At 51.1% G+C, this 70982-nt stretch overlaps 1 protein-coding gene across 1 annotated transcript; it reads right to left on the minus strand.

Annotated features, from left to right (window-relative positions):
* Nucleotides 1-5242: 5242 nt before the first annotated feature.
* RBM19 (RNA binding motif protein 19) lies at nt 5243-54513 on the minus strand. The gene is made up of 25 exons (XM_042886223.1): nt 54382-54513; nt 53462-53644; nt 50554-50685; nt 50292-50330; nt 49497-49713; nt 48707-48981; nt 48140-48232; nt 47266-47344; nt 46475-46546; nt 45608-45808; nt 44986-45116; nt 44395-44516; nt 43549-43645; nt 42943-43053; nt 42261-42461; nt 41215-41332; nt 38719-38867; nt 37394-37454; nt 35592-35671; nt 33832-33887; nt 32437-32553; nt 16845-16950; nt 12387-12507; nt 8758-8869; nt 5243-5518 (listed from the first exon to the last, which is right to left on the minus strand). The coding sequence occupies exons 1-24, from the start codon at nt 54415-54417 to the stop codon at nt 8778-8780; spliced, it is 2889 nt and encodes a 962-aa protein (XP_042742157.1). The 5' UTR covers nt 54418-54513; the 3' UTR covers nt 5243-5518; nt 8758-8777.
* Between the last annotated feature and the right edge of the window lie 16469 nt (nt 54514-70982).

Here is a 70982-nt window from a genome sequence, read left to right on the forward strand (position 1 = left end):
AGGCATAGCGGTCTCTCCTTCCCACCATCACTGCAGGCTGGCAGTCTCTGGATGCAGGCTGTGGTCTTTGGTGCCTCAGACTGAAAGTGTGAGGCCTGGGGAAAGCCACTGCCATGGTGGTGCGGAGGACCCGCAGCATCCCAACACTGCGGAACTGCTGTGTGACACTGCCATGGCCACTGGCAGCTGTCACCACTGGCCCTGTTTTCATACCAGCGTGAGAGGCAGCAGCTCCCTCTGCTAAAGTCAAGAGCTCTATGTGAAAAAGAAGCTGCTGGCTTCTTCAGCTGCCCACACCATTATTTTCCCCTTGGAGATGGAACGATTAAAATACTCTGATTCCCTTCATCCCATGTAGCAGCAGGGCAAGCTGCAAGTGCCTGCCAAGGGAGAACGGGTGAGCACTGAGCACTGCATAGCCTGAGCATCCTTCCCCCCATCGCAAAACACTGGAACCAGGCTCCAGACCTGTGCCTCCATCCTGCACGTCTCAGTGCTGGCGTGCAGCGGAGCGGGACCCCACAGCAGCTTCTGCTTCCCAACCCAAATCAATGCAGCGCTAATTTAAAAAGCAACACATTCCCAAGCCCCTTTTCTGGCGTGCTCAAACTGGCACAGTGCAGCCCCAGCAAATGCAGAGCCCTCTGCTGCTGGCAGCCTCAGCAACCGGCACCCCAATGTGGTGTGCAGGGAGCTAGGGGGCATTTTGCCTGGGCAGTGCCTGCCGATGGCAAGCCTGGTCTTGTACAGGGTTTGCACTTTGCAGCACGTGCCAGTTAACAGCATGCCACCATCAGCACCGCAGCTGGGTCCCCAGAGCTGACAACATCATCCCCTGCCTCCATGGCATCCCCTGTGTCCTCTACATCCACCGCATCCACAGCATCCACAGCCCACTCAGAGATGTTCTGTGGGCACCATGAGTGGAACAAGCTCACACCTTGCATGATGTCCACCTTCCAAACTGCACTTCATCTGCAGAACCTGCACTTGGTTACAAGGCAAAGAGACTCCAGCTGCCCAGGTTCTTCCTGGTCCCGGTCCATCCCCACATGTTTATAAGGTTATATCTGGTCTGTATGCACACCACGGGAGAGCAGAGGTTTTCCAGAGATGCAAAGCCACCATCAGAACTCGTGGTTTGCATTCAGGACGCAGCACTTCCCTTGGTTAAATCTTAGCACACATCAAAGGGTGTCCATCATTCAGTTTACAGAGTGATCGCAACCAGGAAAGAAAAGTGGGAGCTGGAATATTCATGACCAAAGCCATATGGTTGAAGCAGTCAAGAAAGGTTTTTTGAATACATTCAAACAATTACTACATGTGAGAACATTGCAATTCCCTCACTGCTAGTCCACAAACAGAGAGAAGCTAAATTCATTAGATTAATATTTGTGGAGACTTATTAGTTTAGCTCTAACTTCATGATCAGATGGCATTTTCTGGAAGTTGAGAAGTAAGCCCCGAAGACTCCCCTGGACCCAAACCATAGCATGAAGGAGCTACTGACTAATTCTGCAGGAAGAAACTGTGCAGAGCTTCTGCTTTTCCTTTGGCACGGCTCCCCCAGCCAGGGGGACAAGGAGCAGGCCCCTCAGACTCGTGTTGGGCTTAACCCACCTCCCATCAGGGTCAGCACTGCTGCCAACAGCAGCCAAGACCCCGTGCCGGCCCCGTTCCCAGGGCACGAAGGCATCTTTCTCCCCTTCCTCCTTCTCCTCCTCTTTCTCCTCCTCCTCCTCCCTGCAGCACACACATGCCGCGCTCACCCGGCCTCGTGGCGGGGGGGTGGGAGGCAACCTGACCCCCGCGGGTCCCTCGCTGACAAAAGGCCTATCTTCTCTCCGCCTAAATGATTTAAATTCTAATCAAACATCATTTATGGTACATCTCGGAGCCGTCTCCCGGGAACTGCTCCCACGTGAGCCGTTGCCAGGGCAACCAGGGGGTCTCATTTCAGAAATGTCAGATTGCATTATTGTCTTCACACTTCTCTGATAACCTGGTGGCTCTCCCTCTCCCGCCGCCGCCCCCGCAGCTCGCGCCAGCCTTCCCCCTCCTCGCCTGCCGTCCCTGGAGAACACCTCCTCCCCCTGCCCACCCCGCCAGCACCGCGTCTCTGTCGGAAGGGGAGATGCTCCCGTAGCCACCCTGCTGCATCACCGATCGGCATGGTGGCGCCAGGGCTGCACGGGGACGCGCCGTGCTCCCTAAAACGCGGGCAGAGAGCAACAGGGGGATGTGCTGAGCACCACGGGGTTGTGCTGAGGTACTGCGACTGCCCAAGTGGGCCCCGCTCCCAGCAGCCTTCCCAAGGCTCCGCTCCACTGCAGTCACCTGCTGCACACCCCACAGGTTGGCCGTGCTGCACCACGTTTTCCCACCAGTGCAGCTTCCAGCCAGACTACAGAGCTACAGACTACTACAGCTCATCCCTCTGACTTTGTAATTGTCTTCTAAAATGACATACGAGAGGTGTTTAATCACTATCTACACACTAGAGAGTTTAGGAGGAGCCCCTAGCCTTCTCCACGGTGCCACGGGGATGCAGGTTAAAGCAGCTGGGCATCAGCAAAACAGCAGACAGCTCTCATTAAGGTCACAACCAAGATGAGCCAAGCACTCACCTGAGACAGCCAAAACAGCCACCCAAAGCAGGGAGAATGCTCACTAGAAAGGACATGGGTATTCCGTGCAGCAAGAGCTGGATATGCAGCAAGTGCTTCTGTCACAGCCGAGACATATTGTTGCTTCTTGGTGCACCTAATTGAGCCCAGGAGCCACGTCACCTCTCCTCAAGAGGATCCTACAGAAGCTTCAGATTCCCTGTGCTGCCACTCCGCTTGGGGGAACTGCCAGCTGCTTGCTTTCATGCCGGCACACAGTGAGTTTCATCTGCATCCACACTGAGCTCCTGGCCTGCATCTCTCCAAGGCCAATCACTGACCCCTTCATTTCTCCATTATGACCTTTTAAAAACCCTCTTGAACATTTCCAGGAAGAAGGACGGTGGCCTCTATCACATCAGATCCCCTGGGACAGACTCAGTGTGGGACATGTGGCTGTGCTGTCACCTTGATTGAAGAGCCAAAGATACGGCCACCTCCCCTGCTCTGCTCCCTGGGATCCCTGCACCCCAATGTCTTTCACCTCTACCCCATTCACCTAAACCTCATTCACCTCTAAACCTCTTCTGCCCTCCTGCTCAGCTCAAGAGGGTTTGGCCAAACAGCCAAAATTTCCATTTCCCCTCCTATTCCCTTGTAACCCACCTTAAGAATGGCATCTGGGAAGGTGACAAGGGATGGCCCTGGTGAGTCGGGCTGGTGATGGTGCTGTTCTTGTGTACTCATGCGCTGTCCTGCATCAACCCGTCCGTCCGTCCGTCCATCTATCCATCCTTCTGTTGGTCCCTTCATTCATCTGTTCATCCACCCATCCATCCATCCATCCATCCATCCATCCATCCATCCATCCATCCATCCATCCATCCATCCATCCGTTTGTCCCCTCATCCACTCTCCATCTGCCGAGTGTGCCGGCCACCTGACAAACTCCTAATGAACTCCAATGCTGCCTCTTCCCAAAGAATTAACCAGCCCTGGCCCAGGCGGTTAATATTTAACTGAATAAGAGCCATAAATATGGAAAATGGGACTTTTAATTAAATAAGCAGCTTTTAAAAGGGCCCTTGGGCCGAAGAGGCTTTTGTTTAAATATGATTGATTTGACATTTCCTTACCCTCCCGTTTTTTCTCTCCCTCCCTTTCCCTTTTGGTGCGTGGATGGGGAGAAGAGCTGCTCAGCCCCATCATGGCTACCCCATGGCCTTCATGGAGGACAGGGCAAGACCAGCAGGGCACAAGGGCATGTTGGGCAGTGATCAGGAGGGGCTTATAGGGGCCCAGGCCCTCCTCAGCCACTGCTTCTTCCAAGCCCTCAATCATCTCGAAGGTGCTGCGCTGTTTCAATCCCATTTCCTCTCATCTGAATTTTTAAGGCCTGAATTACAGCAGAACACTCCCCAGGGGGGAGCACACGGTCGTCCCTTTTCCTCTTGCTTCCTTTTTAGGCATTACCACCGCAGCCCCCCAGGTTCATTATTTTCATGAACACTCTTCTCTGCAGGGGGCTGCAGCCACACCGGTTTGTGTACGGAGAGTCCCCTGCAGGCGGCTGGGAGGGGAAAATGAGGCAAAGAGCAGGGGAGACTGAGGCAAGGAGCAGGAGTCCAGTGCCTATCCAGCCCGGAGGCTTCAGTCCTCAGACTCCAGTGACTTCCTGCACAACCTGGGCTCCCTGCGCTTGGCTCGGCCACAGTGGGTTCCAGCAGGGGAGCACAGTTAATTATCTTCAGGAATGACTTGGGGGAAGGAAAGCATTCGCGGGGCCTTGACTTGTTGCTTCAGTGGCACCTCACATACAGTACTGTGAAATGGGAAAAAAAGAGTGTGCATGATCATGGAGCAGAGCTGGCTGTGCTTCACTCAGGGGTCCCTGGACCAGGGACTGCTGGCCACACACACAGCTGCGTGGGACCCAGCGGGTTGCACTGCTGCCGTGGAGTGGGATGATTCTGACGTCTGACATGATTCTTCCTAAGTAATTCCTAAGAAACATTTATGCTTTCCTCATGAGGGCACCATGCCACTGCTGTCAGTGGAGATGAGGGGTGCTGGAACATCCGACCCTACGCTGCAGCCAGAACTCCTGGCCAGACTGATGCAGCGCTGAATGGCATCGAGAGCACTTCAGTGGCTTCGGGCTCTGATGGGACGACGTGAGACACACAGCAGACACAGACCTGAAGAGACGCACAGGCACCGTGCACGGCACCCCAGGCACTGAGGTGCTGCAGGGATCTTTTTTTTTTAAGGTATGAGGTTCTCAAAAAGAAAAAAAAAAAGGCCCCGTGTTTGCAGCCAACACGTGTAATCTGTTCAGCCCTTGTCAGACAAAACAGTTTTGCCATAAGACAGCGATTCCCAGAGGGGAAAGGGGCGAAGTGAAAATACTTTATCAGCTGCGTACATATGTAACGTGGTAGCCTCGCTGCAAAGCAAAGCCTCTTTCCTTTTGAAAGCCAGGCAGGGGCGGGAGGCAGCTGCCTGCGAGAGGGGACAGAAGTGACACAGGCAGAGCCGAAAGCACCACGGCCCCCACCCCGCTCCCTTATCACCCTTATCCACCCATCAGGACAGAATAACCCCATGAATTCAGAAATACATCCAAGCAAACCTTGAGATTTCGTAAAGCTCTTATTAAAAATATATGCGTGGCTTTTAATGTATACAAATGATCGTTAACTTCAGACATGAAGAGCAATCTGCCAGACTGCTTGGGGTGGCGAGGACTCCCACCTCAGTGCTGGAGTCTGAGCGCTGCGCTCCTGCCCCGGTGCTGTGGATAGAGGGGGTCCTGGGGCAGCAGCGCAGCTCTGTGCTCCAGGGATGGACTGTGGGTACACAACAGGTGAGTGTTCACTGAGAATCCATCAGTTCTTCATCCATCAGCCCTAGGGAAAAAGAATAAAGGCAATGCCATGAAGCAGTCACCAGTCACTGCTGCACAGTTTGCAGGAGGTGGAGGGGCTGGAGGATCTGAGGTGCAGCCCTGGGCCCTGCAGTGCTGGGGCAGGGAGGTGATGGAGAGGGAAGGGAAAGGATGAGAGTGGGTGGGTGAAGGGGAATGGCAGGAGCGTGTGTGTGTGTGTGTGTGTGCTCATCTGGGCGATGCATCACATTGAGATTGTCCCGCATTAAAAATTCACCAGCCAGAGAATTTTCAAGGGATTTGTAGTAATTAGATGACAAAATGCTGGCAAATCTCAGGCTTGCCAAAGATGTTACTCAGGGGTCAAAGACTCGACATTTTTGGCTGGGTAATTTGTAAGTGTCAATCACACTCAGCTGTCAGAGGGAGAGCAGAGATCTGAGGGCTGCATCTTAACGAAGCCACAGCTCTGCCTCCCACCTGCAGGGCCAGGCACAGCACTGCCAGTGCTGTGTGTGGGGTTTGGGAAGGGCATGCCCACTCCTGTGTCCCAGCGCCCAGCTCCAGGCAGGAGGAGCTGCCCTGGCTCACTGCCTCCAGCATCCATCCTGACTTCATCCCCATGCACCAATTTCTCCGCTTTCCTGCTTTTCTTTTTTTTTTTGGTGGGTTCCTTCATTTTCAGCACCTTCCACCCCACAAAACCCCTTGCAGGTTTTCCCCCTTTCCTCCTCTTGCATCCTGCGTGCACCCGGATGCTTGCGAGCTGCTCCTTGAACACCTGCAGGCTCCGTGCCAGGTGGAAGGCAAAGCTTCTATGCCTGCTGCCAGGTCCTGCAGCCCTCAGGACAGCCCCAGTGTGCAGTGAGCGGCAGCAGTCACAGGCAACGACTCGTCCCACGGGCCTGACATCCAGCCTCAACCCACAGCCCTGCAACGGTGGAATGTGTGATGGGAAGGCGCCAGCCCCAGGCAGGTTGCAGGGTGCTGCTGCTGCCCCTCTGCCCCACGGACCCCCTGGCAGAGCCGTGCTCCCGCTCCCACAGCTTTGCATATTTCTCCAATTCAGGTCACATCGTGCGCATATGCCTCAGCCAACATTTGTTGATATTCTCTCTGCCTCTCTTCCCAGCTCCAGTTTGGGGTGAAAGCCTCCCTTATTAGCCAATTTGGATACCCATTTACTGTGAATTACTGAGCCTGATTATTATTCATGAATGGATAAGTCTGAAATCTCAAGCCCTGCCATGCGATTTCTCCCCCTCTCAGATGCGTACATTTTGGGAAGCAGGAGGCAGCGCGCCCGTGTCACGCGGTGCTCTGGGGCACAGAGCCGGGCAGGGCTGCTGGCTGTGCGCAGTACATGCAGAGCTGAGGAGCTCGTGCCCCCAGCCCAGCACAGCTGCAGCCAGCACCCAGAGCCACCCCACAGCTCCAAACGCTGCCGTTACACCTGCTGTCATTTCGGGGTGCGTTGCGCGGGATCCTCCACGTGCAACGGAGAAGTCGGGTCCTTGCCTGCAGAGTGGGAATTAACTCCAACTGTTCTCCAGAGCTGCGATCAGCACTTCCATAATTAATGTATGGGCGCAGAGCTGTGTACATACACAGCCCCCCCCACCCGCACACATCAAACAGATTTCCCCGATACCAAATTGCCTGAAAAATTAACCAGTGTCGAACTGCTCAACGAGATAAGTATCATTAAGGGAAAAAGAAAACCTTCATTATGTTTGAAGGTATGGAAAAAAACCCTTGTGAATGTTTTCTAGCCCATATCCAGACAGGGAAATAACATGTTTTAAAACATATCAAAGGGTTAAATTAATTTTCATTAAAATTTAAATTTGGAAGGCTCCCTCTCTCCTCTCCTCCCTCCTCCCCCCTTTGAACATTTGACTGGCAACCATTTCATATTTCAATCTCGGCAGAACAAATTGAATTAGATGTTGAAACCAAACTCTGCTCTGTTCTCTAAAGCCTACATGCTCAGCTTGTGCTAATCCTTTTCGCCGCCGCTGCAGACCTCAGAGATGCGCAGCAAGAACCCTGCCTTGCCACAAAAGACAATGAAGGGAGGGAAAAACACAAAAAAAGAAAAAGAAAAAGAAAACCAACACGGGAAAATCCAACCCAAACTTGTAGCCCTGTTAGGCTCTGCTGAAAGTGAGTGCTGGGGGCAGTGTGGGCAGGGCCCTGCTCAGTCCTGGCTGTGCTGCCGTGCCAGTGCCTCCCTCTTGCTGAGCATCCTTGTCCAACCCTTCTGTTTTACCTAGCACTTCATATATACATTATTACTCTGCAGCGCTCTTCCCATGGATCTGGGATGGTTTTCATCTTTTCTTGCAGTGCCACGTGCCTCCCATCCCCCCCCACCTTTCACTGTCACTTCCCCAGAGATGTCTCTTTCCCCCAGGCTGAACTGATGGCAGCCCCCTGACACACAGGGCTCTGCTGCCCACCCTGCTCCCCTGCTGTCACCCTCCCAGCCCCGCCAGGATTGTCACTCATCAATGCTGGGCAAAAAAAGCCTAAACAACAAAAAAAAACCCAGATTCCAGAACTCTGCACTGAACTCATCTCTACTTCAACTGACAGCTGCCTTGATAGTGCTGCTCCATCACGTGCCTCAGTTTATCCACCTGTACAGTGGGCACAAATACCTGTCTCGGGGCAAGGCTGAGGCCTGGGCACCGTGCTGGGGTTGCAGCAAAAGGCAGGCATTAGTATCCCACAACCTGTGAATGAGTCTGGGGGTCAGTCCCAGTGCCTGCAATGCCGGCTCCTGGGGGCAGAGAGGTGCAGTGTGTGGCACCAGGAAGAAGCAGCAGAGCTGGGAGTACCGGCTCTAGGAGCAGAGCTGGGGAGGTTTGCAGACACCGTCTGTGGGCAATGGCACAACTGCATCCAGGAGCTGGGGCGGGCTGTGTCCAAACAGCTGGGGCTGCCTGGCTCTGGACACTGCAGCTCCATCCCTTCTCCAGTTGCGTGCTGTAGAGCTGCTGACCACTGGATGCATCCTTCAGCTGAGCAGCTCCAGGGGAACAAATGCTAACTCAAGGCCACGCACACACTGCAACACGCTGCATGAAGTGGGAAGCAATGTAACCCTGCTGGGATTGTCCCTGTCTTTATGGGGGAGAGGAAGGAAGCATGCACTGAGCATGGCTCTGAGCCACCCATGTCCCTGCCACATGTCCCCAGGAGCTGTCCCCCCCACAACAGCAGCATATCCTGCAGGGCCACCTCTGCCATACCTACCTCACCATGCTGCACACTGGTTAGAGGGCCTCATCTTTGTTGCTCTCCTCCTCTTCTAGCTGCTCCAGGATCTCACCCAACACCTCTGATCGCTTCTTCTTGTTTGGGGAATCTGTAGAGGCACAGGTGAGAGAAAAATGAAGGTGAGGGTCACAAAGGGGTACGTGCACCACATGCAGCCCAGTCCTGCCCCATCAACCCCATGGGCACCACTGGGGAGCTGTCTCCCCACCCACAGCACCTTTACTCCAAGGCTCTGCTGGAAGCCACGTGCCCACCTCCAGCCAACACACAGCAATGACAACCCTTAAATGCAGTTCACCCATCCCACGTCCAAGAGAGGCTGCAGCAGCTGTCCGGACAGCAGGCTGGTCCCTTGGGGCCGGGCCCCAGTCCTAGTGGAGTTCAGATGATGCTGCAGGCCTGCAGTGCTGGATCTGCCTGCCCCATGTTGGATGCAAGGCAGTGCCACGTCCCCCGCCAGGCGCAGAGTGCCCTCTGCAGAAGTTGCCCCCCCCACTCCCTGCCAGCGGCTGCAGAGCACGTGGAGAACAGCTGTTTGAATCCTGCCTCAGACATCAAAAGCCTCGCCGGGTTTCTCAAACAAACAAACATACCATAGGACTGAAGAAAAGGTGTAAAATAAATAAATGGAACAAGCTGTGCGTTTTCTTTTAGTATTACAGCTGCTGCGGGAGATAAACAACAAGTAAATGTCACAAAACATCAATACAGAAGAAATTAACCTGACAAAAGCTCACATCCCCCTCCTCTGCCTCCCCCAGCTTGGAACAGTTCTGCATTTCTGGAGTTCCCACCTAACGATTTTATTTTTCAATTAATTCCTTGTCAGAGTGCCAGGGCCCGCCTGCTCCTGGGGGTTGTGGGAAGGGGTGCGGCTGCCACCCCAGGCCCCATGCACAGCTCTGCCCCACCAGGGCTCTTACGGACACAAAACAGGATGGCTGAGGCCAGAGGAAGGCCCTAACCCAGCTCCTGCTGCCTGCTGCCCAGAGCTGAGGTGAGGCGGCACCAAGCGTGGTCCCAGAGCTCCACATCCACTGCACACAAACCTTGGGCACGGGGACATCCTGACCCTGCAGCCCCTCAGAGCACACTGCAACTTGTGCAGGCACCTACACCCCACGCACAAGCACCCACACCACGGACACCCACGCCATGCCATGTGCCACCAGGCATCCCACGGCCACCTAACAGGGAGGCGAAAGAGGAATAAAGGAATGACATAATATAAAAGGAGCAGGGTGCAAGTGGATCGGTAGGATGTCCGTTCTGCTGCTTCAGGCTGGTTAGGGTTTTCCACTAACGATCCCATTTACTTCCTTTAAACAACAGCCAAAGCCGGGGGTGGGCTGGCAGGGATTACGGCGGGATTACACCGTGGTGGGGCTGCGGATGCCATGCTAATCCTGTGGGGTTTACTCTCTGGCAACGGCATGTGTTTGCATTAGTTACAGAGGCGCTCTCAGAAAAAAAGAAAAAAAAAAGAAAGAAAGAAGAAAAGAGGAAGAACGAATACAAAGGGAGCCAGAACCGACGGGGAAGCAGCAGCCCCCAGCTTCGGGCTGCAGCCTGAGGGAGGGAGCAAGCCGAGGTTCAGCCCCTGCCCTCCTCTCTCTGCCCTCTCCTACCCAAACAAGGGCCGGACCCCAGCCCCATGGCTCCCACTGCTTCACCCCCAGCAGAAGCCAGCCCTTCCCCTTCCTGTGCTCGGCGCAGCATTTCCCATCTGTCAGTTAATTCTCTGATCGATGGCAAGGAGCAGGACGAGCGCCTGGCACAGCTGGCGCTCGCGTTAGCGCTGGCAGGAGGCCGGTGGCCCGCTGGCACGGTGCTCCAACACAGGTCGATGGCAGTGGGGAGGATGGGAGTGGGACGTGGTGCGGCCGCATTGCCTGCGGTGGGCATGGAGGGAAAGGGATAAAACCGAAGGAGGTGGACGGATGGATGGATGGATGGATGGACGGATGGATGGATGGACGGATGTGTGGGATTGGACACTGACAGTACGTGAACAGGGGGATGCTCACGAATGCACACACACAGTTCTGAGTGGGACTGCAGAGCACCAGGTGCTGTGCAGTGAGGGAAGGGGCCCTGCTCCATCCTACTGTGTCTGTTGGATCTTTGGAAATGATGGCTCAGATATGACCTGACTGCTATGACCAATGCCTATGACAAGAGACGAGACTTGAGGTCCAGAGCTCTCCAACCTAAGAAACAAGACCTGAGGAGTCAAATTTGTGTAAGCAGTGTCCAGAAGTAAGGTGCATGACTGCAGCAGAGGGGAGGTGGAGCTGGAATGGGGAATGCTCCATCTCCTGCAGCATCAGGGCTCAGGGAAGTGCTTCTGTGCTAAGGCCAAACTGACACTGCCTCAGAGCTGCTAAGGGGCAAGCAGCTCTTAACTATGCTACGGAGCTGTGCTGCACAGAGCCTGGCCCGGGCTGTGCCACAAGCTGTGCCACTCGAAGCCTGGCCATGGGCTGTTTCCATGAGCTGTGCCACTTGGAGCTGAGCCACTTGGAGCCTGGCCATGGGCTATGCCATGGAGCAGTGCTGCCCAGAGCCTGGCCGTGGGCTGTGCCATGAGCTGTGCCATGGAGCAGTGCTGCCCAGAGCCTGGCCATGAGCTCTGCCATGAGCTGTGCCATGAGCTGTGCTGCCTGGAGCCTGGCTCCACACCGCTGCTCGGAGCTACATTCCAGAGGGTGCATCCATCTCTAGGCAGTGCCTGTCCTCCCTGCTTCCCACGCATGCCTGCAGCGGTTATACACGGAAGACATCAATGGGCTCCTTTAGGTCTTCTCAGTGCCATGCTGGTGCTCAGCCCATGTCCACCCCAGTGCACATCTACCTCCTACTCACCTCTTCCCCCTCATCCACAGCCTCCAGTACTGGGAACAGTGCTTTGCTCATCCCCATGGTGCTGTGCAACCCCTGGTGACAGGCAGGTGTGTGGCAGAGGTAAGGGATGCTGCTGGGGATTCGGGAGGAGAGCATCGATCTCCAGCTCAGTCCTCCAGCCCAGGGGAGCCCTTCCTACATAAATATTTGCCAAGCCAAGCGTTTGTGCTGTCAATGGCTGTCAATAGCAGCCTGCAGCGCTGCTATCTACTGAGCTGTCACTCTCAGGCACCTGATTCAAACAGCACTCTCTGGATCCCACCCGATGGTCACATTATTTCTTCTTTGTAACTGAGCTTCTCTGTGCCTCCATCACCCTCCCAGAGCCCACCCCTACCCACACTCCTCTGCTGGGAGGTTTTCTGTGTGGCACAGCGCCAAAAGGGCTGCTCACCCCTTGCTGTTCCCACCTCTGCAGCACTGCAGGGTACCGGCACAGCGGAGCCTGCAGCTGGCACAGAGAGCCCCGGTGCTGCCAGTGCAGTGGGTAGCTGGCACATATGCCTGGCTGTGTCAGATAAAGCAGTCAGCCTGCTGCCCTCTGCTCGACCTGCACAGAGCTGCATGCTCTGCTCCCTGAGCGCAGCAGTTTCCCAGCAGCGTGCCCCCTTCTCCTTGGTGGGGAAGGGCCGGTGCAGTGTGGCTGTGTGCCAGCGGGTCGGTGCCAGCTGGGTGTGCCAGCAGCCAGGAGGATGCTTTACCGTGGAAGTGGTCAGCCGTCCTCCTCCTCAGGGCCTCCACCGTCTCCTCTGTGTCTGCCCACTCCAGGACCAGCCTGCGGCCGTACAAGTGCGTGCTGTGGCACAGGGCATTGAATGCTTTCTGAAGATCAAAGTGAAAAAAAAAAAAGGAGAAAATAAGAAGTAAGGAAAAACAAAGATGTCCCTCCCTCCGCCCTGAATCTAAAGGGGAGAGAACACCCTGCTCTGAGCACTTTGCTCTGACAGGGCAGGATTCGTCTCCATCAGCACCTCTGGCCTGATCATTTACCTTCCACACATCCGCAAAGAGCAATCACCACCCACTATCCCCGTGGGCTGCAGCAGGAGCCCCTCACAGCTGCTCAGCTCTGGGTGCAGCCCTGGGGCCAGGAGCACTGCTGCCCGGTGAGGTGGGGGATGGTGCAGGGAGTCAGGTCACACCTGGTCCCTGCTGGCACTGCAGCAGCACGTGCCCTTGAGAAGGGAAAGGAAGATGCAACTAACTGCCTGGTGCACCTGGGAACCCTCCCATTCCATGCTGGCATAGCAAAGCACAACCCAACATCAGCAGAGGCTGCTCTGAGTCCATCAGTGGGACGAGTCTCAGCCTGTGCCAGGAAGTCTGCCTTCCCCTTGCCTTCCCCATGCTTTCTCCCTGACTTCCCTTTGTCTTCACCATCAGCCATACAGCAGCTATCTCTTGCTGACACTGAAGCTGGCAAGCTGGCCAGCACAGTTGTGCAGTATATGGCTAGGCATGGGACAAAGCAAAGAATCCAGCATGCTCTTTAAAAACCCTCAGCCAGGATTAGGATTATGTAAATTCATAGTCTGTAAACTCACTCTAGGCACAGCAGACAGAAACGCACCCCTCTGTTCGAGCTCCGCAGAGATGCAGCATTGAGGGACATGGATAGTGGGCACGGTGGGGATGCGTTGGGGTTGGACTTGTCATCTTAGAGGTCTTTTCCAACCTTAACAATTCAGTGGTTCTGACTCTCCATCACTCCCACAACTCCCATTCAATCCAGAAGAGAGGAACACATCTCCCATTCCCTGCACCCTGCTGGCATATCAGCGCTCTCCATCTCTGCACCCTGCCACCCCCACAGACCCACACAGGCCTCATTTCTGGGCGGTTGTGCTTCCGTATGAGGCTGCAGCCTTCTGCAGCTACAGCTGCCTTTATTTGCAGCTGCTGTTGTTTTAAAGGCCCATTTCCACTCAGAATGGGATCCAATTAGCAGAGCAATGTGTTGGCTTAAATAAACACTCAGGGGGAGCAGCAGTGGGGAGCTGTGATGGCTGTTTGCATTGGCACAAAGAGCCATTGCCATTGCCTGGCAAACAACGGCAGCGCTCACCATTGGTTCTCATTTGTTCATTTTGACTTCTGGATTGCTCACAAGCTGCAGCACCAGGCAGAGGAGGCTGTAGGACAGGGCATAGGTACATAAAGCATCCTCTGGACCCATGATGCAGAGGGCTGTTGTGTGATGGAGGAACCTGCTGGTGGGACGCGGGAGGTGCACAGCTCCTGCCCAGCCCCAGTGCTCCAGCACATGGGAGAAGCAAAGCACCCAGTACTGCGGGGCTCCCCAGGCTGGGGCTGCAGAGGAGGAGCCGTGCGCTTCAGATGGAAAACACCCAATGTCATTTCCTTTGGGAACCACTGAAAATAAACAAGTTGCATTTGCTGCTTTGAGTGGGATCCATACTACCTCAGGGAAAAGAGAGGATGCACTGATGATTCAAGAAACAAGGGGGTGGAGGGCAGTAAAGCTTCCCCCATGCATCCAAAGGCCCAATGTCTTCCTGCAAGAAGGGGAAATGTGCCGCTGCTGCTGTTGCACGAAAAAAAAAAAGAAAAAAAAAACAGGGAGGAGAAAGATACATTTGAACAGGAAAAGTGCAAAGGGAAGACAAGCAGACGGGCTGTGGGCACGGGATGCTGCTGGGGGCTGCACCCGCTGTGGCTGAGCACTGTGCTGCGCTGGACAGCTGGGCTGGGTGCTGAGGCCACCCCTGTGTGCTCTGTTAATTTGAGGACAGGGCTGCTCTGTCTGCAGCCCCCTGCCTTGCTCCATAAAACACTCAAGCTGAAGAGCCTCAGGCTGTTGGCATTGGAGGGACAGAGGGCCGCCACCACTGGGAGACTGATACGTTTCTCTTCCTCACAAGAAACACTCCCACCCGATGGTGCTTGAGGCACTGCCAGCTGCGCACAGGATTTTTCCTTCCATGTGTGCACATTTCTAAAGGGCTGGCTGTCTTTCCCAAAAGGGCAATTTCTATTTGGAGACCAGATGTATTTTTATATTGACGAGGGAGAAAAGTGGAAACTTGGCTCCCAGTTAATAGTTTCAAAATAAAAACAATCCCACAACAATTCTGCATGGGGAACTTCAGGAAACGTATCCCATGGTTAACGCTTCCGTACCCAGAGTTGACACTGCATGCATGGTGCCCACCTGGTGCACACCAGGACCACCCCACAACCCCAGGGACAGCGGCAGGAAGCAAACTTCATGGGCTCAGCCCCAGGACTGCAGTGGGAGCCTCTGTCCCAGCTTTGGAGAACCTCTGCAGGTGCTCTGTCGTGGCTCAGAGAAAGACAAACGGGGAGGTCACAGGTTTTAAATGCCCAACAAAGCCACCGTAACTGTTCTATTATAAAAGCATCATGTTTTATAGGACGCTTATAAGTGATTTCCAAATTACCACTCTTAGGGGAAAAAAAAAAGTCACCGATCGTCTGCAGCCATTCAGCTCAGAGGTCTCCAGGCCCACTCCCCTCCTCTCTCATTTCACTTAGCAATAAACTCTCAGCCAATTATGGCTGTGTTTACAATATTCAGGATCCTATTCATCAATACATAGCACATCCTTTTCCAGACGGCCAATGGAGTGTACTTGATGTGCCACTTGTGAGACAATTAAATCCCTAAAAGAGAAGAGGTTGAAAAAAACAAAAAAAACAAAAAAAAAAACAAAAAAAAAAGAAGGAAGGAAGAAAAGCTGCTTTGCTGGAAAAGAGAAGGAACCCTTGGAGTGATCTTTCTCAGGGCTCAAGCTCCAGGGCTGTCCCTGCGTTGTGGGACCAGGGGAGTGTTGGTCCTTGCTAGATGCTGGCAGCAGGAGCACCTGGAGCAGGGCACCTCTCTCCTGCACCCAGATGCTCCTGAAAGAGCTGCTGACAGAGGCTCCTGTATGAGCAGAAGTGTACCAAACAGAGTCCAGTCCTGGAGGAACGCAGCCTGGAAGGGAGCATGGTGCTGAGTCAAAGGAGGTTTGAATGTGGATCAATACAGGACTAACACAGAAACCCCATGTGCTGTGCTATAGGGGAGGTCATGCTGGAACAGATGATCTAATAGTCCCTTGTGACCTTGGATCAATGGATCCTGTCTAAAAATATAAACACAGGCTATGCCTGCTCCCTGCTCCTCCCTCTATCACCTCTGCTCATGGTCTTGAAAACTGGGACTGGTTTCAGGCAGTAACACCACAGTGATGACCCCTGGCCCACACCCACAGCTGCTCCTCCTCCAGATCCCACACCTTGCTAGCAGCAGGGACACCCAAACAGCACCTTCACAACAACTTGCACCCACTGCACCCACACAAAACAAAGCTGCCCAGCACAGCCTGCAGTCCTGGTAGTGCTACCTGCTGGCTGGAAGCATTGCCCAGCACACCAGGTGCTGCCCTGCCTCCTGCAAATACTGGTGCTGGTAGGAGCAAACCTTCCCCAAGGCTGACTGTCTTTCTCACAAGTGCTGGAGGACAGGGGTTGGAACATGGCTGCTGTCACACTACTCTCTGAGCAGGTACTTGCTCAGAACTCAGTCCCAACCAGCATTGCTCAGGTTCCCAGGACGTTCTCCTGCAAGTTTCTCCAAGAAGCACTTTGAAAAGAGTGATACTGCGATGGAATTTTTTTTCCTTCCTATCACCGGTTAGCCAGCTCAAGCAGGACCACATGGGACCATTTGTTTTCTGGGGGTGAAGCCCATGCCATGTCCCAGAGCCAGCTGTCCCCAGGAGCCCTGGGTGTCAGCTCCATAACAGCGCACATCTGACTCTCCAGTGGCTGTTCGCACTACTCTGTAAGCCGTTCCTCCTGCAGGCAGAGGCTTGCAGGTCTGAAGCATGGCGCTGCAAGGCACAGCTGTCCCAGCAGCCATTCCTGGCCTTCCCCACAGCCACAGAGAAGATCCATTCAGAAGCCACCTCCGTAGGGTACTCAGAGTGCTGGCCTCAGAGGGGGTGACAGTACGCCAGTGTTCTGAATGCAGACAGAGACAAAGCACATCTGGGGGCTGCCCACTTTTGGGGTTTGGCTCCATCACAGCACTGTGGTGAGTCCAACAGCATGTCAGACCTGGGGTAAGTCCCAGCAAGCAGCTCCTGAGTCCCCCTGGTCCAAGAAAGGGCTGGGAAGGGAGTGAGGCTCACCTTTGCATCCTGCTTGGTGACGAAATCCACGAAGCCGAAGCCGCGGTGTGAGCCCGTTCCTGCCATCTTCTTGGGCAACCGGACGGTCTTCAGCTCCCCAAAGGTGCTGTGAACAAGAGGGGGAGAAGTGAGGATGCCAAGACTGATAGGAAGGCCATGTTTATCCCACACCGTGGCACTTCCAGCTACAGGCAGCCCTGAGGCTGAGCAATCCATGCTCGGAGGCCACCCACTTCCTGCAAGGGAAAGCACCCCCAAAGCATCCTGTAACAGCTGGAAGCTCTGCTGGATCCCAAAGGCCATTCATTTGTCCTGCCGATACCTTCACAGAGCAAACACCCGCCTTAGTGTAATTTCTGTACCTCCCCTCCTTTGAGGAGATGTGCAGAAAGCAGGGCCCTCGGGCAGGGCTGTACCTGCACCCAGATCCAAGGTACGGGCACCCTGCAGCCCCTACCCCAGTCCTAGGAGCATGACTCCAGCACAGCTCACTGCGTGCCACCCCTGAGAATCCAGGATAATGCCCGTGTTCTGCCTGTGTCCAAGCTCCTGCTTCCCCTCCCCTCGCTTCCATTTATCAAACACATATGCACAAACTGCAACCAATAAATATTTAACGCAGACCGGGTCGGACTGGATGTGTTATTTTATTTGAAAACCTACACACGCGCACGCACATACAAAAGGAGCCCGGGATGCAGCAGTGCCAGAGAGCACCTGGGAATAAACACAGTAAAGGCCGTAAATGCTCTCATGAAATGATATAAGCTAAATCTGGGAGTTAACCCTGCGCTCTGGCAGCATGACCAGGCATCCATCCGCCCAATTTCCTGAGGCAACGCGCTGTGTAAATGCACCATGATGAAGCCTCAAAATGAATCTGCACGCCTCCTCCTCGGGGCTGCCTGAGCTCTCCCTCCCTCATGCCCCCTTCGGGCCACTGCCACGCAAACAAACAAACAAACCCCCCTGGGGGACGCGTGGCCTCGGCTGCAGGGCTGTGTGTGGGGCACAGAGCCCTGTGTCTCTGCGGGTGCTTGGTACCCTGGGGAGGGGGCACAGGGGTGCCCAACAAGAGGGCTCCCAGCCTAAAGAATCCAGAACTGAGCCCTTACCTGATGCACTACAGGAGCCCCAATGCATTATCTGTGGGAAATAAGATGTGTGGCATAGGGGAACAGAATGATGGCTGAAGTGCTACAGCATTGCTCTGTGCACCAAAGCACCAAGCACCTCTCTTGGTCACTGCATCGAGAGCTGATGCACAGCACAGGGAACAAGAGAACCGCACGGTGAATGGCAGCAGGGTGGCTATGGAGGGCACAGGGCAGTTGTGGGGATGTAGAACAACAGAGGGAAAAAGTTAGCTGCAAAGAAAGCCGCAGTGGGGTCCAAACTTGGAGCAGCATGTCTGTGGGATCAGGGTGGCAGTGGGGCGGCCGTGGGGCAGCTGATCCAGGACAGCAGCACCCAGAGCAGCACTGCAATGCTCAGCAGGGCAGTGGGGGACAGGGCTGGCCCTGCTAGGCTGAGAAGCAAAACACTCCCCTGCTGTGGTGCTAATTAGAAACCACAACACAGCAATTACCATCCCAGGAGCTGTGAATGAAGTGGAGAGCCCAGGCCTTTAATGTTTTCCTCTCCAGTGCCAGGCAGTGGCTCACACCTCTCTTTTCCAATTATTTCCTCCAGATTTGGGGAGGATGGGGGAGAGAAGCAGAGGCAGGGGAACCAATTGCTTCCTATAGAGCAAGGCTCCTTGCACTGGGCCATCTGCAAAGCCCCTGGGAGTGGTGCTGGCAGTGGGGATGGGGACATGGCTTGTCCCCACTGGGTGACAAGAAGGAAGGAAGCAGATGGCATACAAGGAGGTAACCTGCAGCTCTCCGATGGGAGCACCAGACAGAGCAAAGTCCTGGCTGAGGCTGCGACCAGCTGTAGGATAACCACCGAAGGTGCAGACTCCCACTTGGCGACAGCACACTGCGTGTTGGGCTGTGCTCATTTTCTGGAGGTGTTTGTGCATTCTCCATCGGCACGGCCACACATGGAGGATGGGCTCAAGGGCTGCTGGGGGTGTTCTGCAGGAACCTTCTTCCTCCTTGTGCAAAACAAACTGTTCTTATGTCCTCAGATACATACTCATGTTCCACAGCATGGGATGGTCCTAAATCAGGAAAAAAAACCCAATGCCGATGATGGCATGGGAAGCTGGTTGGGGATGCATGACACAGGTCCAGGATGGAGCTTTGGTAGAGCTCCCACTCACTGCAATGGCTCTGGAAGGGGACACAGGGCCCAAGCAAGATGAGAACTTCCCCCTCGCAGAGCCATGTCCCTGCAGTGCACCTCTGCTTAAACTCATTCCTTCGATGCACAACAGTCACTGTTGCTTTTTTTCCCCCTCTCCTTTCACCCTCAAACAGGACCTTCCCTCCCCCAGTACATTATGTCCACACCCTCCTCTGCTTCTGCGTTGATGTGCTGATTACAGAGGAGAAAGGAATAAAAGGAAAAAAAGAATGTTCCTTCCTGTTCCCCCACCCCGGAAGCAGGGCCCTGCCAGGGGCTGTGCCGGGCGAGCTGCTGGCCCACCCCATGTGGGAGTTAATGAGATCCGCACGGACGGCCCTCCCGCCCCCCGCTGCAGGACTGGGCTGACTCCACTTGGGCTAATCCCATTACAAGAAAATAACGTGGATAATTCAAGCTAATGAAATTGTTACAAGAATGCGGACAGCCAGGGGTGGACATTCAGAGCCAATTTAACACTCCTCGGTGCTGTTATCCTCAGCACAGGAAATATCTGAAAGCAGGAAGGGAAAGGAAGGGAGCAAAAAAGCCCTCCTCTCTTGTTAGCTCAAATCCTGTTAGGGAGTTCAGGAATTAATCTGCCACCTATCTCCCCCATTACCGTTATCACCAGCACCATCAGCGCCGTCTCCTCGGTAACCCAGCAGCTGGGGAGGGGGGACACATGGGGTGGGGGGGCACCTGCAGAGGGGCACAGCAGCTCCAGGGCACAGCAGCCACCAACAGCCGGAGCCCTCCGTGCCTGCAGCCAGTGGCAGCTGTACCCGTCCTGCAGCAGGGCCGTGGCAATGCCCCATGCCACCACAGACTGCTCCGGCACGGTGCCGCCTGCATGGCTCCAGCCTTGGGCTGCCCAAACACTCAGTCCTGGGGAGCTCTGGGACACTGCTTGTGAGGCAACGGAGGGGTTGAAGGACACATCAGACTTCTCCAGGAGGCAGGTGCTGGAGCCAGCCTATCCACGGGGAACACCACTTGACTCACTCTGATGGAAGAAGCTCACCAGCAACACTTCCAAAGGCTCTGCAGTCGAGATGGCCACTCTGGCGGCCTTGGAAAGCCAACCCCTGCCCGCTGCTTGAGCTGATGGCTGCTGCTTACCAGCCTCACACAGACACACAAAGCCTGTCAGCCAGTGGAGGCAGTTGGGATTAAGAAAAGAAACGGTGCAACATGACGTGAGCATTCAGTACGTGGGACAGAGCCAAAGCCCAGTACACAGCATGCAGGGCACAGAGGCAGCTGCAAGAACACCTCGGCAGCACAGGGGCATGGGCAGGTGCTGACAGCCAGGCCATGCAGAGCAGCGTGCCCATACCCAGGACACAGATCCAATATGAGAGGATAGGGTCCACAAGCACCACGCTGTTGTAGCACAGGAGGGGATGCTCTGGGCCCTGCAGGAGGCTGTTCCCTCCCTGTGCCATGCACAGAGGGGTTCCGTATGTTTGTGCTATGCAGCACCAGCTGCATCCACCCCTGACCTAGGCCTTATTATCATTGAGCTCACAGGAAAGCACCGCCAACCCCGTTCCTACCCCCAGACAAGACTGGGACAAGCAGCTCTGTTGCATTTCTTGGGTGCTCTCTGGTGAGCATGCCTAATTACATCCAGACGGTGCTTTTGGCACACCTGCTGCAGCAACTGTTTATCTTGCTGACAACTAAAAGAGCATCATTTGCAAAGTTTGCTAGGAAAGAAAGCCAATTAGCATGTCGCTGGCCAGGCACAACAATCCCCATGCTCCATCTTTGCCCAGCATGCATGAGCCCGTCGTGCTCACTCTGTCCTTCTGCTTTGGATCCTGCAGCTGGGAGCACACGGAGGAAACCCAAAAGCAAAGTGGAGGGCTGTGCAGAGGTGGCACAGCAGACAGCCTGCTGTCACTTGGCTGACCCTGTACGATACACACAATGCCCACAAGGCAGAGCTGTGCTGAACGGGGAGCCCGAAAGCCAGCGGCTGTGGCGCCCTGGGAGGAATGTCCTCTGCCCCTCTGCACTCCTATTATGGGGCTGCTGCCTCCTGCCTTCCTCCCTGCAGCAGCTCAGTGCTCACATGGGACCCCCCCAAGGCTCCGTGGGACCCTGAGGCTCCTGCTAAGGGCTCTCAGGCTCTGCTCCGGGATTCTCAGCAGCCCCAGGGCTTCCCTTCCTCCCAGGACACACATAGCAGGAGTATGGGGGCTGTTTCCTCCTCGCCTCAACTGCTTGCTTAAAAATGTAGCAAAACATTTTACCCCTTCTCGATTTATTTTCTTTAACATTGCTTATGAGGGACCTTATCAAAAGCTTTCTGAAATTCCAAGTAAATTAGTCATTAGGCAGGTTTTCAGAGCAGTAATTAGGCCACTCTGTGCCCCTGATGTATTATTTACCTGAGAAGATATACATAATTAGGGCTCTTCTTTATAACTGGTATTACACGCACTAAATTCTACTCCAGTCTATCGTGTAATTACGCAATTAGGCTGCATGCTAAACAGAAAGAAACCAATTCTGAAAACCAAGCAAAAAGAGGGACAAAAACAGCCCGGTAATTATTATTTTTTAAATCCTCCATCAGCAGCACAGTGGCAGGTTTTAAAATTTTAATATCCCTCCACTTAAGTCATTTTTAAACAGGTGCCAGCACCGGGTTTGGTGTCGTAATGCTGTCACGTTTAATCCCGCTCCATGGGCTCAGCACGGTGCTGGGATGCGGCTCCTTACCGGGCTCTGCCTCACGTCACAGCTGGAGGCACTTCTCCTCCTCTATTTGGCGAGACCGAAGAGAAGTGCCCAGGGCTCACCGAGCATGCTCACACCCCCTAAGTGGACACTTGGGCACTATCTGCAATTATTTTCATGCTTAAAGATTCATTACTCAAAGCGTGAACGGATGTCCTTCTGTACTTCTCCATCCCAGTGCTCGGGATGGCAAAGGGAAGGCACAGTGCTGGGTTAGGCACAGCACCAGCTGAACAGCACTGCAGGCACCAGAGAACCAGGCTGACACCCTTACATCCCAAACCCAAGGAACTGGAATCTGTGGATGGACTTCACACCCACACCGCTCTGCAGAGCTCCTGAGCCATGCAGTTGCATGGGCTGAGGAGTGGTGGTGCCCGCACCCACCTCCCACATGTTGGGATTTCAAAGCAACCCACAGCCCAAACAGCACCAAGACTGGGGATCCATCTCTTTGTGGTTCTTTTGAAAATCCTGATCATAGCGCGGCTACGGTCAGAAATAAGTTATGCTAAAAATAGTGCCTGCAGGAGGGCCTGGTACAAATCTCCTTTGCTCTGTGCTCCTTATGAGTCAGCTGATTTCAAAGACAGAAGAGGAATTCGTGCAACTGGCAAAGTACTGAACATGAGAAGAGATGCAGCCATGCCCTGAAGCCGCAGAAGGGACACACAGGGCACCCTGCGTGGAAAACAGCAATGCTGCAGGATGCTGGCTGCAACCTTGTACTTACAGGCCGAAACCAGCACAGACCCGACTGTACAACCTCCTGCACCGAGCTGGAGAACAAATATAGATGCGAGGAGGTATTTATAGGCAGAGAGCTATTTTAACATAGCTCTTCTTTAAAGAGAATCCTTGTTTAAGCCGTGTCCCTGTAAAACTGCAGGATGACTTCGAAAAACACCCAGATTAATTATTTTCATCATGAAGAAAGAGAAGCATGTAGGGAAGATCAAATGCATGCAAATGCATTCAGAACGCGGAAGCCTGAGTGAAGCACTTGTATTCTGGTGCCTCAATACTGCAAGGATGGCGAGATCTGAGCACAGCACAGTGCACACAGCTCTCACAGCCGCATCCAAGCTCCTCAGACCAGGAGGAGACAAAGGATGTGGAGCCGAGCACAGCTCAGCAGCAGCATCGCCACCAGTTGTCAGGTTGCACAGAGCTGGATGCGCTGCAGAAGCACTGCAAGCACAGAAGTATTTCTGGATGTTCTGCGTGTTCCCTCAGCTTGCTTTGCAACAACCGAGAGAGAGCAGCAGAGCCCTGGGTAGAAACCAACCACCCCAATGCTGCACCACTGGGACAGCACTCCATGCTGACACAGCTGCAGGCTCAGGAGCAGCCCGTGTGTGCCACGCACAACCCAGCAGTGCTGCTTCCTCCTGCCTTGAACCTGTGCTCCAGCACCAGGCACAAAGTGGGCACCCTTAAAGTGCTCCTGCTTCCAGACGGTGATGCCCCCCACGTGTCAAATCCACGGGGCAGGTGAGAGGCTGAATGCAAAGGGCTTCTGCTGGGGATACAGGGTGTGCTCTCCTCCCTTTACCTGCTTCATCTGCAGCACAGAGCAGCGCTGGCAAGCGGGAGCTCCCTGTTACAGGAGGAGAAGCTGAAGCATCCCCTCACAGCACCGTACACCTTGGCTCTGCTGGCTGCTGCATGCAGTGCTCTTGCTGAGGAGAGCTGGGAGCTCCCTGTGAGCTGCTGGGGGGAGAGCAGAGCAGGAGCACCAGCAGGGCTGGGGCTGACAAAAGGCCACAGCTGTGTGCCAGTAGTGCGCTGCAGGGCATACCTCAAAGGATGGCATCTACAGGGAGAGGGACCTCAAAAGGAGATGGGAAAGTAAGAGTGAGATGCTTAAGGGAAGATTAAAAAACACGAAATAACGCCGGACTCATTGCCACTCAGCTGGTTAATGGTATCAGAGAACTGGCAATGAGCAGCACTGCATGCTGGCAGCAGCGGTCTGCACACCATTCTCCATCCACCACCATAGCTCTGTGTTACTGGTAGGAATCCAGCAGCCCTGCACCCTCTTCAGCCTCAAGAAGTGATGCGGGCAGATGGAGAGCCCTGTTTCCTCAAGAAAATGGCTCGTGAGAGCGAGCAGGTCCTGCAGGTTGCAGGATAGCCAGCATCAGCTCCCACCTAAGGGTGGGCAGAGCCATCCTTCTGAGCCTGCTGCACATAGGGGAATCGAGGTGCTGTGACCTGGGAGGGCCATGTGCCACAAGGAGCACAGCCATGGGAGGGTGATGGGAGGCAGGGAGGAGATAGCCTGATCCTTTTAGTCTAAACCCGGCCCGCCCCCCCCCCCCCCCCCCCCAAAAAAAAAAAAAAAAAGAAAAATAGAATATCCTGAAGTGAAGGAGGTGATGCAGGCAGCGCAGAGGTGGCAGGAGAGCTGGGCTGCGGTGGTGTGCAGTGACAGCAGAAGCCGCTCCCCTCCCTCCTGCTGCAGCACACCTCATTTCATGGGGTTCTTGCACAAGCAGTGGGGTGGAAAACGATCAGCAGGAGCGGGCGGCTGGAGAAGCTCCGCAGGCCCCTGGGCCTCGCAGGCAGTGGGAGCCCAGCCCTGCTGAGGGGGCACGGCCACGGGTACAGGGGCTGCAGCTCTCCTCACAAGCATCCCCATGGCAGGCGGAGATGAGCACACCCCCCTTCCTGGATGCTGACGGGAAAGACAGCGCAGTCCTGCGTGACAGCGTGAAATTAATATGATTTTGGGGGAAGCTGGCAGTGAGTAATGAGCATCTGAAATACCTCAGCTCTGTACCCCCCTCCCTTGCCCTCAAACTCATTTAACCCTTTGGCTGCTGGCACAGCCATGTGGTGAAAGGGAAAGAGGACAAGAAGTCAGAACCAAACTGGAGAGAAGCACAGAGGGAGCAGCAGTCTGTCCACCACTGAGCATGCAGAAAGCAGAGCATCTTCCTAGGACCAGCTCCCCACGCCCCTAACAAAACCTTGGTATGAAAACAGGCACCGAGTAAGGGGCGGTACGTGAGCTGCCGGATGCCTAACAGGAGTCTGTCCCCAGCACCCTGCTCCCGGGAGGATGAGCCACAGGAGCTGCCCGCACTCACTTGGATCAGGCTGTCACATTTCAGATCTCTCTGCCTCATGCCTGGAAGCGCTCAGCTGGTTCAGGTACTGCTGAGGGAGGAGCAAAGGCAGGCGAGAAGGCAGATGGCAGCGGGCTCTGCCTTGGCTTGGTTTCATCAGGAAAAGCAGTGTGCGGGCAGGAGTGCAGACAAATGCTCATAGTGCCATGGGCAGCAGAAGCCAACAGAAGTGCTTGGGCACAGGGAGAGCAGGGCAGGGCCTGCCCAGCGCAGTAAGAGCCCAGCTCCAGGGCTGGAAACCCACAGGAGAGGGGGAGGAAGAAACACCGCAATGGGCAGCAATGTAAACAGACATGCAAATAAAGGACACAGTGTCATCATGAGCTGGAAACTGTGATTCACTGGGGGCTCGTTCAAGGCCTTCTTGTGAAGCGAGACAGAAAAATACTCACACATATGCTAGCAAAAGACATGGAAGGTGGCTGGGTCAACATCAAGCTAAGAAATGACACAGAGCAGAATTTTAAAATCAAGAAAACAATCACCTTGATTGCTCCATGTCCTAAAAGCTGAGATACAAGCTCAGAAGTTGGGCCAACATCACTGCAACTTCCTGCGTCTCGCAAATCCGCTGCCGGCCCCAGAGGGATGACCAACGGGCAATGCAGCTACAGTGTGAGGTCCTACTTTTTTGTTGTACATGTTTTCACTTCCTTATATACAAACATGCATATAAGCTTCTGAGTAGTTCAGACAAAAGAAGACTTTATAATACTAACAGTAAGAGCGGGTTACTCAGAAACCCTGGCTGCTATCTCCTCTATGGGCTGCATTGCTCGTTTCCTACTGAGCAAGAAAACGACACGTGTGCACGCACCTGTGCTAGTCCTCAATGGCACAGAAAAACTGCAAAAGCCCCAGAGCAGAATACCACAGTCCATCTGACATACGTGTGACACGCAGCCCCTTTGCCAGCTCTCCTCACCTCCCCAGCCCCTCTGATGACTGCAAATGAACGCAGCTCGATGAGAAGCACTGCTGCAGGGGAGCAGCTCGGCACTGCCCTGCATGGCACTGGGCAACAGGACTGAGCAGAATAGGCGGCCAAAGCTCCTTGTGGCTCAAGGACCTGCGGGTGTGGAGCACATTGAGCATGGGACAGGGGAAAAAAAAATTAAAATCCAGTGCTGAAATGAATATTCAAGGCAGGGAAAGGGATATACTGAAAAATCTTCCTTCTGCTCTTGGGAAGATCCACCTTTTAAAGCAGCCCTGCCAAGATAACACAGAGTTAAACATTTCCTTATCTATGTTAAACACCTTTTTGATTCAAACTGAAAAACAGCACTGAAAACCTATTTCACTCTCCTGCACCCCATGGCTTGTTTTGGATAGTCAAATTAAAGCAGCCAGTTACGTATCTACTCTCTGAATAGCAGCCCAGTACTGCTGCGTTTGGTTTTCCAACACAGAAGAACGACCAAAAATATATACACATATATATTAATTTATGCTTTCTGAGATAGCGCCAGAAATAAAGCAGCCCCACAGATCCCAGCAGCTCTCAGCACACAGATCTGCACGGCTGTGCCCAGAGCCCTGCACGGGAGCAGGACACCATGGGGCAGGATTCTCAGCCAGGAAGGAGGCAGCCATCACTCAAGCTAATCTCTAACTGCACCAAAGATGCACCGTTTCCAGATGCTGTCCAATCTCACCTGCAGAAGGTGCCTGCGTGGCAAGGGCTGAGAGGGGCTGAGCTGCAGTGGGAGCATCTAGGCTGAAAGCATTGACCTCAGAGCAGCTTTGTGCAGCTCCAGTAGCCCTACACAGACACCCTAAGGTGCCAGCAACGAGCACACCTCACATCCTAAGAGCGAGCTGCAATCTTGTATTAAAGAAGTGCCATCATCTGCTACCATCACTGGATGCCCCTGTAATTACACCCCCTGAGGATGGGGCCCCTGCTTCTCCAGGGCACGCAGCCCCACAGCACTCCAGGCCCAGGTCTGCAGCACTCAGGTTACAGGAAACCGTCTTTGGAATTGAATCAGCAGCACGTGGGTTTTTTCCCCATAAGATCAGCAAAATAGGGCAGAAGCTCTGTTGGCACATAATCCAGGGTACCATGGGGGCACCAGGACACACACATGCACCTATGACTGCTCTGGGGTTCTCAAGGGTTGACTGCTTATTTAAACTGCTTACTTCTTTCCTCGAGGACACAACCCACCGATTCCACTGAACTCCAGTAGTAACGCACAGGCCTCACCACAGCTGTCAGCAATCACGCTTTCAGTCAAGTCCCACCTCTTGCTCCTCAGCTGTTCCTGCCTGGTCCCACCTGAGAGCACCTCTTGCATGTTTCCTGCTGCTTGTCCCAGCCCCCAGCAGCCAGACAGGACAGGGAGGTGTCCAGCACTGGCCCCATGACTACAGGCACTGTGGAGTAGCTGGAGCTCAGCTGCTCAGACACCTCCAGGCCTTGCCACAGCAGCATCCCTTCAAGCATCTCATACACTGATCTCTTCTCAGTAGTAAGGTTCGCTTCTGCAATGCACCTAATGCCCAGTACACAAAGGTAGTGAGGATGAGCCTTTTTCCCCAGTGCTGTAAGGGTTGTCAATCTGAGGGCATCAAGGGACTCCCCTGCCCACCAGCTCATGGCAGGGACCACGAGGCTCTACTTGGACAGAAGCAGCCTGAGGAACAGCTCTGCATTTGCTGCAGGGGCAGCAGGAGCTGCTGGCTTCCAACCAGCAACCAACCCCGGATGGGACAGGAGGAGTTTCACTTTGGCTTTGTTACTTCAACACCGTCCTCTCCTCCTCAGTGCACAAGTCCCTCAGACTGGCTGTAGCTGGAAGCTGACTGTTGGACCACCTTGATACAATGGCCTAGAAATGCAGCTCAGCCTGCTCACATACACAGCCCGGGCAAGCAGGGCACAACCCAGCAGCTTCCAGGAGCCCTTCTTACAAATGGGAGATGAATTCCCCTAGTCCTGCCCCAGCAGTGGGGTCCAGCCCACTCAGCGCCTGCACAGCTAGCAATCCCACCTCTGCTCCTCAAATCACTGAGATGGAAATAGAAGCAACTAGGAGGAAGAGCAATGGATTTTGAAACCTTTCTAGTACAACATCTAGCGCTTTGAAAGCAAAATATCACACAGAATGAGCTGACATTGGACAGCTCAGAGAGTGATGTTTGCAGCGCCATGCATCCCAGGGGCATTTCCACTGTGCATCCTAATTAATACTGCCCAGCAGTTGCTTAACAAACTCACAAGTTTATGAAGGCACTCTTATTTTTCTTTTCTTCCCTCCTCTGCCTTTCAGTAGCAAAGATTTCCACAGCTTCAACAGGGCAATGTTACTCGTTACTCCAGGAAGGAGAAATTGTCTGCAGCCATGTAGGCTCCATTACTGGGAGAAAGGTGTGAACAGCAAGTGTGTCTGGCAGACAGACTCATTATACCACCGTGTCCTTCATAATGGGAAATGAAAAGCCCATTCTGATAACTACACTTTATTATAATAGGTCAGAAGAAGTGAAAGGCATCATCTTATAAAATTAACTTCATAAAGATTGCCTTTAAAAAAAAAATCTCTGCCAGTTTATCCATTGCACCTCTCTTCAGAGATGTTCCTTCTCCTAGCAGAGCTCTCACTCTGATGCCTCATCCCACCACTGCTCTCACTTCTGCCCTCTGTCAGGGGGAAGAGATCAGCTTCCTCCTCATCGGGCTCAGGCACTTGTTTTGCCAGATGCATCAACTGCCACATATTTGTTAGGATGGAGAAAATCAGAACTGCCCTGACACCTCACCTTGAGCAGTGCTCAGGATTTTTGGGTGCCCAATTGGCAGGAGGGCTGGAAGCAGAGGTCATGGCAATTTTAGGATCCTTCTCCATACTTTCAGGTGTACTTTGCAAGGAAATTAAAAGGAAACAGTGCCAGCCTCAAAACATGCAGCTTAAGATGCAGTTCCTTTGGTGGCAAAAGCAGCAAGAATGTCCAACTCTAGGCAAGCTCTCTGCCTCCATCTGTATCTCGGGTAGCATTCAATTGGGCAGAGATCTGAAAGACAACTCTTTCCAAATCCAACCACGTCCTTTATGGCAAAAATAAAACCTGTGTCTCTTTGAAATGTCATGGGCCAGCTGCAAATCAGCCATGTCTTTGATATCCATGAAAGTTGGTGCAGATGGGGGGAAGGAGGATGGCAGAGCACGCCATGAAACAAACAGTTAATTGAAACATCCAATGAAGGTTGTATGGATCTAATGTGATAGATTTTAAAGGAGACTAATTTTCAGAAATTGCCAGAGCTCCAATCTGTGAAAATGTGGCTTTTTACAGATCTCCAATTCAGCCTGCCACATCTTGAGTTCCTTTTGGAAAAAAAAAAAAGAAGTCACACCATAAAAGCCCCCCAATTTGGTAGCAAAAATTAGCAGTCTTCATGGGATATCAGAGCCTTTGTCTCTCTCCCCTAACTATGGCTCTTGGGGAAGAACGAAGGACCATTTGTCTTTTGTTATTTTTCCAGGTAGTGAAGATAACAGTAGAATCTAATAAAGAACAAAAATGGGGAAAAAACACACCCACAAAAGCTAGATCTTCACACCTAGCCCAAAAGCCGCCCCTATAATTGAAAAGCATTTCTCCCGCTGGAGAAAATAACATCCATCAGATCTCACAAAACCAGCCCCGATGGATGGCAGAGGGCAGCACCCGGGGACGGGAGGACAGAGCTCTGCAGCAGCACTGCGAGGCATGGGCAGCACGGAGCCCCACGGCAGCACAGCCCCGCTCACAGCCGCAGCCGGAGGAAGGCAGCAGCCGCATCCATTGTCAGCCGCTGTAAGAATGAGAGCGGCAGCGCTGGGCAGGTCTAAGCGTTCAAGCCACAGATCCTTAATCAATGACACTAAAAAGCATAACCACAAGTGGGGTAGCAGTGCCAGCTCAGGAAATCCCGAGCGGTGTACAGAAGCCTTCGCGATTGCTATTGAAAACACCCAGCTCCCTTGCTTTGCTGCTTCAGCGCCATCAACACCCACCCATCAGAGATGTAGAAATGAAGAGAGCTTCTTGAAAAAAGCTCAAAACATGCAAATATTTGTTTGCGGGGTAAAAACAAATGCATTTTCTCCTGCCAAAGCAACTGAGAAAAGGAAAAAAAAAAAACCAAAAAAAAAAACAGCACAGAAGGGAGCAGGGTGAGAGACATCAGCTGCAGGGCTTTGGAGCACGTGAAACAATAGCTAGTCCTGCAGGCTCACCGGCTCGGCTCTGCGCCGGGGCTGTGCCCTGGCTCTGTCCCTGTGTCCCCAGGCTGGCGGTGCCACGCACAGCCCCGGCTGCTCTCCTGGGCAGGCTAAGAGTGCCCCCTGCAGCCCTGCTGGCCGAGCCGCCTCTGCCGCTCAACCATTGTCTGCGATTTCAAGCCAGTGACAAAAATCAGACGGGTTCCTAAATACAGAAATGCAAGAAGCTCCAGAGCGCAGGCATCTGATGTCATAGAGCCATCTCAGAGCACGAAGCACTTGACAGTGCTCAGCTGTGCTCGGTTTCAGCCTCTCAGCAGGCCAGGAGGGCTGGCTGGGCATGGGGAGGATTATGGATCCCCCCCAGCCATCCGCTGCTGTTTTCAGGACCAAACTCCCATCTCCACAGAGCCCAGGTAAACAAAATGGATGTTCATGCATCATCCTGGAGTGCTGGCAGCAGTGTGCTGCTGGAGGCTGTGCGCTCCTTGCCGTGTGACTCACAGCCTCTCCCCAGTCCCAGGTGTCAGACAAGTCAGGAGAAGAATAAAACACAAAGCAAAGCCCTCATTCTCTGCTGGACTCATGTGTTCTCTTGATACTCACAAGTCTCCCCACTCCACGAACATAGCTCAGCACCCAAAAAGGCAAATAGGTTCCAGGCTTTTGTTTGCTCTGGTGCTATGAGAGATATGGCTGCAACCACAGAGGCTGAATTCTGAATGAGCAGTGCCTAACATGCTCCCTCAGCATGCTGCCCTGAAGCCCCAGGCTTTTTTGGGCTTTGTTTCGACTGGGGATCCTAGGGCAATGCTGAAACAAAAGCATCCAGGCTACACCTGCACAACACGAAAATCCCTTTGCTCTTCTACGTGAATCCTTACATCATGCTTTTCCTGAACACGTCTGGGCTGAATCATGGTGTGCTTAAAACCCACTTAAAACCAAAGACCCCACTCCAAAACAGCATTGCAGCATACAGCTTTTGTCACCACCGTGGCTTTCCTCTACCCTACAAGAACACAGGCTGTAGCAGCACGGACCTACTGTCCATATCCACTGTTCTTAACACTGTCAGGGCAGGAGAGCATCACAGCTCATAGAGGGGTATATAGAGAAAGGAGCTTCCCCTGCTCCCAGCAAAGCCTTGTGGCTCTGTGCACAGCCTGATAACTTTTTCAAAGGGTTAAAGTGGAACAGCACAGCCCTGACCCGGCAGAACACTGCCTGCTGCTGAGACAAACGCCAACTCCACGGTAAAGCCTCCTCCTGATTCAGGACTTCACATCTTGCAGATGGATGCTGTCGCCCTCGGTCTTGCTGACAGCAGAATGGATGGAATGGAGCTGGACAACAATTCTCCCAGATTCCTCCGGTAAGCCAGCAGCACAGCAGGGAGCATGGCCTGAGCCCACCGCTCGGATTCTTACCCTGGCAGCAGCAGATGACATAAGCTGCACTTTACACAGCTGCAACTCTTTTCTGGGATACACTAAAGGCTTATTGTATCCTTGTATGCACAACTGGGCTGAGGATAGGAAGAGAGCAGGCTAAGATTCTGAAACCCCTACTCATCGCTCAGGTACTTCTCGCTGGAGGGACTCTGGCAAGCTGCATACCTCGCATCCCTGCAGCCACAAGGGATGCACAGCAGCAAGCACATGAGGTACACACCCAGGTGCGGCAAAGGCAGAGCCAGATTTATGTGCTCCCTGCAGGCTGGGAAGGAGCTACAGCATTGTGTGTGCAGGGCAGATGGAGGAAGGAGCCAGCCCGAGCTGATACCTCTCACACCAGCTGTTTGCAGTGACTCTTGGTGCTCCTCCCAGCCAGGTGTGCCAAGCAGCAGGAATGCTGCCATAAGCCTTACAAACAAGAGGGAAAAAAAATATCCAAGGCTGTGTCATCTGTTGGATAGGGGGAGATGTCCGTCCTCCGTGCATGCCTACTGCAGAGTGATGGGCCACCCAGCTGCGGCAGATCAGAGCACTTGAGTCAAAACTCTGGCATATGTCATCTGTCTCGCAGACGGCATCTCACAGCAGAAAAACCTGCTACATCAGTTCTACTTACAAGTTCACCTGCTCCCACAAAGAAGTCAAAATTCATCATTACAATCCATCAGCAAGGTCCTGCATTAAAACCTTGCTGGCTCCTGAGCAGGGCATTGCCCAGACCTGACAGAGAATGCTTTCCTACCTGAAGAGCTCCCTGATCTCCCTGACGGTGGCCTGGAATGGGATGTTTCGGACTAGGATCTTGGAAGTCTTCTGCTTCTTGACTGTCTGCTTCTTTCGGGAGGACTCCGCATCAGGCCTGTCAGGTGAACAGACAGGGCAGGTAAGGGGCACTGCAGAGCAACACGCCCAGGGCACGTTGTCTGCTTCAATGCCAGCCATCAGAAGTAGCCAGCTAGCTCACAACGGCATCCCTGCCGGTCTCACGCTGGTGACAATGGATATTTCATTAGCTGCATAGAGAAGGAATGAATGCAAGTAATTTAAATCCCAAATTTAAAATCAGAGCTTCTGGCTTGCTGAGTGCAGCCACAACAGAGCTCAGGCAGCAGGCTTGTACTCACATCTGCCACCAACTTTTCTTCCGACTCCAAACATTGTCTATTCAGTACCAGGTGATGAACCATTTGCATGTATTTAAACAAGTAATCTAATGCAAGCGACTGTTCATTCTTTTTCCTACTGACTTAGAGAACAGTAAACAAAACTAAAATATATTGGTAAATTATTTTGCTCAGGTTGTGTTGCATTTGAATAAGATAAAAATTTACCTAATATAAAAAAAAAAAAACAGCAGCTTAGAGTAAAGCATTCTACATTACAGACTGGATTTTAAAACCCAGAATGGGTATGAATGCTTTATTAAAAAAGAAAAGCCACAAAATGCAAAGTGCAGATAGTGAACTGTCAGTCTTGTGGGCCCCAGGTACCAGATTTGCAAAGGAATTATGCCATGTAAGAGACACCTCTTCTCATAGCATTTCCAAAGTGTCTACAAGACAGTTTTTAGGGCGCCAGTAATTACTTTCAAACACTTGGTGTATTTTTTTTTAACCTCATAGGTACAGATCATCAAAATCCCAGTAGATATGAGTCACAGATTTCAACAGTAAAGCTATAAACCTGAGTCAGTCACCTCTTTATGTGACATCAGGAAATGTAATTCCACAGAAAGGTCTGCCTCTTAGGCTCCCCACCAAAAGAACCTTAGGCATTTTTCAGAGAAGCCTTTTCCTTAAACATGAAACAAGTATCGCGTGCCTGGTTCTCATCTTGGACCCACTTTTGGCACCTCATCAGTGTATGCTGCTTAAGGTTTCACTTGGAAGTCAGTCTCTTAGTAAGCAAGCATCTTCACATCTGCTTTTTTTTTCTCTCCTCTTTTTTCCTTCTTCCTTTCCAAGTACTGACTAAGGTGACTCCATGCAACGTGCAACAAAGGCTGATGTGTCAGACAGCCAAAGCACTACTGGCCACAAATCCTTATGAAGCACAGATACTAGCTTAGAAATGAAGAACCTACCAAGATTTATCACAGACTAAATGTAACCATGCTACAGAAGGAAGACAGCTTTACCTGACAGCTCTCTCAGAGATTTTGACTTCCAGCTTATGGCCATCTACAATGCAGCCCTAAAAGTTAAAATGAAAACAAAAAAATATGAGTCACAACAGCATTCAAGCTTCCAGGATACAAGCATAGCATTTCACAGAATCACAGAGTGGTCAGGGTTGGAAGGCACTTCAAGGATCATGAATCTCCAACCCCCTGCCACATGCAGGGCCACCAACCTCCCCATTTAATATTAGACCAGGCTGGCCAGGGCCCCATCCAACCTGGCCTTGAACACCTCCAGGGACGGGGCATCACAGCCACTCTGGGCAGCTGTTCCAGCACAATCTTCACATTTCACATCTTTATACTTTCCCATACATTCCTCCCCTTCTCCTCACTAAAGGTCTTCCCTGTTCATACAAGGTAAGGTTCTGATATGAAGCTGGAGACAGTCTGTCTAACTGAGGAATCAGCCAGCACCCTCATGTCTGCCCATTGGCCTCAGAGCTGGCACTAACCTGGCAAAGGCAAGTCACTTCCCTGCCCTGGGCTACTGGTTCTTCTTCTGGACTGCCAACTCTTCAAGGCAGGGAGCACCTCACTGCTTGTTCTGGAATGAGCCAAGGATGACTCACTTGCTGTCAGTAGCCAAGACGGAAAGTCTTCTGTCTCCTGCTACCCACACATTAAAGCACAGAAAACAAGCAGCCTCTTGCCTAATCGGTCCAGAAACAGCACAGGATGTGCAAAGGCTTTATGCTGGGAACCTGGAGCCCTGCCGCCCACTCCCTCTGCAAAATCTCCACTGTCCTGCTTACTCTTATAGCCCAGGATTCTATGTTCAAAACAATGCAGAATGCCCATCTATCTCAGGACTACACAGCTGTGCAATGCAAAATCACCACCTGTTGAAGGTGAGACCCATGGATTGCAGTCATGGAGCAAACAGCCATTATACACAGAGCAATTCTTCCAGGTCTATATAAAAAAGGAGTGTTCCTGCTGTCTAGCCTGCATCAGCAGGTAATGTGGACCAAGACACTAGCATGTTGTTCTAGCAGCAGCAGAGCAGAAATGACTTATTTCCTTGAAGAGCATCCAAGCCCTAGTCCCTGAAGCACTGGTAGAGTCACAGAAGATGAAACTGAACCCCACAACACCAAATACTAAGCTACACTTATTCTGTGGGGGTCTCTTATTCTTGGGTCTCTGTCACTGGTGCAAAGTAAACCTTGCAGAATAAACTTGTTGAATTTTAATAATTCCACATTTTCTGCCATCTCTGCATAGGATCAGTGCTAGTAAAACATTCTTATGTACAAGCTATTTCCCCTTGCACAGAACGGCTTGAGCGAGGGGGGAGCTTAAGCATCTAGCTCCAACTCCTCTGCCGTGGTCAGGAACACCTCCCACCAGATCAGGCTGCTGAGGCCCTATCCAACCTGACCTTGGGCACCCCAGGGATGAGACATCCACAGCATCTCTGGGCAATCTGTTCCAGTGACTCAGCACTCTCTGAGTAAAGAATTCTTCCTAATATATTATCTAGATCCTTTTTCTTTATTTTAAAGTTATTACCTCTTGTCTTATCATGACATTCCTCGATAAAGTGTCCCCCTCCTGCTTTCATGTAGGTTTCCTCCAGGTGTTGGTATGAAATACCCTTCTAAGTACTGGTAGGAAGAGGGTACATACCCCTCTTCCTCAACTAGATTTTGAACCTCACAGTTTATCTACATCACTGCTCACTATCTCTGGAAATAAACCTGGCCTCAGCTTACCTGGAGCCGTCGCAATGCTTTCTGAGCACTCTCTGGCTTCTTGTACTCCACAAATCCGAAGCCCATGGAAAGCAAAGTGCCTGTAAGAAGATAAAGGAAAATTGTTATGATAGCAGGAAACAAGGATACTAAAAAGTAAACATAAAAACAAAGTGCTGTTGCATACTAACTACTAACACTGCCACAGCATTACATGGATTCCACCATTAACTGCAGTGCCCAGCAGGATCCAGGGACAACTGTGAGCACAAAAATTCTCTGAATCTCTGACTGCTAAAACTGGGGGGGGAGCAAAAACTAATACACTGAAGAAGGGGCCAGTCTGTCCTTGTCCTGACTGTCATATTCCTCATTAACACTCCTTACCAGCTTGCATGGAACGAAATACTGCTCTAGAATGGATGCTCAGTTTGAGGAGCTTGTTTTGATGCTGCTATCAGAGATGGCACTGTATGCCAAACTGATTTTGAGCTTTGTGAGATTTCAGCACAGCCTCCATAAATAAAACAATAACTGTATGTCCTATAGAACTACCGCTGTTTGTAGTCAGGGTGACTGATCCTATTATAGATACACAAGCCTCTGCTTATACACAGGACATTTCCCTAATGTACAAAACAAGACCTTCACTGGGGAAATTTGTAAACAGACCAGACATAAGTGTGACTTTTGCTGTGGGAAAGAAATATGCAGGTTGCAGTCTGGTCCCCAGATGAGGCTTTTCTAATCTGCAACCCATTCAGAAATTGGTTTTGGTTAACAGACAGCAAATAGGCACTTAATGACCACTGCTGGGAACCAAGCATTTGAGATCTGTTTAAAGGCAAACTGTCATGTGCTAGTAATGGGATGATTTCCCACTACAACAAAACAAAAGCCCAACATTTGAGAGACAGAACATCTGTGAGGCAGGCAAAAAACAGAATATGCTTCTGTGAACCTGGAAAGGCAGTTGCAATTTCCAGGCCCATAAATAAAGCTAGGAGAGGAAAGGAAAAATCCACAAGCAAAAACACATCACCAAATTTCTAACTTCCGAACTTGAGAGGCAGCAGGATCCTGAGGTCACCCTGCAGCAACAGAAACCAATAGTGCTGGTAGGCGGGATGAGCTCAGACCAGATTCAAACGCTGCTGTCTAGTCATGAGCATGCCACACACGTCAGCAGCACTGAAGAATGGACTTTATTCTTTTTCTTTCAGTGAATCGGAGTTTTTAAGCATCCCATGCAAAAGGATGCCTAGGGAGTTATTCCCCAAGGCAAAATCCCACAGAGCTGTGCAATCGCTAGCCTAAAATCTGGAAAGATGCAGCCCATCCAGCTTGCCTTATGCAATCCCTTTCCTGTCCAACCCCATGGGAGGTAGGCAGAGATCCTGCTGGGATCAGCGCAGGCAGCAAACAACGCCTGCTCAGCGCAGTACTCAGCCAGGCACCCTTGAAGACTGTGGCTGCTGTTGTGGATAAAGTGTTGTGCACATGTTCATTCATTTAAGTGCACTGGTCCCTTTCAACTTGCATCCTGCTCTGTGATCCTGAAGGAGTTGGCTTCTCTGTCCTGATCTCAAGAAAAGGCCACATCTCCACAAATTCCACAATTCAGCTTAACCTTCTAGACTGAACTCCAGTGTGTTTTTGGCTGCTGTTTTCAGCCATTTCAACAGGCACACTTCTAGAAACACTGAAGACCTCATCAATGCAAAAATAACAAACGCTCATCCAGATGAATGCTAACGCAATGCCACACCTGAGCCCTCAGCAACCAGCTGCGGGAAGGAATTGAACAGTAACATCTAGAGTACCTGCTTTGTCTTTCTTCTTGGATACTGTGCAGCTCTTCACAGCTCCCACTTTGGAGAACGTCTGCAAGGAATTCAGACACCCTTTGTCAGAGGCTTATAACTCAGTTTGAGTGACAGTGTAGCACTCTTTCAGAGCCAGAGGCACACGCTTGCAAGCCTACCTCCCCGCCAGGCACACCTGACAAGCAGGCAGTGCAGCTGCTTTTTCTCTTACAAGATTATTTCTGCACAAATACACAGACAGACTTGTAAATAAATCAACACAGATGGTCCCAGAAATCCTTCACCACTCCTCAGAAACCGCTGAGCTCTGTGGTTGTTGTGGGGGACCACAGCAGATTACAAGCTGTCTGCACCCAGGCAGGGACCCAACTGCAGGTAACTCTTGTGATCCTCGTAAGAAAACAGCTCCTTCCAGAGTTGTGAGAGAGGTGCTGCAGGGCAGCATGGGCTGTTCTACCATGGCACAACATTTGTATGATTCCCTTGTACAACTGCAACTGGAATGTAGGAAAGAAAAAAGAAAAAAAGAAGTCCTGGTTCTTCTCTGAATATTTAACGTTTGTCCCCACAGCCAGCAGGACCAGATCTATACCAGAACCTCCATCCCAAGATGGAGCAGCACAGGTCCAGGATGGACTGACATCCCACCACCATTCTTGGACCATGAAATACGGCATGTCACGAGGCTACAGAAAGTGGCAAAGGTGAGAACTTGCAGCTGTTTTTTCCCAGCCTCACTATTAATTCCATGTGGTTTTAGAAACGCTACAATCTCCCCCAAGTGCTTTGCTGAGGTAAAGCAGCACAGACAGCTCCATACTGGCACAAAATCTAAGCACATGTCAGTGAAATAATCACTTATGGCCATAGCATGCCGTGCAGTATTACAGCTGCACAAGTGCTGATCCCAAGGAGAAGAATGGGAAACAAAGAGTCTTAAAAGATTTCCTACTGCCTCCACCTGTCCCAAGGTAGAATTCAAATCCATCAAAACTGTTTCAGATACGTTTGTCTAATAGAAGCCTAAAATTCAAGAGTGGAGGCTTCCTGCCCCAGTACTCTCAGCGCTCCCTCATGTACCATTAGGGCCATGCCACTGACAATTTAACTCCTTTCAACACCATCATTAGCACATCAGAGGTGGAGGACACCTTTCTCCCTGCACTCTGCAACACAGGTGAGCCCTTTCTTCAAGCCCATGCAATGAGTAGGGGCCTTCCAGCAACAAGGCGCCCAGTGTGGTCTCAACCTGCTCCTATCCATCACAGCAGCCCTGCCTATACTAAGCAAAACCCAGACTCCACTCCTTGTTTATGGCTTACCTCCTTCAGTGTGTCTTCTGTGGTGGTAATGTTGAGGTTCTTGATAAACAAGGTACAACCTGGAATGGTCTCTTCCTCATCTTCCTCTTCATCTTCTTCCTCATCCTGTGCTGATGTTTCCCCTGAACCCTTTACAGTTGTGTCACCATCTGATACAAAAAGAGAAAACTCAATCCGTAAGACACAACAAAGCCAAATCTGGGTGAGCTCGCCCCCTACCCCAGCTGACAGTCACTGCTTCAGCAAGATCAGACCACTCCTCTACTGGGTGAACAGAGGCTGAGGCTGACTCAGCACGCACATGTGAACAGGTCCATGTAGAAACAAAATCCTTTGAATGCAGAAACTCCTTAAGCCTGCTGCTTGGCCCTTAAACACCCCACATCAATCCTCGCCACACACCTACTGAACTAGGCAAGCAGCCCTGGACTTGCTTAAGTACAATTCTGCAGTGATCAACACCTCATCTCTTGATAATACATACCTATAGGGTGTGAAACCACAACTTCCGCATCAGCACACGAAGGCCGCTGTTAGACACACTAGCTGTCATCCATTGGCTTTCCAACTTCTTCCCTTCCTAGACAACTTGTTTTCCATACCAGCTTCAGCCCCTAACAGCACAGCTGATGCTGTGCTCAAGGGGACCAAGCTAAGCGTCTCCCTCTGGCATTACCACCATCCCCTCGATGACTTTTCTAGGCTTAGTGCTCACTTTTTTGGTATGAGAACCTGCATGGAGCCAGGGGTACTTAGACACTTCCCAGCTCTAACTCCACAGACAACTTTCCCCACAGGGCTCCATCCAGTTGCCTTCCCTACCGCTGGCACCACACAGCCCAAGCCTTCCCAGTCAGGTGGTCAAATCCTCCTTGCCCCAACCCGCAGCATGTTTGCCAACACAGCATGGAAAAAACTCATTGCCTTTGAAGATAAGTCATTTGAAGAAATGGAGGGAAGAGATTTAGTGAGACAGGGTAGGAGAAAAAGGTGCCTCCATCTGTAGCTGGCACAATAAGAGGCCACGTGCCATCGCCCAAAGCCCTTTTGTGAACGAGGTGATGAGTTTATTGCACATCCCTTTCCTCTCCCCTTTCCTAGATGCAGAGCTCCAGAGGCTGGCAGAAAAGACCATTATCAGCCCTGAGCAGCCTTCCAGGAGCTCCTGTGCTTAAAGCCCTTTATCTTGAGGTGAGGGTCTCGGTTACAGGGAGATAAAGCAGCTCCCCCAGTTCCCTTGGGCTCCAGCTATCCCCTGTGACCCACGTGCAGAACAGCAGCCCACAAAGAGGCTTTTCATTAGCTTTTCTCCCCCCTCCCAAAACCTCAGTCCTGAAATAGCTTCCAACGAGACAAACCTATTTAAAGCCAACCTTTTTTTTTTTTTTTTTTTAGTCTTGAAAGGTTTTAAATATACTGGCGAGAATTAATGTTTACAGGATGGGGAAAATGAGAGTTTACCAGTAGAGAGAAGGCTCTGCCCTTGCAGCAGTGGAAAATCATCCAGACAAAGCACACAGCAGGAACTGATGCAAGAGAAACAGAGAAAGAAGAGTAGAGACTCATAGCCTGCCACTGGCAAGTCAGCTGCCAGATCCTCCATTGCTGTGCAAGCCAGTTGCTCAGGTGCTCTTGCACAAGGAGGTGTCCTTGCAGAGCATGAGACCACATGCACTCTGGGGTTAGGGCTGGCCTACAGAGTAACTACAGCTCTCAGTGGCTGCTGCCAAGAGCAAAATGGACCAAAAGTTTCCTGCCCTTGCCCAGAGCATCAGCTCCAATCCAAATTGGATTGGTGTACAGTGGGCAGTACCACACTCTTCACATCTCATCCAACAGGCAAGGAGTGAGACAGGACTAAGGCCAGAACTTGAGTGGCAACATCAGCAACCACACTGCCCAGTGAGGTGACCCTAAGAACAATGTACAGAATGCCATGAGGCTGGTTCTGTTCCAGTTACAGAATAGCTTACATTAGTGTATAGGAGCTGCTGATTAACAGCTTGAATCACTGGTTGAGCACCTGGAGAAAAGACTGGGTCAGCCCTGAAAGCACAGGTGAAGACAATTCAGCTGTGTGACTGGAAGGGGGGAAGCCTGGCTGCACCTCTCGTAGACCTCATTTAAGGGCTGACTGCCACTGGGGAAGGGTCTCTAGTAAGAGATCCTTTGTGGGGTCTTTCTACAAGCCTAGATCTTCAGAGGCAGGTAAGCACCCTTCTTTTTGTAACACCTTGCATTTGTTGCCATTACAGTTGAAAAGGACCTTAAAGCTCATCCAGTTGCAACTGTCCTGCTTTGGGCTGGTTGTCACCCATCAAACCATGCTGCCCAAGGCCCCAGCCTGGTCCTGAATGCCTCCAGGGTACACACACAACTTCCCTGAGCAACCTGTTCCAGTGCGTCAAAAAGTTCAGGAATGTCAGCATTGCTACTTTACATGGAAAAGAGCATGGAAACAAAGGCAGATTCCTCTGATACAGTTAAAGCTCTTACCAGGTACCAGCCTTTCTTTTCCCTCCTTCTCCACAGCTTCTATGTTTTTTTTCTGAAGGGCTGGGCTGGAGAAGACACCCATTGGAGCCCATTCCAGATACAACGGCACAGAGTGAAACTGTGGAGAGAACACAGGAGAAATGTGAAGAGCAAAAGTTGAAGCCTGAAGAAAAGTCTGCTCTCAGCTCTATTTTCCCCTCAAACACCCTGTTATGGACAAGAGAAGAAAAGCTATGCAGCATCTTTGTTTGGCTCAACCATCTTTCACTGGAGAAGTGAGTCAGTATCCAACCTCATAGAGCACAAGTCTATGGAAACTAGAGATAAGGAACGAGGAAGGCCACAGCTAGGAAAGGACTGCCAAGGAGAGCTCCAGGCTTCAGTACCAACTCTACTATAGCAAAAGGCATCAGAAACCCTCTCCCAGGCCACAGAGGGTTTTTGGACGCTTGTCACAGCACACTCTTCCAGCTTTTATTTTTTTTTTTTTTAATTTTTTTTTAATTTTTTTTATTTCTTTGTGAGTTGAGAGTCCTACTTAGCTACTGCAGCATACAGATGCACTGGGCATCTTCCTAAATCTAAGAATGAGGAAATAACATAGCAATGGTATGGTTTTAAGATGTTTTATGTTTTTTTTGTTTTTTTTTTTTTTAATGGAAATGGTTTGAAGTTGAGGGAGGAAAGATTGAGGTTGGATGTCAGGGGGAAGTTCTTTACAGAGAGAGTGGTGAGGTGCTGGAACAGCTGCCCAAAGAGGCTGTGGATGCCCCGTCCATCCCCAGAGGTGTTCAAGGCCAGGTTGGATGGGGCCCTGGGCAGCCTGGGCTGGTATTGAATGTGGAGGCTGGTGGCCCTGCATGTGGCAGGGGGTTGGAAATTCATGATCCTTGAGGTCCCTTCCAACACTGGCTATTCTGTGAATGCTGTTAGCTCACTTTCCCTTGAAAACCATCTTTATCTCAATTTTAGCATGCACTCTTTTCAGGAGCTTCACAATTAGCCAACATCCTGCAGGCAGCTGCATACCCTCTGGCTGCACTCACCTTGGAGTAGGCCAGCTTAGTGAATGCGTGCTTGGCCTCGGTTGGCTCCAGGAACTCCACAATGGCTGTGATGCCTCCAGCTGGGAGCAGCACCCTGCCCAGGCTGCCGTGTTTGCCAAAGACAGCCTCCAGCTCTGCTGTGCTTGTGGTGGCTGGGAGGTTCTTCACCAGGATCACAGTTTTACTTCGCTCACCAGCAGCCTGACACGTTCAGTGGGAGAAGAGGAGAAGGAGGACATGGGACTTCAGAAAGCAAAAACCGATCTCTTACTAACTGAAGATTTCATTTTCAATACAGTGTGCTCTCTCATGCCATGTCAGGCCTTTCCAGGATTCAAAAGTGACAACCACCACTTAACAAAGGCTTTCTGTTGAGAAGATGCATGCCCCAGCACAAACCTCATTATACAAATTCTCACAAACAGATTTCAGTTCCAGCTGCATCCTGCTACAGACACAGGACTTCATCTCTGCTACTAACATGTTGTCACACTATCGCATGTACTTCAACTATCCCAAGCACGACTTCATCTTTAAGAGTTCAGAACAACTCAGAACTGTTTCAATAGTTCAATCCTGCACGATGAAGATTTTTAATTAAAAATCTTAAAAAGAGCATAGGATGTCAGGGACTGGGCAGAAGAACCAGGCTCACTCTGCAGCCTCATGGCAGGCATCTCACCTGACTGAAGGAATCCAGGCTAACTCCATTTTCAATGAGGAACCGTCGGATTTCCTGGACCAGCTCGGTTTCTCCCAGAGCAACCCTCACTGCCACGCTGTCTTTACTCTCCTGCAGGCAAGAATAACAGTCAACAAAGTGGTAAGTGTTCAAAACAGAAGCAAAGGGGCCTGGTACAGAAATTTGCTGAGCACTTATTCCTGCTGCTCTTAGAAGAGCAGAGAAATTGAAGACAAAATGGTTCAGTTCCTCTGAAGCTGCTGGGAGTTTTGCTGTTAGAGCTAGAGAACTTCTCAAGGAAAGTGAAGTGATTCTAAATTTTAGTCTGTGAATTCCCATCAATTTTTAGTCACATGCAAATACAAACCTCAGCCACAGAAAAGCCTAACTAGGAGGGAAAGAGCAGAGATAGGAGTGTCATTTTGAGTTCTAGTTTCAAAGACTGTCACCTACAGACAGGCTACAGGACCATTGACCTTTCAGTCAGTGTGGAGCTTATGACTGCGCAGCAGCTCTTGCTGTGCAAAATGACCAGGCAGGTGTTAGCCATGAGCAAAGAGATCAGAAAATGGTCTCCCACCCCATTTGATCAGTACCCCAACTCACATGATCCAGCACTTGGCTTTTGGAAGCGTTGTATTTCTGAGCAATTGCATCAGCCACAGCATTTGTCCCCACAAACAACGTATTCCAATTGTGAGAGCTGGAAAGAGAAAGAGGTTCAAATCTTGCAGTTTTTTCTTCCACTGACATCTCTCTGCTCAACGGTCCTGGAAAAGAAGAGCTTTCAAGGCCACCAAAAGTAACAAGGATAAGATGGGGGGAAATAACAGTAGAACATCCTTAGAAAATGGACAGGATGAGAGAGACATGACTGGTGAGCAAACAAAGGCAGCTGGCACCTTAGCTCTTCTTCCCTAGCATGTGAGTGGCCACAGCTATGCAGTTATAACTGGAAAATGGCTCAGAGGAACATGTGTTTTTTCATATGGTTTCCTAAAAGCAAAATCCTGTGCAAGGAAAGTTGCATTCCTTGCCTGTAAGGTCTGAAAACATTACCAACTTTCAAACCAGTCTGTTAGAAAGATAACTCCTGAACGTTTTAGAATACAGGCGACCGAGTGGATGAGAAAGGTGTAACTGATTTGTAGCCACTACCCTGAAGAGTTACAGCATGAGATCAGTTTTATTAGACACCAGAGAAATTCACACACAAAGCCAAAGAAAACCACATTTCTTTCCATATATGTTCAGTATGTTCAGTACTTGCTGAACTACTAGAGCTACTTGGAAAGAGGAATTAAGTAGGTAAGAGGTAAAGGAAACAGAAAGCTGCATAACAAATTCTCTACTGACTTTGGTAATCTATACAGACCCTACAAAGATGCATTCTGGCCATCTGGTAATTTGGCAGGTTGTGTTGTCTTACCCTGCCACAAGACACCTCCGTACCTGGCACTGCTGGCTTTGTCCTTGGCCTGCTTCTGCTTTTTGTAAGAGGAAGATTCTTCTGCATCAATATCTTCAATTTTTTCCTTTTTGATTGTGGAGGGTAAAAGATGCATCATTCTGCCCTAGAAGAAAAGACAAGATTCAGAATCACAGAACTGCAGTGGTTGGAAAGGATTTCTAGAGATCTTTGAGCCCAACCTCTCTGTTAAAGCAAGTTCCCTATAGTAGGTCGCACAGGTAAGTGCCCAGATAGGTCTTGAATATCTCCAAAGAGGAAGACTCTACAACCTCTCTGGTTTCTCTTAGGCAAGTGAACTAGGTGATAGTAAACCTTCCTTCTTAGAGAAGGCATACTGCAGGTGAGAGTAACCATACAAAGCATGACAGACTCAGACCTCAGTATCTGTGAAACTGTTCAAACCAGGCTGCTCTGCCAGAGGCAGTCGTGTTCCTAGACAGTAAAGCAGAATTTAGCCCTTAGCACCTAGGGGAATTCTGCTCAGCAACACCTAGAAGCAAGCACCTGTGTGCTTCACTAATAACCACCTTTACCAGGTAGGCTGATCGCATGTGAGACTCAAGTCACTGTACCTGGAACACCTGCCCATCCATTTCTGCATAGGCCTTCACTGCGTGTTCAGGAATCATGTAGGTGATGAAAGCAAATCCTTTGGGTTTCTTTGTCAATCTGTCGATAGGGAAATGGATCTCTGAGAGAGGCCCTGCAAGAGAAAAAGCCTTTCAGTGAGCGATCACTTACACGGCCACCACACTTGCCAGCAGCATTCTGAACAGACATCCCCTTGTCACAGCTAGGAAAGGAGCCAGAGAGAGAAGAGCAGGTCTGAACATTGCAGGAAGGTGTGTGATGAGCCATGAGTCTGGGTGCGGAGCCACTAGCTGCAGACCAACAAGGAGGGCCCAGCAGTAGCACCCAAAGTCCAGATATGCTGTAGCACACGACTTCAACTGTGGGATTGGAGATATGAAGAATGAGGGCAGATGCACACACAGCACACCTGAGCTAAGTGGTACAGCATCAGTTTCAATACCAAGCAGCCACATGCTGTCACACCAGGCACTGAAGATGATTTGAGTCTGTCTGTGTCTGAGAGGTGTGAGGTGCAGATTCATACGTGCATTCCCACCCAGCAAACCTCTGCTTGCAAGGAGACAAAGCGCTGCAAGTCCCAGCACTACAGCAAGTACGTACCATACTTGGAAAAGATCTTCTCCAAGTCCTCCTCAGTGCTAGTAAAAGGAAGATTTCTGACAAAGAGTCTCCCTGATTCAGACAAGTCTTCCTCTTCCTCATCATCCCTCTTCATTCGTTGCCAAGGCTGGTCATGAGTTTTTGCTGTAACAGTTTCTTTCGGGGTATTCTCACATCGGGACACCTCAATGTATCGCCCACCTAGTCAACAAACATACAGGCACATTAGATGCTTCCTGAGGCCATGAGCTATCAATATCAATGTGTTAAGAATCTAGGCTTACAACAGTGACAAAAGCAATCACAATTCAAAAGAACTGAGTAGAATTCTGCCAGATTAAATAAAAGAAAGACAGTTTCAAGAGATTAGCAGAACATCTGCTAGTCATCTTTAGACTCCTTTCCCTTCAGACAGCTTCAATCCTTCTGATTCCATCAACCTCTTCCACAGGCTTCTAAGTCTATGTTCCAATCCTACATGGGATTTTTGCCAAGTATGAGCAGCTTCACTAAGGACTTCAGTAAGAATGGGTTTCAAATGCAGGCTTGGAGAATCATTTGTACAAATCCCTGCACTATCCCAACTTGATTTTTACAGTATCATTTTTTACCAAAAGCAAGATACACATCAGGCACATGACAAATATCAAGAGCCAAAGAGTAACACACATAGGTCAGCCACTCCGAGCTGCTCCTGATGGCACTTAGATGGCAACTGGTTATCCCACAACAGCTGTGCAGAGGAAACCTCCCCCACCATTTGCATGGAAGAAACTGAAGCAATGGGAGATTCTTTCACAGGGAGCACTTTAACACCTGAGCACTCTGTCACTGACATCAGAACAAGAAGGAACAAACAGCACTTACCTATGTATTCTTTTTTCCGCTTCAAGGCCCTTTGCACTTCTGCCTCACCCTTCAAATCAACAAAGATATAACCTTGGAGGAAGAAAAGGTTCAGCTGAGCATCATGCAGGGAAACACAGTCACTAATGGGCTAATTAAGGGTGAATCAGGTTTTTAAAACATAGATTCCTACAGATAAGGCATTCAGCTCCCATTAAATTTTCAATCCAGAGTGAAAATGGCTGTGGCAGACTGGAAGGCTGCCTCTTAATAGCTCATTCTCTATGTATAAACTGAACAAGCCTGTCTTAACAGCTGAAGTAGGCTTTCCACAGGCACCTTCAAGAGCAAAGAAACGGTGCATCTGCTTCTAGGCTATGAAAGGAAAGCATATAACTAAGTTCCCTGCCAGCTCTAAGGACCTGCACCTTCTGATGGGTACTTCCAGTAGTCACAGCCAGTCAGGAGAGCACCTTGGCTAAAGGTAGATCTGCAGCAGCAGCTTTTCCCAGAGGAAGGGGCCATTCCTTGGCGTGGTTGGGGAAGTTTAGGAAAACTTCAAAGACAAACGAAAGAAAAGGTTCCCACTACTGTAATGCTGCTGCATTACCCTAAGGGAGTACAGCCAACATCACTCTGCCCACAGCATCCCATGGCTAGCAACTAGGGCAGGTGAGCTGCAAAGTCACAGAAAGGTCAGTAAGAAACGGGACACAAGCCAGTGATGTGGAACTACAGATGGAAAGAACAAAGGTGTGACTGAGAGGTCATCTGACTCACACAGCCAACCCTCTTCCACAAATACACATTACCTGTATTTTTCCCCTGGGCATTTTTTCCTATCCTGATTGCCACTGGCTTCAGAGGTGACAAGAATTCTCTAATCTTTTGCTGCAGGAAGAATAAGAATTGCTTAAATGAGCTGTTGGATACAGAAAGCTGTCATCAGACAATCTTTTCTGAAAGAAGTACCATAAAAACACCACGTGTAATATAGGTAGCTCACTCCAAAAGTAAAAGTATTTATTTCCATGAAATCTACAACAGATACAAAGAGTGTAATATTATCTGATAGAGGCAGTTCTCAGCTACAAAAAACTGTTTTTCAACATAGCCACTACCATTAGCTCTGTATTTTCACCAGCAGTGAACAGGAGCCTGGATGCTGCACTCATAAAAATCTGCACCTGAGGAGGTAACCCAGAGTCACTGTTACACTGAAACAAAGCAACCCCCCCCCCTCACTGTGCTCACATCCACTGTTTGATCTCCATCAATGTTCAGCAAGCATTGATGGATGTAAACGAGTGAAATTTTTTTCACAAGGAGAAACTCCATTCCTCATCTTTGCTTCATATGCACTTCCACGTCAGATACCATTTTGTCAGTTCTTCTCTGCCGCCATCTGTTGCACAGCAACAAAATGTAAAGGAATATTGGTGGGAAAGGCCAACTCCTACTGCTATACCAACATCCACTTCTGATGTCATGGGCCAACATTAAAAAAAAAAAACAAAAAAAACACAACAGGAGGCATTACTTTTGGAGCAGTACCTGTACAAGTAAAAAAGCTTCCCCAGCTGCCCATGAAATCCTCAGCACAGTTCAACCAAGGGAAGACAGGGCCTCTGCAAAGACCTTGCTGAGTTACAAGCTGGGAATTCTCAGCTCGGGAGCCAAGCTTACCTCAGTGATATTCAAAGGGGCACCACGTAGTTTCACTGTGTGTGGTGTGTTTGCTTCTGCTGAACTGAATTGGTGCTTCTGCTGCACAGAAGACTGGAAAAAAAGAAGCTGACTGAGAAACCGTAGAAGTCATGACACAACCAGGTGATTTTGAATAGCAAGCAGGAGGCTGAAGAGTGGAGGAGGAAAAACAATTCCATCAGCCTGGGCAGGAGGACTTCGATAAGGGTGCAAAGCCTGACTGCGATGGTCAAACGCAGATGCTAAAAACAAGCTCTGCAAAGTATTCCCTGCAGATATGTAAGAAGAGAGAAAAGCCTATGAAAGAGGCACTAATACTACCCCTTAGGAAGTTCTGTTTTCCAGAAAAAGAAATTTAACTAGCATTGAGAGGAGATCTGACAAATCCATTTTTTAAATGGGTCCAACCCGGTAAGCCAAAAAAGCTGGTGCCTAGGGGTCTCCCAGACTTCAAGTTTTCAATTACATCCCTGGAGTAACCAACAAACACATACTATCCCATGAAGCTCCTGCCTTAAGCGTGACAAAAGTGTAATTCATTTCTACCTCTAGTGTGGATCCTTTTTTCTTCTCTGCTGGCGTCTCTTGCTCTGCTTCTTGGGGTTTTGACTTCCTCCTTTTATCTGTGTGGGTGCCAATATTTTCTGTAATGCCTGAATCCTCCTCATTCTTGCTTTCCTCTTCCTCTTCCTCACTATCTGTTTCTTCCTCTGTACTGGATGAAGAGCAGGAGGAGGAATCCCTCACTACTTTAGATTTCAGGTAATCCATATCTGAGAGGTCTTCTCTCGTAGCTGCCTTCTTCTCCTGTTGTTTCTTTGCTGTCAGAAAGGAGAGACCAAAGAAGTTTTATCTACAGATACTGCTGCTCTCTCCCCAGCCAAGTTAAAGCTGAGAACAGGCACAATCACTGTGACCTTCTACTCTACACTTTCCACCTAAAAAGAAGTCTAGAAAACAGTAGAGCGATTTTAAACCAGCACTTCTACACTAACACGCCTGGATTCCTGCTTTCTTTCTTTTAAGCAACAATTCACGTATAATACAAATTGGAGAGGGCTGCCCTGCTCGTTTTCCTAGGCTTTGAATTAATGACCCAGGAGAAAGCACAAATGCCATCCCCTTAATACCAGAAAGAGTGTTTCCCAAAGCTCTCCGTACTTGGGAAGGCATCTGCACTTCCACAGTGCACACAACGAGTTATGTGTTGGAGAAACTACCCTTCTGATTACACTCACTGTTTGTAAGCAGGACACTGAATCAAATTCCATCAGCATGTTTGCTCTCCCATTCACCAAGACAAACCCAAGCAAAGGGTGATAGTCCATTTTAGTACCTCTGGTTTCCTCCTCATCTCTAAAGGATTCACTTCCATCCTTCTCCTCCTCACTCAGATCCTCAGACTCATCTGAATCAAAGTTCAGATAATCAGCCACTGGCTTTGATTTTTCCTTCTTGAGCTCCTCCACCAAAGTGTCATTAGCCCAAGTGGCCACCTGAGACCGTTTCTGGTGGACCACCAAGAATTCCTGGAATGTTTTATCTTCTTCCAGCTGTTGAAAAACAAACCAAGCAAAAGACAAAAACAAAAACGTGAAGACAAACAAAACTGAACTAGTGGCATGTTAAAATTCAAAGAAACTCATTTCCAGTACCATAAAAAAGAACAATTCATAGAGAGCAGTCCATTGTACACTCACAAGGTGAGCACTTAGTCACTAACATCTTCTCAGTCTTTCAGCCCTACTCCTTCTTGTTAATGTTTAGAAAACACTTTAAAGAAAACAAGAAGATATTAAAGAAGGAAAAAAGCATGCAAACTAAACATGACACAACTTGCATGTGATACAACTGTTGAAAGATCTGCCTGGATAGAGTGCTTATTCATGGAGAAGTATTTAATGATTAAAAAAAAGATAAAAATTAATATATATACATACATACAAACACACACACAGATCAGTCCTCAGTGTTCAGTGTTAAAACTGTGATTTGTTACAGTGGAATTGGACTGCAATGCAGTTCTTCAAATCACACATCTTGCTAAATTTGTAACAGTACAGAAAAGGGCTATTCATCTCTTAATACAACTTATCAACAATGTAGGCACTGGAACTGAAACTCTACTCACCTCCTTAAAGTTTTCTGATGGATTTTTCTTCTTTTTATCCTAGGAAGAGAAGCCATTTTTAGAAAGCCTTATTAGAAGCAGAGCCAGTGATACTTCTCAGGTAACCTAACGATAGAGGTTAAATAGGTAAATTTCCTAAGGCAGAAAATGCCAGAATCAGGACTCCAACATCAGCTGTCCCCTTTTCCACACGCCAGGCTACTCTTCTCTCTGCCAAGTCACTGACACGTGTCAGATCTTCAAGGAAAAAAGCAAGACTTACTTTCTTTGTGCTTGCAGGAGCTGCAATTGTCACAGGTTTCTCAGGCTGTTTTTCCAAGGCAGGGACTTTCTGAGAGTGCTTACTCCATGCTTTGGGCTTTGAAGGGTCACCAAAAGACTTGCAAAACTCAACCTGAGAAGAAAAAAAATCAAGTTTTTAATCAAATTCACCTTCAGCAGTCTTGTTCTGAAACTGCAGGATGCATTTAATCAAGAATCTTATAATCCAGACAGAACGGACGGTGTAGGTTAAGGATGTTCCTTCTAGAAGTATACAGCTTCATACTTATTCAAAATGGGAGTTTGTTATGCTCAATAAGAAAGTGGGCAGGCGAGGTAGGAAACCGGCTTGGCTCAGCAAGGACCTGCTGAGAGAACTGAGGGCGAAGAAAGGGGTGTACAAGCTCTGGAAACAAGGCTGTGTCACCTGGGAAGAGTACAGGAACGCCGTCCGGACTTGCAGACGTGGGATCAGGGAAGCCAAGGCGCAGGCAGAACTGAACTTGGCAAGGGACGTGAAAAACAATAAGAAAACCTTCTAGAGGTACATTGCCCAGAAGAGACAGGCCAAAACGGGCGTACCTACTTTGGTAAATTTAAAAGGAGAACTGGCTTCAACAGATGAAGAGAAAGCTGAGGTGCTGAATGAGTTCTTCACCTCGGTCTTCACTGGTGGCCAGGATTCTAGTCTTTTTCACATCCCTGAACCCTGCATCCCCAAACCTCTATGTGGGGACCAAGGAGGTAAATCCCTCCCCACTGTAAGGGCAGAGCAAGTCCGAGAGTGCCTCCTTAGACTGAATGAATACAAGTCTATGGGGCCGGATGGCGTGCATCCCAGGGTCCTGAAGGAGCTGGCTGAGGTGGTTGCCGAGCCGCTCTCCATCATATTTGAGAAGTCGTGGCTGTCAGGTGAGGTCCCGGATGACTGGAGGAAGGGTCATGTCACTCCCATATACAAGAAGGGGAGCAGGGAGGACCCGGGGAACTACAGGCCGGTGAGTCTCACCTCCGTGCCTGGGAAGATCATGGAACAGATCCTCCTGGACAACATGCTCGGTCACATAAAGAATGAGCATGTGATCCGAGACAGCCAGCACGGCTTCACCAAAGGAAGGTCATGCCTAACTAATCTTGTGGCCTTCTATGATGGAGTGACGGCATTGGTGGACGAAGGGAAGGCGACCGATGTCATTTACCTGGACCTAAGCAAGGCCTTTGACATGGTCCCCCACCACATCCTCATCTCCAAATTGGAGGGAAGTGGATTTGATGGGTGGACGACCCGATGGATAAGCAATTGGTTGAAAGGCCGCAGACAGAGGGTGGTGGTCAATGGCTCTATGTCCAGGTGGAGGCCGGTAACAAGTGGTGTCCCCCAAGGGTCTGTCTTGGGACCGGTGCTCTTTAACATCTTTATTAATGACATCGATGAGGGAATTGAGTGCACCCTCAGCAAGTTTGCTGACGACACCAAGCTGAGTGGTGCGGTTGATACGGTGGAAGGAAGGGATGCCATTCAGAGGGACCTCGACAGGCTGGAGGGCTGGGCTCGGGTGAACCTGATGAGGTTCAACACGGCAAAGTGCAAGGTTTTGCATTTGGGCCGGAAGAACCCCAGGCACCTGTACAGGCTGGGAGGAGTGGTCCTTGAGAGCAGCTCGGCAGAGAAGGACCTGGAGGTCCTGATGGACGAGAGACTGAATATGAGCCAGCAGTGCGCTCTGGCAGCTCGAAAGGCAAATGGGATCCTGGGCTCCATCAGGAGAGGGGTGGCCAGCAGGGACAGGGAGGTGATTGTCCTTCTCTACTCGGCTCTTGTGAGGCCCCATCTGGAGTACTGTGTCCAGGTGTGGAGCCCTCAGTACAAGAAAGACATTGAGATTTTGGAAAGGGTCCAGAGGAGGGCGACTAAGATGATCAGGGGGCTGGAGCACCTCCCCTATGAGGACAGGCTGAGGGAGTTGGGCTTGTTCAGCCTGGAGAAGAGAAGGCTGCGGGGTGACCTCATTGCAGCCTATCAATACCCGAAGGTATTGATATACTCTATACTATATACTCCTACACCCAGGAGGGGAGTAAACTCTTCAAAAGGGCTGATAACAGCAGGACTAGGGGAAATGGTTTTAAGTTGAAGGAGGGAAGATTTAGGTTGGATGTTAGGGGGAAGTTCTTTACTAGGAGAGTGGTTAGGCCCTGGAACGGGCTGCCCAGGGGGGCTGTGGATGCCCCGTCCTTGGACGTGTTTAAGGCCAGGTTGGACGGGGTCCTGGGCAACCTGATCTGAATGTGTATGTTTGGTGGCCCTGCTAGGCAGGGGGGTTGGAACTACATGATCCTTGGGGTCCCTTCCAACCCGGGTGATTCTGTGATTCTGTGATTCTGTGAATTACAGAGAATTAAGTCAGCTCTCCTGCTTATCATGAATGAAAATTCCTGTCTAGTACACTAAGACGAATCGCTTTAAATGAAAGAAAAAACAAGCTCAAGTTCAAAAGTTCAGATTATTACAGCTCAAAACCTGACATTTGCTCCTACCAATACTGAAATCACTGCTAGTGCACAGAAGACAGCCCATTTGTACCAAGTACCTGCCTGAAACAGCAGCAAGGAGTCTGGGCATCAGGCTTTGCTGTTTTCATAGAACTGTATCATAAGATGGCCTGAGTTGAAAAGGATCATCGAGTTTCAACCCCCCCCTGATGTGGGCAGGGTTGCCAGCTGCTAGACCAGGCTGCCCAGAGCCACATCCAGCCTGGCCTTGGATGCCTCCAGGGATGGAGTTTTGCTGCAAAGGACTCAGTCTTCAGACTTTTCTGGCCCTTAGGTGTTCATCTGTAAGACCATCAAATCCCTCAGTGACTAAGTTTCTTAAGAATCAAAAGAAGGTATTTTATATATGAACTCACAGTGACTCTGGAGGTGTCTATGAAACTTCTGTTGAAATGGCTCAGTGCTGCTTGAGCTTCATCTTCAGACTTGTAGCCAATGAAGCCAAATTTCCGGAACTTGCCATCCTTGGTGAATTTCAAGCAACAATCAGTCAGTGTGCCAAAGGCTGCAAACAGCTTCCGAAAGCGATCTTCCTTCATCTGGAGAAGGGAAGAAAAAATGGAAGGCAGGTCAGCAACATAACTATAGCGATCTTTTACAGATAAGTCTAAAGCAAAACATTTACTAACACAGAGGTCTTCTGAAGAAATCTCACTATGTTGTGGCAAGGCTGATAAGAAATGCATGTCAGCTATGAAAGTTTGTCCTCTTCCTTGCAAATTCCTTACATGCTTCTATGCCTACAAAACCTCCATAGCTAAAGGCTGCACCCGGGTGTTGGGATGCCCTCAGTGGAGCATCCAGTCCACCCACAAATAACTTTCAGTATCCCTAAGGGGGAGCAGAACCATTCACACCTCTCCTGCCTCCTTGGGAACATGGGAAGGATAGGGAGCCATAAACCGCCCCTCTCCTCCACCTCAGAAAGCTGCTGGATGTGCCCTGGGTGCAGAGGCATAGGCTGGAAGGCAGCTGCAGGGTTCCTCCTGACCCCACAGAACCCGAATCGTTCCTCATACAGAGCCCTCCACCCCCAGGGCAGCTCCTCTCTCCTCCATAAGGCCCCGGGGCACCTCCACAACTCATAACCACCAACGGCCATCTCTCGCGGAAAACGCCCGCCCCCCCAGAACCTCCACCTGCTCTTTGCCCCTTCCCCAGGCCTCTCCGTGAGGCACCTCTCCTCCCCCGGCCCTTTCTCGTCCGAGCAGCCAAGAGATTCATCTCTCTTCCTGGGCCCCGAACGCTGTCACACAAAGGTCGCAGGCAGACTCACCCCGTTGGGGAGGTTCTTCACGATGAGCCGAGACATGTCGGCTCTGAGAGCAGCCCGACAGAACACGGCACTAGGCCCAACCTGCCTCAGAGTCCCGCACGCCGCCCCTGGGCGCCGCCATCTTCCCGCTCCATCACGTGAGCACGGAGAGGCAGCGCGCAGGCGCGACGAGGCGGGGCCTGGCGGCGGGCCTTAGCAACGGGCCTTAGCAACCGGCCCTAGCAACGGGCCTTAGCAACGGGGTGGAACAGGGGAATGGCTCCTCTCGCTTCCGACCGCGCAGCCCCGCTCTGCCTCGTGCAGAGGGCTTCGTCTGCAGGAGGAGGCTCAACTCCTGCGCAGCTCCAGCCCTGCCCGCAGGAAGAAGTGCGGGTGGTGGTGGTGGTGGTGCTGGGCTTGCTGCTGGGCCCGGTGCTCTTCTGCTTCCCCATCCCCTGAACGCAGGCAGTGTATGGCAGAAGGGCCCTGTTGCATCCCACCAGGACTAGAGAGCAGGCGTGTAGCTGCGGAGCGCAGCATAAACCCTGGTGAGCATGAAGGGAAACACCTGCATTTCCAGGGATGAAGAACTGGAGGGGTGGACAAGCTTAGTGCACAGGAGAAAGGAGAGAGCAAGATGGATGTCTGGAGCAGGATGGCTGTCTGCTGCTCTGCTCTATGGGACAGCACGCATCACGAAGCCTTCCTCCTGTAGCCTGGGAGAAGATGTGCCTGCTCCTATCGCCCTGCTCCTCGCAGGGGTCGCACGAGATGGCAGCGCAGGGCCTGCTCCTCCTGCCCTCTGCTGCTGTCCTTGCCAGGCTGTCAGCCTGTCACTGGGACACGGGCTGGCACTGACAGGGCCCTATGTACCATCACTGACACATCCAGACCATGCCCTTGTCACTCCTGTCCTTGCTGGGATGTCTGTCCCCTTCTATCCCTCCCCATCTTCTTCTCACCTGCTGCTTGTGGCCACCGGCGGGTGCGGCTCCAGCACACTGTGTCCAGGACAGCTCTGTCCTTGTCCTCCCAAGCAGGCATTGCTGGGACAGAGCTGCCACCAGGCAGTGATCAGCTGATCTGTGCCATGCAGGACATCTCCTGCCCCAGCTTTACCTGGAGCTGCAGTTTCTCCCAACAGCTCCTCCTGTGATAGGGGTTGCTCTTTCCCAGCATCCTTCTGCTGTGTCTGTGCCCCCTCCAAAGGGGCTCAAGTCACAAAAAGCCAGCTCCAGGTGACACCAGGGACATGTCCTCCACATAGCTGAGCTCTGGGCTGCCTCAGTACCCATGGGGAAACATAGCTTTTGCCAGCACCACAGAAATGTACATTTTTACTAACCCTCCTCCTTTAGCAATAACGTATTTTAGCTTCAGTGAGGTGATCTAGCTACAGAAGCACAAGATTTAAAAACACTGACTTTGTAGTTAATTTCCTTTGCTCATTTTACCCCCAAGAATGCCTTTGGATCCAGTTTTTATGTTTGCAAGTGTGAGAACTAGAACAACTTTTATTTTTGAAGGTTTTTTGCTCTGGCAAAACCTGGGACTTCTGGGGCATCAGAAATAGGTGGCTATATCAGCAAGGAAAGAGCCTGCCAAGCAAGCCCAAAGGCAGGCTTATTTCTGAAGGGAGGCTGCAGCCCCAGGCAGGTGGGAGGGAACCTGAGGCCCTAGCTTGAAAAGGCTCAAAGGAGGCTTTTGTAAAGCTGCTCGTAGTGCTTGAACATCTGTCCTGAAGGCCTTCTTTAGCCCTTTTGCTGCTGGCACATGGTGTGGGTAGGGAACAGGCTGGGTGTTGCATAGCACTGGGTGCAGGACAAACAGCTCAACCCCCAAACTGCGCAAGAGCAGCCTCAGAAACAGACTGAATGCATCCTGTTTTTCATTCTCAAATGATCCCATGCTCATGCCTGGGGGGGTTGCATTCAGACAAATTCAAGAGGGTACCCAGTGGGCAACGCACCCAGCAAAAGAAATGTGCCATCAACCTACAGCCTGGGTGTCCACAGATAGAGGAGCAGGGCTACTCTCTGGTCACTGCCATTAGCTCTGTGTAGGGCTGTCACACTAGTGGCAGGGTGCAGACACTGCCTGTCCCCTCACCCCTTTATCCAAGATCCCCTTGTGGCTGGCAGGAGGTGACGAGTGCTTTGTCCAAGCCCACCGCCAACAGCAAAAGATGCGGTCCTGCACGGCTCCAGCCGAGCTGTCACAATGTGTTTGGTGAACAGCTCATCAGCAGGACGGACAGGGAATTGCACAGCACCAAAGAGCAGGGGTCACCTTGCTGTAAAACACTGCTATGGGCTGCCTGCAGCCAAGAAGCTGAACTTTGGGAAGCAGGGCTGGAGGAGAGAAAGGAAGAAGCTGCTGCAGGTCCTGTCCATCCCTGGATACAAGAAGGGGTCAGATGCAAAGCCTACCACAGTTTTGGAGAGATGCTTCTTTTTGTCATGTGTCCGAAAGGGCACCAGAGGTTTGCCCCAGGTCACCTACAGCTTGCCCACCCTGCCTGCTGCCAGTCTTGCCTGAGAAGGAAAAGCACAGCTGAGGGCAGCCCTTCATGCCTGTCTAAGCAGGGGCACTGCGTACGCAGCAAGTGCAGGGCAGGTGAGGGTTGCTGGAGCCGGGGTCACCCTCCATGGACCAACAGCAGTATGCTGTTAGGAATTCTAGGGTGCCTGACCCTGTTCAGGGGTGCTGAGCATGCTTGCAGCCCTGCAGGACAGCAGGTAATGGAGGCGCTCAGCTTCCCTGGCAGTATTCCACTCCCTCCCTTTTCTTCTAGATGTGGGTAATGAGCAAAATTCAGCCTCAGGGTGTTTCCACAGTGGGCTGTGAGCTGGCTGAGGACCTTTTTCACCTAATTTAATTAATCCACAGGTACTAGCAAGGACAAAGATGAGCATGACCAAGCAACAGTCACCAGTTCATTTTGCTGCAAAGACACTCTGTGCGTGCAGAGAACATTTCAGGAACAGCTTTGCTGGAAATGCTTCCCTAAGTTTGATTTTGCTGCAGTCAGCTCCAGACTGCAGGAGACTTTGATCTTTCGGAGCAGAGATAGCTGGAACCACCTCATACGAGCAAATTGATCCTACCTGATCCTAGAGGAAGGACATCAAGATCTTGAAAGTGTGGTGCCCGATGAATCCATCTCCCTCATGCTGCACAAGAAGATGGAGCCCGTGGGAAGGAGCAGAACATGCTGCCTTGCTGGAGGGCATCACCTAGAGTGGGTAAATCCTCTGCTACATAGAGAGGATGTTTTCCTGCTTGCTGATTAGTGCAGCATCATCATGGGCAGAATTCACCTTTCACCCAGACAAATTGTCACCTGGCCTGCAATTGTGTCCTGTGGTCCTGGTTTCTGTATTTCCTCTCCACAACTTTGAAGCAGAATATGTCTTTCCAGAGTCTGAAAGCTAAATTGTAACAGGTAGATAGGAGAGGATGGATAAGGACAGGAGAGCTTGTACTGAGCTCAGGGGAGCCCCAGCACCAGCCAGGATTGCCATGGGGCAATCGGACATAGAGATTCAGACTTACAGGACTCCAGCAACATATCAACCAAGCAAAGGTCAACTTACGGTCCTCCAGAGAGACTGTAGGGGACCTTGGCATTGTGCAAACAAACTTCTTTAAGGCTAAGGGATCAGCTTTAAGGCTAAGATTGCTTGGCAGCACTCCTGAACCCACCAAGCCACGGGACATGTTGGCCGCGTCCTGCTGGCCATGCAGCTGCTCCTGATCCAAGCAATTACTGCCGTCTAGCAATGACAGCATTTCCTTCAGGTGGCAGATAAGGTCCAGCCCCCTTCCTGGAATGCCCCAAGCCAGACATCAGCGTCTCTCCTGACCCACGAAGGCTTACCAGCATCCTTCTGGTGGGTACATATGGGACACTCTATGAGGGGAAGGGTTCCGCCTGCTGCTGTCCCTTGCCCGCTCTCTCCTCCATCCATCACCGTCTCCACCTCCTTCGGTTTCCTTCGTATTTCTGTACTTTCAGTTGTGTACAAAGGGGCTCAGGGGAGGGTCCAGGCAACAGCTGCCTTTGATCAGTGCAACATGTGGGAGATGGAGCACTTCAGGAATGCCGACTCCTGATCAAAGGTGGGAAGTCAGTGACAGCCTGGACCCTGCAAGAGCCCATCCCTGCTAATCCCCAGCAGGGAGCTGGAGGTAGGACTAGCAACCCATACAGTCCATCTGCCTGCCCATCAGAATGGACAAGCTGATGTGTCAAAAGGGATGGGAGGCCAAGCTGGAGAGTGGCCTCCAAAATTCATTGTTGGCATCTGAACCCAACCGTGCCTTTTGGCAGCAGAAATACTGCACACAGCTGGTTGCTCCAATGGAGAGGTGACACAGAGGGAAAATGGGACAGCAATGCCCCAACATGTCACCTATATAAAGATGAGACTGGGTTAAAAGGTGGCTTCTAGAGGAAGAGAAGAATCGATCATCCTTCTTGAGGGGTGAACAGAGGTCACTGGAGGAGAAGTTACAGCCAGCCTCCCTTTCAGAGAGGAAACCCCACAGTTGAGTGAGTCTACATGCAGCCCCCCAAGACATTCCCACCTCTTCTTCTGCCCCAGATGTTCTTATCTGCTGTCTGTTTCCCTGATAACCCCAGGCATGAAGCTGGGAAACCTTTCTGCATGGAGCAGGTTGGCCCAGCAAGGCAGAGTGTGAAGACCCACTGCCCGCAGTGTTTGGCCCCTCCAATGGGAAGGACGCTTCTCCCAGCCTCAGCACCACCCAGCAAACAGCAAAAGAATCCCTTGATGCCCACAGCACCCTGCACCTTTCCCTGCCCCATCTCTATTTGCACATTTCTTGGACAAGACTCCTCTGTCATGTTGAAAAGGGAAGCTTTTAGAATGAGCCGATAAGGGCAATTCCACTGGGACCTCCCTGGGCAGGGTCATGGGTTGCTTCCTAGCAGTGCTTGTCCTGATAACGAGTCAGTGAAGGCTGTGGTTGTGGAGACAGCATTTATCAGTAAACCCTGGGAACATCAAGACATAAAGGTGTCTTCTCATTTGCCAGACTGGGGAGGTGGAGCAGGGACAAGCCTTGGTGCAAGGATGGAGGTCTCGGGGTGTGGGAGCCAATGGGCCAGAACAGAGAAAAGCTGTGGGAGGGAACATGGGAGAGGAAGAACAGTGTGAATGGGTGGGCAGTGCAAGGGATACATTTCCCACTTGCTTCTGGAGCAGTGATGCTCTGCACCATGATGGGGTTGCCATGGCAAGCAGGGAAATGAGTTGTGCCCAGAGCAGGATAGGTGGCAGCCAGGGAGAGGTTGTACATGGGAGCCAAGCCCTGTACAAGTCCCGTCGCCCAAAGACTACCCACCAAAACATCTGCCAGAATAGCCCAAAGGCCACAGAGTGCTTTTTCCCCCCCAGCTCCCCCATCCCATCCAGGCAAATCATAGCCAGACTCTGGGCACAGAGGGACGAATGATTCGGGAGAGCAGAGGAAGGAACAGCCCAGCACACTGCTGGAGAAAGGGAGAAAAGAGCATGGGGTGTGTGGCACAGCCTGTCACTGCTCGGGATGCTCTGGGTGACAGGCCACCACTGACACATCAGCACTGCTGACACACTGGCAGGCAGCATGGCAAGGGCAGGGCACAGTGAAGGATGGGGCCGCTCTGCTAGGACTTAACCCCCTCCTCAGCCTCTCCTCCACCGTACATATCTCGCAAACACCTTTCTCTATCAGAGACACTTAACAGGGCTAATATTGAAAGCACCTGCCTCCCTTGGCTGGGAGTCAAAGGCCCCAGTGCCGGATCCTATATTCACCCAGCACATTATCCCCGACCAAATGCCGCCTTGCAAGAATGTAGGGCACCCTCTCTGCTCACCTGCCCTAAACCAGAGCACAGTGCAATTAAAATAAGCAATGCCAGATGGTTTATTAGCAGCTACAGAGCTAAGGGCCAACACTTCACCTTCCAGCACGGAGATCTCCAAAGCTGCTCCACTGCAGCTCCATTGCATCCCAGGGTCTTCCTCTCAGCCAATGCACAGCCCTCCTTAGCAGCACCTCCTTGGGGTCGGTGCACCAATAGCAAGCATTTCCATAGACTTGCAGCAGTCAGCCAACCTCATGAAAGCCAAAGTGCATCCAATGCTCTCATGCTTATTTTTACAAGGAAATCCTGTAATTTCAGCTGTGGGTGAGCCCTGTATTCTCAGCCAGGGTGGTTCGATCAGCACTGCACCTCTTTGTGCTTTACAGGAGCAGGTAGGTCTCCTTCAGGACCAGGAGTTCCAGTCTTGGTGCAGCAGAACTTGGCCTGAAAACACACAAATCTGAAATGCTAAAGAAAGGAAAAGCCTCAGGAATACCGACAAGGTTTTCACACTAAATATAGAACCATTTAGGGAGCACTGCATGCTTGCCTCCCCAGCGCAACCCCTCTCTGACAGCTTCTGCCCTCTTGAGCTTTGCAGAGATGTCATATCTCACATTTCTGCCATGGCTTTTATTCTTCCTCATGCCACACTTACCACTCACATTGTGTGCATCCCAAGCACTCCTTGCAAACAAAAAGTTGGTTCAACTCTGTGATACAGAGCAAACCAGAAATCATCTCCCATGCCTTCCATCAGCTTGCAGTGAACAACTGCAAGTCCTCCTTAGAGGGCTTTCCCAGGCCCCCACATCTGGGAGCAGTTTTGCATTCTCTGCACTTATTTGTCCACTTCTTTCACACCACAGAGAAATACTGGGAAATGATGCTGAACTGGACCAGGATGCTGCAGTCCTGCCCAGGAGAAGAACTCAGTGCTGGCCATTAGGTTTGAAAAGACCAGATTAAACTGCATTAGATCTCAGTGCTCTGAAAATCCCTCTGCATTCCCAAGGGTGTACATGGGCATCCCTGTGCTGCAGCATAATATCTGAGACAGTCACCCCACTCATAAAGGAGAGGACAGGATGGATCTTGCAGCACTAGCTCAGCCTCAAGTGCTGCAGTCACTTCCCCAGGCTCCATCCAAACTGTTCCAGCACCAGCCCCAGGGTTTATGTACAGCACAGCCTTCCTGCCTGCTGGGAGCAGGGTGTTGGTTCTCCTTGCAGTATAGCAAGTGGTTTGGCGATGGGAAAAAGCTGTTGCAGCCCTCATTTGGCATAGGGATCAGCAGACTGTGTAGAGCCCCACTCCATCCCCAGCTGCTAACACAAGGTAAGGAGCTCTGCATCAAGCCACAGGAGTGCAAAGCCTGCTTGAGCCCTGCACCATCCTGTGATGTACACCAGGTGGAACAGCATTACCAGTTTGGTGCAAGCAGCTCGATCCCAGCACGTTGCTCTGGGTGTGTCTCTGGAAGGAAGCACCAGTGAGACTGGGGTCCCCCCAGGCAAACCCCCACCACAGCTGCAGGAAAGCCCTCTTCTCCCACAAGGACACCTCACGCCGTTTATTTTTCTGCTGGCAATGCTGGATGTTAGGAGCTGCCAGGCGAGGGGCTCTCCAAGCAAGGACTACAAAGAGGGCTGACACCTCTAATGAATTACAGTAATACCAGCTCGGGTGAACCCTGAAGTGCCTGTTTACACAATCACTGACCTCCCTTCACCCACGCTCTGGTCCAAGTCCCCCCTCCCTGCCTTGATGGATCACAGCTGAATGCAGGCAGAGCCCAGTGTTTATCATCTCCCAGCTCGGGAAGGGAAGAAATAACAGTATTTCCTGGCACGTCGGCCACCACCAGCGATAAAATGCCCACCCAACACTCACTCTGGGAAACACCCTCTGTGAGGCATTCTTTTGCAAACCCACTGCTTGAGAGGAGGGCCCCATGCACGCTGCTTTTGCAGATGGACTTTCCTCACGGATGCTTTCTGCACCAAACCTTGTCCATAATGTCAGTTCCCAGCCAAGGGATCGTGCCTGGCCTGATGACTTCATGCTTCTGCCTGGGCTCGAACACAGCAGACCCCAGTCCATTATCTATCTTTAAGCTTGCCCTGGTGGAGAACCATGAGAGCATCCATCCTGAGATCAGCCAGTTCCTGGGAAAACAGCAAGCTGGGATGTGGGGCTGAGACAACACATCCCAACTTCATCTTGTCCCAGCTCCAGCCATGCAAGCAAGAGAACTGCAGTTAGACAAGGTGGGGAAGCAGTTTGATGCTTGCAAATGGCCAACAGAAAGGAAGGACAGGGGGATGCTCTGTCTCCCAGCTGCTCTCACGCCAGCCCTTACAGATCATTACAGCCATAGCATGAAGGGAAAGACTTTCATGTAGCCAAGCTTTCCTTCTTCGTTTACTCCGAGGGTAAAAACTTCAGTGCTGGCCCCCAGGGAAGGTGCTTCTCCATTTCTCTTCTCACCCCCCGACCTCCTCATTTTGTTGCAGAGTTATTTTTGGAAGTAAAAAGCTTTCTACTTTGCCCTTCTCTTGGCCCTCATCTTCCTGCCAGCCAAAGTGGCATTTTAAGCCTCCTGCCCACCCGACCAGAAAAATGGTGGCTGTGGCAGGGCAGAGTCAAACCTTTCCACCCACCGAGGAAGCCGGAGCCTTTTCGACCCATTAACCCACCAGCAGCTCAGCCACCCAGAGAGGGGCTCTCAGGGTTTGCTGTGGGTTGTATCTGACCTCACATGGATCCATGGGGAGGAGAGGAGAGTTGTGACCCCCAGGATGGGGATTCACCCTCATCTCCTCCCCTACAGTGCTTCAAAACCCATTTAACTAAAGTACTGTGGTATCTTACAGCTCCACCATACAGAAAATCCTAGCTGCACCTCAAGTCCTGCTTGCACTCAGAGCTCAGCATCCTCCTCCTTACCCCAGCAAGCATTCGGCATCCAGGCAGGTGGGTAGGGAATGCATGCATGGAGTTAGTTCTGCCTCAGCTGCTGGTGGTGGGCAGCAGTCTGGGGACATCCGGAGTTCTCTCCAAAGCAGTGTTTCACATTGTCTGCTAGAGAGCCACCTTCTTCCTCAAGGTTTCCAGCCCTTTTTGAATCCAGCTTCCGTGGCACCCTGCAGCCGTGAGCTTGGGTTTAACTACAGGTCCTCGTGGTTTCACTTGAGTTGGACAAAGCCTTACTGAAGAGCATCACTGACATAGGCGCACCCTGCAAATCGTGGGTCTGGGAAAGCCTCAGATCCTGTGGTTTCTCCCTGCTCCAAGCAGCTCCTTCAGCTCTTCCCATTACCTCATCCTTACACCGTGCACAACAGGTTTGAACGCCAGCCAGCAGGGAAACCTGGCAGCGATGCCCCGGCACACTTGTCTGCATCTCCAGGTGCTCTCCTCCGTAGGCTGTGGTCGGACCCGAAAAGGCCGAGCAGCCTCTGCTGTTGCAGCAGCGTCGCTGCACAGCCCTGCCGAGGAGCCGCCACCACCAGATGTCACCCGCACCCTTCGCCCGAAACCCCCCAGGAGGCCCCGTAGGGCTGAGCGTGAAATGGGCTGAGGGCAACGTGCCCTGGGCCCCCCAGCCTCTCTGGGGCACCTCAGCACCTCATCCTCCCGGAGCATCAAAGGACACCAGACCGCATCCCCAGCTCGGCATCCGTTCGTCTCCATGGAAACCCTCTGCCTGCAGCATCCCCAGTGAGCAGTGCCAGGCCAGGCTTGGTGCAGGTGCTCTCTGTCCCAGCCCTGTGTTCCCCCTCATGGAGTCAGCGGATTGTTCTTAAAGTCCTCGTACATCCAGAGTCCTGCAGCCCAGACCGCAAAGGGCTGAAAGAAGCCAGTCTGAAAGCTGGAAGGATAAGCTCTCAGGCTCAGGGGCACAATAGCAGGTTTGTGCAGGGAGATGTTCCGCTGAAATAGCACAAACTGACATACACTACTGAGTAGTATCACCCTGACTTTGAACAATATATCCTATTTTTGTAAGTAAATTGGAAAGTTCTGTAAGCTATGGATCCGTTGAGATATTCTGCTCTAACAGATGTTCTGAGGTTCTTGTTCAGATTAAGTGAAATAAAAGAAATAAAGTTTTAAAAGAAAAGATTTATCCAAGCCAGATAAATGTCAGGACTGGCTGGGAATACAGAGAGGCACGCAGGTTTGACTCAGTGAGAAACTGATTTTTCTAAATCAATGTACAAGAGGGTCTGGAATGCCCACAGTATGCCTCTGTTGCCATGTCTGTATTTATTCCACCTACAAACATTGGTGAAAACTGTAAGCAGCACGAGCCCCAGCATTAGCACGAGCAAGCCTTAGGCATCTTCTACAGTGGGCCATTTGCCACCCCATCCCTGGCAGGGAGCAGACAACTATCCAGCAGGTCAAACCTGGGCTGTCAACCTCTGTAACCATCCCATGAAATCGTGGAGAAGGATGACCTTCCCAGAAGGGCATCCCATAATCCGTAAGAGACAAGGCTCAGCACTAAAACCGTACAGACCAGCAGCATTTTGTCCACTGCAGCAACAACCAACACTCTAGAAAAAAACAGCCCGGGTCTTTTCGTCCTTGACCTCCTCTGCAGCAGTACATTAGGCTCTCTGTGCAGGCGCTCTGCTGGAAGTGGGATGCTGCTGAGTTTATTACAGAAGCAGAGGGGTCAGCTCAGAAGGTCCCCAGGGCTCGGTCCCCTGCCGCTGTTTAGCTCAGGTTGCGTTGTTTAATGGACTGGTTTACAAAAGGCAAGTCTGTTGCGAGCCCCCACAGTGTCTTATAAAAGTCAGCACCAACGCTAATCCCCCAGCCTGGCTCCACAAACGGGTTATTGCTCGTAAAAGCCCTGCTCCATAGGGCGAGCCAGCGCTGCCCCCAGGTACGGACAATAAAACCCCCGCCCTCCGTTCTCAAAGAATATTTGATATTTGTTGCTTTGGGGTGTCCAGAAAGGAAGAAAATCACTGGCCCGTTACCCATTGCCCCTCGGCCCATTTTTCCATGTTTAAAACAATTGGCAGCGGGGTCAGCTTTAAACATTTGTTTTGCCTCAGATTATTTGCAACACCCCATAAACTTGGTGGCTTTTCACTCCCCCACTATGGGGATTTCTCCTATGTGTTTTTTCCATGCATCTCCAACATATGGGGCAATAAAAACCAAGCTCATAGCTACTATCACAAAATATTCTGAGGGTAGGAAGGGGACCATGGAGAGAGGTGCAGGAGTTGGGTGGAAGTGACCTGACAGAGACCTGAAGGAAACTCATATTTTATAGAGCAGGAAATCGCAGGCTTAGCTTGGGCTGTGCCATCTGCCTGAACTCTTCATCACTCCTCAGGGCTGGGTAGGCACCAGGAGGCATTCAGCAGAGGCATAGCCAGAAGGGGTCGGGTTATCGGCTGAGAAAAGCACCCAAGGGCCACTCAAAGAATAAAAAGAATTCATCTGATTTGTTTGTTCCCTCTCTCCCCACAATTGCCAAAAAAGTTATAAGCAAGTGGCCACGATGCCCCATTCCCCAGGAGCATGCCCTGTGCCATCTGCCTGCAGACAGCTGTCCCTGTGCCCAAGCAACCCAGTCACCCCAAGACTCCGACAGGACTTACATTAAAGACAGGGAGAGAGGGCTGTGCAAAGCAGAGTGAGGTGGAACCGAGTGATGGAGAGTGGCAGAGGTAGGTTCACATCTTTCTGGCCTTCCTTTCGACACATTTTGGTTCACGAAATGGAAGAAAAACCAACACAGCTCACTGTACTTCTCTAGAACACAAATCACTCCAGCAGTGCAGTTCCAGTGTTTCCCAGCTTCTGCGCAGTCCTAACTTGTTCTTTCAGTAATGTCATCTCAGTGAAGGTCTTTGGAGTGACTCTTAAGTGGTTCCCCAAGCAGCCCTACAAGGGCTCTTAGGCAGAGAGCTCACTCCATCCACCCCAGTTCAGATGCATGCTCACAGGAAGCCTCTGCCCTGTCTCTCCCTTCCCCTCTGGCTCAGATTTTCAGCACAGAGTCTGGAGTAGCCCCAAACAGCTGGGGAGGTCCCTGCAGGCTCCATGCAAAAAGCACAGCTCTGCAGAGGTTCTGCGCCAACCCCTGGCACAACCAATGAGTTCAGGAGCTGCAGACAGAAGTTTTCAGGCAAGGTTTTTTGTACAATGAGAAGACAGTGTGTTTCTCTGCTTGCTTTCCTCCTTGCACTGGGAAGACACCGGGAAGAGGGTGGCAAAACGCCACCATTCTCCCGGGAAAACCCACACCTACGTGGAGCTTCCCTCTTTGGTAATGCTCCACACACTCCCTGCAGGCAAGCAGCCCAAACCCAAGGTCCAAACAGACCTTGGTGCATAGCTGCATGTTTGGGAAGGCACAATGGACACGTCTGGACAGTAAGGAGAACACAGCTCCCTGTGCTCCACTCCCTGTGATGGCTGGAGCCGGGCGAGCAGAAGGCTGGAGTTTGTAACACGGTGTCCAGCTGTCATCACTGGCATTTGTCAAATGAAGTGACCACTCTCGGGACAGGTACTATTTCAAAAGTGGACATCACTTTTAAAAAGTGCTAATGTACAAGGCTGTCAGGTCCTGGCCTCAGGAGCAAGATTGCTCCTCTGATGTCTGGGGCGAGATAAGGCTGTGGCGCACTCGCACTGCAGGAGGGAACAGCCTGGGCTGTTCCTGCACATCACTCACAGCACACACCCGGTCCTGCAGCCGTGCTGCACCCACAGCCTCCTGCCCAAAGCTGGAGCACAGAGCCATTCAAGTCACCCTCCCATTGCAATTCATGTACACCCCATCCCCCAACAAGCCACCTACAGCGTGGAGCTTATTTCTAGAGGGCACTCACTGCTGCTCCTAACCTCAAGAGCTCTACCCACCAAGCTCTCCTTCACCTGTGGCATTCCAGAGCTTTCCCCCAAGCCCACCCTGTTCCTGAGGCTGGCAGAGGGGCCAGTGCTCTACCAGGTGCCACCAGGTGCAGCAGGTGCAGGAGCAGAGCATTGCCCACAGCAGCTCTACATCAGCCCCCAGCTCACCTCCTTGAACACTAGAGGAGTTCTTTCACCCACTACTTCTACTGCAGGACCACCTGAAAACTGTTTATTCCAATTATTTTCTCCTTGTCGGTCTTGTTTTAAGGTAAAGGAGAAAAATAAAGATCCAAAAACCTGATCAGATCCAATTCTCCTTCTTGCTTTCTCTTCTGGAGACAGCCAAGCCCTCTTCTGAGCTTTGGACATTACCCACCTGGTTCTGCTCCAGGATTGTCCCGACTGGAACAGGAGCACTCTTCTTTAAGAGCTTTGAAACAGCTTCTGACAGAGTGACTCAGGGTAATCCTCTTGAGGACAGAGAAGGATTGACTGCTGCACCTTGGTCCCACAAATCACAGACTCGTAGAATGGCTTAGGTGGGAGGGGACCTAACAGATCACTGAGCTCCAACTCCCTTCCACAGGCAGGGCTCAACCACCAGATCAGGCTGCCCAGAGCTTCATCCACGAAGCAGGGCCCTCCCTCTGCACACTGAACACCAACAGCACTCAAGACAGAGCCCTTTTCTCCCCAAAACAAGTCAAATAAGAGAACTGCGCTTTCCCACCCCATTCCCCAAACAAAATCAAATCTCCACATACCTCACAGAAAACACACTCAGCGGTGCTTCTTGGAGTTAATTGGCACCCTGTTTTAACCACCGATTATTAGGTCGCTGAATAACATTAGCATAAGTAACGCAGTTGATTCGTATCAGCAAAACTGGTCAAGCTTTCTTCAAGCAAACAATCTGTAAAGTATCATGTTGCTCTAGAATAAGCTTTGCAACTACGGACCAATACCAACAGTTTGTTATGCTGACACCATTTGGATGATTTTTTCTGTTTGTGGAAAACTGCAGCTTTTCCCCAAACTTTTTCCCAATCTGTACTAGCACACGATCAAGCATTGGCAAACCTGCCCACAGTGTGTATGTCATGTGCAATAGATGTAACATCATAGAATCACTGAATGGCTTGGGTTGGAGCTAGAAGGTCATCAGTGTCTCCTCTAAACCAAGCCCTTCTTTGGTTTTATGATGCTGTATCTATTGCATATGGTGTACACCTTACAGTTATTTTGCATAGACAAATGAAGAACAAAGAACCAAAGTAACACTACAGAAACACAGTGGGGACCTTCGTTACCATACAGTTGTTGACTGATGTCTTAAAATGATCATTTTAAGGAAAAATTCAGGGGTAAAAATATTCCTTCTTAAAACAGAACTTTTCATTAATGTTGAAATCTCCTATTTGTGGATGAAGAAATGTATCTATTTATTTTTAAAAGTAGTACAGGTGTTTATTCCTTATCCATACAATCATAGAATCATGAAGGCTGGAAAAGACCTCTCAGACTCCCAAGTCCAACCCCATCTGCCATGCCTACTGACTGTGTCCCCATGTGCCAAAAGTTCACTGCTCTTGAACAGCTACAGTGACAGTGACTCCACAACTCCCTGCGCATCCTGTGCCAGTCCCCAGCTGCTCTTTTGGAGAACCTTTTTCTAATATCCTACCTGAACCTCCCCTGGCATGACTTGAGGCCATTCCCTCTCATCCCAGCACATCATGAGCAGGGAAGATTTTCTCGTGGCACAGGCCACCTCTTGCTTGAGGAGCTGCTGGCTGGAGGGAGCTTTGGTCCATCACAAAGGCTGCAGTAATCCTTTCCTAGTCATTCCCAGTGACTGGCAGTGCTCCTCTGCTAGTGCCCACTTCCAGAACTCTAGCTTTTTTTTTTCTTTTTGGCTACACTGCAGGGAAATATCAGAGGCACCCATGTGGCCTCCCCTGGCTCCAAAGGGAGGCACTGGCTGTGGAAGAAACACCCAATTATTTAGCAGCTGTCAGACTTAAGCCCGGTAACCCCAGGCCAGGAAAGCTGCACTCCATGCATCCATCCCCTGGCAGAAGGCAGCCCAGCACAGCTGTGCTGCGTGCTGTGGGACAGCGGGTTGTGGGGAACACAGGGCACTGGGGTGTGTGCCCGACATGGCGCAGGGCTGAGGCAGTGCCCATCCATCAGCGCCCATCAGGTGCCCCAAGCCCGGCTGGCCGCAGGATAAATCACACCGCGAGGGATGGGGGGAGGCAGGGGGTGCAAAGGCAGCGCGAGGGAGAGGAAAAACCAGATCAAAGGCAGAAATTCATCAGAGATAACGGAATTATTTATTTTTCCTGCTGCTAGCGGGGATTTTTTTCCCCCTTTGAGGCCCCCCAGGCCTTCTGGGCTCCTACGTCTCCAGGCAGTCTGTTCCTCTGCAGCGTCCCTGCACCCCGCCCGCCACAAAGCACCATGCTCACTCCATCACGCCGCCCCGCTCCGCGCAGCGAGACCTTTTGATCTCCATCTCTGCAGTGTTTATGTGTGACAGTGCAAGAAATGTATTTACAGTACCCAGGGCTCTGTTAGACACTGCCTGCCTGCATTTGAACATTAATATTGGGAGCAGGGGAGGGGGGGAGCCGCTCTCCTTTAATTCACCCATCATTTATTAAAATGTTTATTTGGAAATCTGCAGGCCCATTTATCTGGTTATTACTCAGAGCAGGATCAAATAATAACTCAGGTTCTGTGTGTCACACAAGACAAACCAAATCCACTCTCAATGGGGTCCCCGCGTGCCCTGTACCCACCCGCCGGGCGCAAGGCTGGGTGGGCTCTGGGACACGCAGTTCCATTTCTCATTTCCATCCATGGGCACAGGGCTAGAGGGCCAGCTGCTGCTGGCTGTGGCCCCAGAGCCCCTAGTGCCCATTGGCAGGGGGCTCACCTTGGGCTGTGCCCAGCTCTGGCTCACACTTGGGTTTTGAGCCACTCCGTCCATGCAGGAACAGTGGTTTGCTGGTGAGCTCAGAGTCACTCCAAAACTCCCATTCCCAGCTCCTGCGGGTGAAACAGCGCAGCACTGGGATATTCTGCAAGGAATCCATCTTTCTGGGGCTGAAAGTAAAGTAGTGGTCACTGAGCCTTGGTGCGCACCCACCATTTCCCTCTGGCATTCCCTTCCCCACCTTGCACTTTCCACTTTCTTTTGGGTTGCCCAACAGTGCCATGTGACGGATGATGAGGTTTGTCAAGGTGCTAATTTCAAGAACTCAGCAGCATTAGGGTTGCCTGTAGGACTGTGTGCAGATACTGCTTAGTGCCTGTGGAGCTTTCTTCCCAGCAGCCAGCTGCTGACTAGGAAAACATTGTGACTACTTTCGGGCAACACCTGGCAGCAAGCAAGGTGCCTTCTGAGCAAAGAGGCTTCGGTGATGACATGGTGCCATGAAGGGGCCTGTTTCACATGGCCATAGTGCGCTGCAGACCCAGCAGAGCCCATCTGGCAGCACACAGGTGCAGGATGAAGCCAGAGGTGCAATGACACACTGAGCTTCGGGGACCTTAGGTGCCTGATGGAAGGAATAATTACAGAGAGTGACTGGTAGAAGGGAAATCGAGGGGCTGGGCTCTGTGTACTGCGCACCTCACACTGCTGCCTCATCGCCCCCTGAACCACAGTCTTTCTCCTGACTACAGCCATGAAATCCCAGCTCTCGAGTACATGACATAACAAAGTTCTTCCCATTAGCAGCTGTTTGCAAATCTCATTTTAAAAATGTCTTGTGTTGCAAAGGTGTTGAGCAGGCATGACATCAAAGCCAGCTTGTTCAGAATCACCAAATAAGTGCGTTGG

Source organism: Lagopus leucura, unplaced genomic scaffold (assembly GCF_019238085.1).
Source record: "Lagopus leucura isolate 7727_CA_CO unplaced genomic scaffold, USGS_WTPT01 Super-Scaffold_100055, whole genome shotgun sequence".
NCBI classification, from domain to species: Eukaryota; Metazoa; Chordata; class Aves; order Galliformes; family Phasianidae; genus Lagopus; species Lagopus leucura.

Excerpts from the sequence above, each read along its gene's own strand:
- RBM19 (XM_042886223.1), bottom strand. The coding sequence starts at position 54,417 with ATGTCTCGGCTCATCGTGAAGAACCTCCCCAACGGG. Across the intron at positions 49,714-50,291 it reads CATCAGAAAACTTTAAGGAG|CTGGAAGAAGATAAAACATT; the intron begins GTGAGTAGAGTT and ends GTTTTTCAACAG. Across the intron at positions 42,462-42,942 it reads GCCTGGATTCCTTCAGTCAG|GCTGCTGGTGAGCGAAGTAA; the intron begins GTGAGATGCCTG and ends TGAACGTGTCAG.